Source organism: Artibeus jamaicensis, unplaced genomic scaffold (genome assembly GCF_021234435.1).
Source record: "Artibeus jamaicensis isolate MK-2021 breed Jamaican fruit bat unplaced genomic scaffold, CSHL_Jam_final contig_311, whole genome shotgun sequence".
Taxonomy (NCBI): Eukaryota; Metazoa; Chordata; class Mammalia; order Chiroptera; family Phyllostomidae; genus Artibeus; species Artibeus jamaicensis.
Genome location: NW_026521717.1, coordinates 2,331,915 through 2,404,003, shown reverse-complemented (window position 1 = coordinate 2,404,003; position 72,089 = coordinate 2,331,915). Strand labels below are relative to the sequence as shown.

Sequence of the window (72,089 nt, the reverse complement as noted above, 5' to 3'; positions counted from 1 at the left end):
AATGATATATATGAGTTCCTTATTTCTAAACAACATTGATTACTTAAAAAATGAATTTTTACTGAGATTTGCCATTAATGATTTTAAAGACTGAAATATTTTGCCAAGTGGATGCAGGTTTTACGTGCAGATGTGTTTGTTCTTTCAGTGGGGTGTGGCTAAGAGGTAGGTGATGAGGAGACTTTCCCAATATCCAAAGTACACTTTCTAAAAACCCATAGATGCATTAACTATTTTTCTTACATTAAATGTAGAACTCATAAATAAAGAACATTTTCAAACTAATTTACCTTATTAAAAACTCATAGCAGATTTAAAAATACATGAGTTATTGCTTATTCAGGAATGTATTGGTAAAAAATGATGAGATTGGTGGTCTGATTCTTTGTTTTCCCAATACTTAAAGATGTTGCCTAGTAATTTTTCTATCTTTTGATAAATAGTATGGATTAATTGTTCACAGACCCTTCATATTTCATTTCTTCATGAAATAAAGTCTCTTGCTAATCCTGAATAAACTGATCTTTCTGTTTTCAATTTTTAAATAAGAAAGTAAGACAATATACATCATATATTATTAGATACTGGTACCATGAGGCCAGACTAGACAGTATAATTACTTTTGGAAAGTGAATATGTGAAAATAGTTGCCTATATTGGCATAGATTTTGTTGTCATTTTTTTCTGGAAAATTGACCAACCTCTAACAACAGAGCAGGTGTCTAACTTTTTCTTTTATTTTTTAAAAGATTTTATTTATTTGTTTTTTTGAGAGAGAGGGGAAGAGAATGAGAAAGAGGGAGAGAAACATCAATCTGTGTGAGATACATTGATCGGTTGCCTCTTGCACACCCACAACTGGGGACCTGGCCTGCAGCCCAGGCACGTGCCCTGACTGGGAATTGAGCTGGCAAACTTTTGGTTTGCTGGCCAGCACTCAGTCCACTGAGCCACATCTTAAAATGCTCTTTATTGTTTCAAAGAACTTTAAAAATCCCTCCTTTCAATAATTATTCACATCCCATGAATTTAGGGATATCTTCGGAAGCTGTTGGAATAGAATGGAAAGAATCCTACCCTCAAGGTCAAGCATCTAGACTCCACTCTCAGCACTCCCATTACTGAGGTGTGTCACCTCCTGGGAGTGGTTCAGGCTCAGAGGTCTCAATTTTCTTATCTTTAATGAAAGAATTAAACTAAAATAAAATCTCTCGGGACCTCTCTGTCTCATTGTTATATTCAGTAAGGTGAAGACTTGGCTATGTATATGCAAACCAATCTATTTGTTCAATCCAGAAATTTTTTGAAATCATAAATGTTCTATCAATTACAGGGCTGATGTGCTATAACTACAATAATTACTGCATTTGCTTTTCACCCTTTAGTTGATTGTGAAACTGTATGTGGCTTTGATTCTTTATGACAGGGATTCCTAAATTTGTAACAATTTTAAGTCTTTATTATTGTGACATTTTTCCCCAAAGTAACATGTTAGTCTGTATTTTAAAATTAATTAAAATTTATTTTATTTGAAGATTTTTCTACCCAAATCATGGCTAGATTGCCATAATCATTGCTATTGTCATCTTTTACCTAGCTTGTTATTACAGCCAACTTGCTTCACTCCTAGTCTTCAATAGAACCTTCTCCAACCCATCTTCCCCTTCAAAACAAAAGTGATCACATCAAAACTTCCATGTCATTCTCCCACTTAAAGTGATCAATTTAAGTTGTACACAACTGGAGAAGTGATTGCTTTTATAATAAAATCCGAACTCTTGAGTAATGTGTACAAGGCCTTCACTACCAACTCACTGTCATCTTGAGCAACACCCTAGTGTAGCCACTACTCAAGTGCCCATGCTCTTCCTACGTGCCCAGCATTCCTTGTCCCCATGCCAGTGTCACTCTTATCCTCACATCCTGTCTAACCCCTCCTGTTTCTAAAACTCCTGTCCATTAAGTGCCCCTTCTGTGTCATAAAATCTTGTACAAACCCCAATTATCATCACACTAAAACTGGGCCCTGTTAACTAACCCCTCTAGACTGCTAGTTAGATCAAAAGGCATGAATTTCTGTTTCCTGTGGTTCTGAAATGATGTCCAGTACTTTGTGATCTCAATCAATATTTTCTGAAGGAGTGACTATGTAAATAAATAATTAAAGAAAACTTGAGATGATTTCAGAGCTCACATGAAAATCATATTTTAACTTTCTAAAATATATCAATTCAATCATATGCTGTCACCTATAAGTGGAACCTAATCAACCAAACAAACAAGCAAGCAAAATATAACCAGAGACAGTGAAATTAAGAATAAACTGACGGTAACCAGAGGGGAAAGGGGGAGGAGATTTTAGGAACATGTATGAAAGATACATGGACAACACCAAAGAGGGACAAGATTGAGGGTGGGAAGTGGGGATGGCTGGGGTTGGGGGGAGTGGTGGGGGGAAAATGTAGACAATTGTACTTCAACAACAATAAAAAATCATTATAAAAGAAATATACTACTTTTAATAATTACTCCCAATTTTCTTATCTGAAATTTATTTCACATCTTCAGGGATAGGAAACACTAACACTTTGAAACTCATTTTGAAGCATACTTTATGGCATTTCAGAATGTTGTTTGTTTATTTGTTTTTAATCCTCACCTGAAGATACATTTTTTAAAATTTTTAGAGAGAGAGGAAGGAGGGAGAGAAAAAGAGGGAGGGAGAGATGGGAGAAATAGAAAGAGAAATATCAATGAGAGAGAGAAACATCCATCAGTTACCTCCAGTACCCAGCTGGAGTCTGCAACCTAGGTATGTGCCCTGACCAGGATGGGATGTAACCACAGTCTTTTGGTATAAGTGATGACGCTCCAACCGAGTTACTGAGCCATGACCAGAATGTTGCTATTTCTTTTACTATCCTATTTCCTATTTTGAAATTTGTAATACTAAGACATTGTTTTTACAGCATTTTACATTTTAGAAAACAGTTCCATGCATTGTCTCATTTAAATCCAAGACAAATTAAATAGCATAGTGGAGAAATCATATAAATAATAGCTCAATTTCTTTAGTTTGCAACTTTGTCATTTTAGATTATTTATTTAAGATAACAATAGCTTAAAGAATTTTTACAAGGTTGCACATTACTTTAAAAACTTTTTAAAAAGTGGGTAGTGCTGCAATGAAAAATTACCATGGCTATCTTCAACAAATGGTGTTGGGAGAACTGGACAGCTACATGCAAAAAAATGAAACTTGAGCACCGACTTACACCATATACCAAAATAAATTCAAACTGGATAAAAGACTTAAATATAAGCCATTAAAATCCTAGAGGAGAACATTGGCAAGAAAATCTCAGATATCTCACGCAGCAACTTTTTTACTGATATGTTCCCCTAGAGCAAGGGACATAAAGGAAAGAATAAACAAATGGATCTCATCAAAATAAAAAGCTTCTGCATGGCTAAAGAAAATAGTATTAAAATGAAAAGACAACCAACTGTATGGGAAAACATAATTGCCAATGATACCTCAGACAAGGGTTTAATCTCCAAAATATACAAAGAACTTACATGACTCCACTCTAAGAAGACAAATAACCCAATTAAAAAATGGGCAAAGGACTTGAACAGACACTTCTCCAAGGAGGACATACAGAACATCCAGAGACACAAGAAAATGTGCTCAATATCACTAGCTATCAGAGAGATGCAAATTAAAACCACAATGAGATACCACTTTACACCAGTCAGGATGGCTATCATAAACAAAGCAACAAACAACAAATGTTGGAGAGGTTGTGGGGAAAAGGGGTCCCTAGTTCACTGCTGGTGGGAATGCAGACTGGTACAACCATTATGGAAAACAGTATGGAATTTTCTAAGAAAAATAAAAATGGACCTGCCTTATGACCCAGCAATTCCATTGCTGGGACTATAGCCTAAGAACCCTAAAACACCAATCCAAAAGAACCTATGCACCCCAATGTTCATAGCAGCACAATTTACAATAGCCAAGAGCTGGAAGCAACCTAGGTGTCCGTCAGTAAATGAATGGACCAAAAAATTGTGGTACATATACACAATGGAATTCTATGCAGCAGAAAGAAAAAAAGGAGCTCCTACCCTTTGCAACAGCTTGAATGGAACTGGAAAGCATTATGCTGAGTGAAATAAGCCATGCGGTGAAAGACAAATACCATATAATCTCACCTTTAACAGGAAGCTAAACAACAAAACAAACAAGCAAAACAAAAACAACAACACTGAAATAGAGAACAAGGGTACAGTGACAGGAGGGGAGAGGGGAGGGAATTTCAGGGGAAAAATGGGAAGGATTTACAGGAACTAGTATAAAGGACACATGGACAACAACTGAGGGGGGTGGAAATGGGAGGGAGGTGGGGGGCACAGGGGGGTGGGCTGGGATGGGAATAAAAGACAGAAAAGTGTAATTGAAAAATAATAAAAAATTAAATTAAAATAAAAAAAAAGAAAGAGGAGGAGGGCAGTTATGACAAAAGCCAGCTCTGAGTCCCTGAAATAGAGGCTGAGAGGCAGGATGGAACAGGTGGGCTGTGATGTGGACAGTTGGAGGGTTACAGATTCAAGTCACCTGAGCCCCTGCAAGCCATCCTGAAGAGGTGAGGTGTTGATGATGGTGAAGGGGCCCCACTGGAGGGTTTAAGCCCAGCAATGGCACATTCCATCTGTGGTTCTGAAACTTCACTCTGACAGCTGTGTGGAGGATAAGTGGCAAGGAATGGTATTTAGAGCTGGGGCCAGAGAGACCCGGGAGTGTGGAGGCTACTGCAGTCACCCAGGAGAGAGTGTATAAAAGCCTGGACTAGGACGGTACCAGGAGAGATGGAGAGAAGGGGAGGACTTCGAGGAAGGAGGGTCAGCAGAAGTCACTGGTGACATGGGGAGGGGGCAAGTCCCCTCCTTCATCTCAAACTTCCCACTGTGACTTCCTGACAATGTCACCTTGGAAAGCAACAATTAGATGGAAGATTGAAAAGATAATGGGATGCAGATTTCACCCAGAAAATCTCTAAGGACTCGGAAGCAGAAGGAGACAGAGGTGCAAGATGCTAAATGCTGCTTATTTTTCGGATTTTTGTGTTGAAGAGACTATCCTTATAGTCTTGGGTTATTTAAAGTTCTGTGTAAAAATATACAATCAGAGAGAGATGTGTCAGCTCCATAAATTCCCAGTAAATTTCTTCAGACTTGGGACGCAATTTTTAAAATATGGGGGTGGGGGAACAGGTGGGGGGGAGAGCAACATTTTATGCCAATCTTTTTACAAACAACCTGACTTTACTGATGGGAAAATAGACCTTGAAAAAGTGCAATTCATCAACACAGCTGAGGTCAGACTCCAGTAAATAAAAGAAAATTGCTATAATTGCTGAAAAAAATGACCATGGCTAATGCAACTTATCACAAATCAGGATTTGGTATATTTTTTTTCTTTCAAGTTATCTATGTATGCAGGGAGGACAGGGAAGGAACTGAAGGAGGAGGGAGCACAAGCTGAGGATCTACTAGATATTTAGGTTACATTTTTTAGGAATAAAAATAATTTAGGCTTCCATACTGTAACCATCCCAATTCTTCACCACCCCCATTTACTCCTAAATAGCCAAATGTGCAAAAGAAGGCACTTGTATTTTTTAAATTATTTGTACCCACTCCTCAGGTACTTACTTTGGATTATATCTGAAATACTATTATGGGGACCCTTATAACCTAATGCTTATTTAAGTGAACTTTTGGGGGGATAACATTTCAATCTAGTGGTCATCCATTACTTCAGTCTGAATGGATGACCTATGAAGGGGATATTGAAAAACTACATAAGAGACGTAAGCATGAAGGCCTTAAGATGAGAACATCAAAAAGTGATTAAAAGGCATGCCACCAAACATAAAAGCAGGACAGAAAAGGGACAATAGGAGTCTCCAATGGCACAATCTTCATCCTTAAACAGTTTTGTCCTTGGGCACCCATCCCAAACTCCTAGTGCAGGTGGCAATGAAAATTGAACAGGAGTGGAGGGAGCTGAAATCCGCTAAAGACTTTTCCATAGAGGAAAGTTGCCTTTATCTTACTGAAAGAAAAGTTTCCTTGGAGGAGATGTGAGGGCTCTGCTATAATCATGTATCCTCAAGACAATGGCAGAAAAGCAAAAGTTAAAATGGAAACAACCACAACTTGTGACCATCATTCTCTCTTCCACCTCCTTTCTCTGTGCTGTTGACTTGTTACAGTGTCTCTGTCGTAAAGAAAGAAGACCCTCCTGCAGTTACAGAAATCAGAGGAAACCACTTCAACAATTGTCCAGAAATAGGACAGACACCTATCTGTCTGCACTAGGACATGTTAGGTCACTCAGTTTTGCTGCACAACTGGAGAAGTTATTTTGCCACTACAGGAAAATGTAAGTGTGGGGAATAATGAGAGAAAGAAAGAGACATGACTCAGAGTGGCAGGGGGCACGTAACCAAGGGCAATTATCTCTCCCACACATAAATGGATCCAGAAGAGATCGAAGCAACACGTCATCTTTGGAGCACTCTTTTCTTTCCCAGTCTCTAACTAGCTTGTCATTGAGCACCCGTCAGTAACAACAGGGGAGAGAAGGGCAATAAGCAGGACCTGCTTCTCTAGCTGAATGGCACACCAGTTCCAGCCAGCTGCTGGCTGAACTAACTGGGACAGTGAAACAAGGAGTCATTTGGGAACTTGCAAGGATAAACACCATTTCCCAGTGAGGCAAGTGGCAAGGATTAACATACTTGCTTCTTTTAGAGTAGGAAACAGCTTGAAATCCTGATCTTTGGTACAAACAATAAACTTTACACTTGTTTAACATTTATTATCCGCTGGGCATCTACTTAACACAATAATCCAATGATGTGGGTTCTATTATCATCCCCATTTTTCAGATGAGGACACTGATGTCCTGAAGTTAAAGAATTTTCCCAAAATCTCACTGGGACTGAGGATTTCAACCAAGAGAATCTGACACCAGAGTTTAGTCTCTTGGTTACTAGAGATTATCTACTATTTCTAGAATATGTGTATGGCTCTTCCAATGACTTGGACTCCCTTCTTTTTCAGCCATCATTCAGTCATGTTACCTTTCATGCGCTGAGACGCACCTTTTTTCCTATTTTTCTGCCAATAGGCTCAGTTCTAAATCTTTAGTGGTGAGAGCTCCACTCCTCTGTCCCATTCTAATCCCTGTGCCCTCCCCTAGCCCTATACCCTTCTTTCCTGGGCACACCCTTTCCTTCCCTGTATGATTTGTGCTCTAGGCCCTGCATTCCAGCTGATGTCAAACATAATTTTTAAATGCTATTATCCCCATGTTTTGTAAATTTCATAAAACTTACTGCCTTTAACAAAGACTTTCTTAATATGTATCAAACACACAATAATGATATTTCTCTCAATACTAGATACCTTGAGACATCACATATTAATAATTATAGTAATAATTACTATTTAGACTAAGCATATATTTTTCTAGAGATTATATTTTGTATTTTTCTTCATTTAGTTGGAAATGTATTGCCAGTTGTACATCTTTTAATATGTAATGCAATCTTATTGTCAGTTATTTTATCTTGTAAATCTAGGGAAAATAACACACACATTTATTTCCTTCATATATTATAATTTGCTCATAATAAATTTTCAAAGACAGAAAAGCAGACCAAGGCAAACAATTATATTAATGTCTCAGTTATATATTGCCATACTGCTTTTCAGTACATTTGTACAATTTATAACTGCAATAGTAGTGTACATGCGATTGTTTCTCTTCATATTATCAGCAATTGTATGTATATATCTATATCAAAACATTATATATGTACATATCTATATAGATGTGTAATTTTTGCTAAGGTATTATGTGGTATTATAGAACATTAATACATTTACACATACAAAATTTTAACAAACATTTTTCTATAGTATTGTGATGCCCGTGCTTATTTTTTACCTAATTTTTCATTCATATCTAATGTAGTAATGCTGTCTGTCCTTTGCAATAATGGTTGTGTTGAAACCCTATCATAGGGCATGGACTTTATATTTCCTATCATTGGCAATGGCTACCACAGATTCATCCTCACTTCTCTTCCTTTCTTCTTTCTCCTCCTCACTGCTCTCACCCAGTCCGGTTAATTGAATAGTTTAGATGGCTTTGAAGGGTAAACATTTACATATTTTGCTATGAGACAAAAACTAACTGGACCACACAATATTATCTTGATATCTCTAGAACTTTATTATCTTAAATGACTTAGTTTAATATTTTTTCTGATTAAAACTTTATGAACTACAATGCACCAAAATAAAGAAATCACCAAATGAAAATGTTTGTAATAGTAAATTTTTTATGTACATGTTTTCTCACAAAATGACAGCAGTAAGTATCAAAATAGGGAGCAATGTTGAAAATAAGAAGTCATGACATTGGAATATATTAAAAGAAGCATCAAATGCAACCAACTCTTCCTATCCAGTTTAGACACAACTTTGCTGAGGCAGTCACAGGAATAATATACACATTATTTAGAGTTAGATAAACAGAAACAAAATGAAAATCTCCAGAGTATCTAGCATACTCAAACAATTTCAAGGGCTCTGTGTGTAGGGCTCATGAAGGGGGTAGAAGGAGTGGGGGAAGAGCATGAGTGAAGCATTGAAAATAAAACACCAATAAAGTAATCTGTTATCAGGTAGAAGAAACAAGTGAGCAATCAACTGACTTACATACATTTTATTTAGACAAGAGGAAGATTCTATATGATTAAAAAGAATCAGAATTGCTGATTCTTTTGAACCATAAAAAGAATCTCCTTTATTTGTTCTAAAGGTGATTAAACTGCCATGTGAAACATGAAAAATATTATGCAAAATGATTTTATTAGAACTATATTTTTCTGAGACAGACTCAGCAGTGTTATCTTAAGTGATAATTTTATTAGAATAGGCACAAAAATGTGATCATACATATATTCAAATAAGTGGAAATGGCAAAATGAAGACTGTAAACTATTCCTGGATAACTTTAGGAATGTTGAGCATTAATCTATCTGAGACAGATCATATGCAGACAGGTTCTATGCTGCATGATGTACTAGGATTTCATTTAAAGATTGTATGATTCTTGGAGTTGAAGAAATATTCAGTCCTAAAATCTGCTATGATGTCTGCCTAGCATGAAATGCTTCAAAGTGCAAGATGGCTTTGGGTTACTTTAAAGCAAGCCCCAAGGAACTGCTCTGTCTTAAAAAGTTAATAGGCCAGTGCTGCCTCAACTTTTTCCATGGACCAATACCTAATGGGTATGGTTACTGTGAGAGTTTAATACAGCTCAGGCTCTTGCACAGAGGAAAAAGAGCTCACCCTGGCTGCTGCCCAATTTGTAATTCCTGACCTCACAGTCCGAGAAGCGTTCAGTTTATAAGAATGGCAAGAACAGCCAGTTCCCTGCTGATTTGGCAACTTAGCCTATAGGGTTCCCCCTTAAATGATGCTTCCTTCAATTTGCTTACAAAAATTTCTTTAAAAGTATGTTACTTCCTCTTGTAGCTATGGGATTCCTTGCAAGTCTTCCAGGCTTCAGTTCTACTGCTCTCCCCATAATGTAAAGGCTCATTTATGCATGTATTTGTGGGGAGTTTTTCTTCATTCATGGTTCTTATATAGGACAATAGTATTTGCTGGCATAACTTCTGCCTTATATTATGCTAAGTGAAATAAGCCAGTCAGAGAAAGATAAATACTATATGATTTCACTCGTGTGTGGAATCAATGAACAAAATGAACTAACAAGCAAAACATAGACTCATAGATAGAGAGTAGGCTGACAGCTAAGGACAGGTAGGGTAGGGAGTAGAGGGATCAAGCAAAAAAGAAAAAGGATTCAAGGACAACATGGACATGGACAACAGTGTAGTGATTTCTGGGGGGAGGTGTGTATAATGGAATTAAATGGTCATGGAAAAAATACAACAAAAATACCCCCAACAAAATCTTTTTTAAAAAGAAAATAATAATAAAATAAAATGCCTTCAGAATATGTGTATTTTTCAAGTATCTCCTAGATGTATGCTTCTCAGCTTAATGTACATACGAATAACTTGGATATCTTGTTAAAATGCAGATTCAGATTCAGTCAGTCTGGAAATGGGCCTGAGATTTTATGGTTTCTCAGGAGCCCCCAGGCCTTACTGAAATTGATTATTGCAGGTCCCTGACCAAACTTTGAGTGGCAAGACTCCAATAACTAGCTTGAGCAAGGCATTGAGAGAGATGAAGATGCAGCTATGCAGACAGAGAAAAGAAGAAACTCAACTGATTATAAGAAATTAAAGTTCTCTGTTAGAACCAGTCCACTTAATGACCAATCAATATTAACTTCTATTTACTTTTTAAGGAATAAAATACTTTACCATTAAGCATCACTGCCTTGAAGGTAGTAGTGGTAGGGATCCCCCAGGCAAAAATAACTCCTAGTAAATAGTTTATTTTCTAGGGAAAGGGCCAAGAGGAAAGACAGTTTCCTTTGTTAAAATAATGGAGTTCTGACTCAAAGCCAAATGGGTTGGTACAAAACAAAGGGCTTTTGTGAAGGACTCCTCCCAAATACTTACATTCATTAACTTAAGAAAAATGTAGGACTTTTACATATAATTTCATGTTAGTATTCAGGAGCTAATATCATTTTTATTTTTAATAATTTCATTACAGTTAAAGTGGAATGTTTAAAGTAGTTATTCATTAAAATACATGATGTTTCTAGTATGCTGTTTAAACTTCCTGTTAGTATTCCATTAAAATGGTAAATATCTCAAATTATATTATAGTACCTTATATCATCCCATATATATTATAGTTTCTTGTCCTATTAACTTTTCTGAGAGTGAGTCATACTTTGGTAAGATTTGTGGAGTTTCCATATTTTCATAAAGTGTGGTCATAATTTAGTTTTACTGGAATAGGAGGAAATATAGTCACTGTCCACCTATCTGAATATTCTGCTTTTCTCAACTAAACTTAATCTATCTGGTTAACTACTTGATCACACTTTTTCTGAAAATTACCTTGCCCAAGTCTTAAATATTTTCAACCTTAGATTAGATAGGACTGTATTACTTTTATTATTGATTACTTTTATTATTATCTACCTGGATGAAAAATATGCCAAGTATTTATTTATCTCTCATTTCGTGTATTCTAAATACATTACCCTTTCATTATATTAGTGTTTAGACTAAGAGTTCCTCTTGTTAAAGAATGCTAGAACAATTACTATGGTGGGGTTATTACAATCCAGTTATTACAATAGTGAAGTTAGGTAGATCATCCAATTTCATGGCAGTTTGTTTGATTTCTTATATGTTGTCATGATGATATGATTAATTGACCTGGAATTTTACATGGATTTTTTGCACAATTGAAAAAGAAGTCATGTGATGTGTTTACCATTTAATATTTTCTCAATATTTAAATTTACTTGTATGCTAACAAATCAGATTATGTTGTGATTTTGTTTTTCAATATAATTTGTGGGAAAAATCTCAAAGCAAAATTTATAGATAAAAGCACATCTGTAAATTTTGAATACCTATTTTTAGAGATAAAATTTTACCTCACTTTCAAAGAAAATCACAAATTTCATGAGACTGAGATCTAAATTCAAAGGAAGAAGAATGATGATGACAATAATCTTGTCATTGTCATTTTTGATGGTCTAATTTTTGAAAGTAGGATAAATTGTCAACTACCTTGAAAAATCACGTTCTGTTTTAAGGCAAGAGAATATATGTCCAGGCCCTCTGTCACACATCAAATTTGAGAATCTTCATATAAAAGTTTGCATCTAATTTAAAATTAAGGGATTTTTTTGTTATTGGTTGTTTATTGGAAAGATTTTAATACTATATAGGTTTCTAAGAATGAAATAAAAGAGGATGAAAGCATATATATTAGAAATTAGATTAAAATTGAAAGTCAAACCCAGCCCCTGATGACCAGCACATTTTATGTAGTTTTGAGCTCTTCACTCCTTGCTGTATTCACACCCTTGACAGGGCCTCATCATCCATAAATTCACTTCCCCAACTCCTGACTTTATGCTTTGTCACATGACTTGCCTTTGCCAACAGGAAAGGGCAGAAATGAAGGTATGTCATTTCTAAATCTAGGCTTTCAGAAAGCTTGCATATTTTTCTTCTTGGATAGGAGAAGAACCTGCCCCAACTAGCTTTCTAGTCCGAAGAGGATGGACCCATATGGAACAGCCAGCACAGACAAGAAAGTGAGAAGCAGAGCTGTCCCAACCCCCTCATTCTAGATCAGCCAAGTCCCAGCCCACCCAGTTGCAGATCTGTGAGAATAAATCATTGCTCATTAAAGCCACTGAGTTTTATAGTAGTTTATTGTGCTGAGTTATTGTAGCAATAATTGCTTGATACACCTTAAAATTCAGTTTTAAAATATATGCTGGATATATATGATGACAAAAATGTGTTGGTCACATCATCTTTCACTGTTAATTAGCTGTAAAGCTTCCTCTGCACTGATTTAGTACTTACAATACCTTTACCAATTATAATTAGAACACTGAATTCAGCTGTACTTTTCTATACAAGATTTGCTTTCCAAAAGTTTCCCTAAGAATTAGCTTTATTTCAATTATATTAAATAACCAAAAAGATTAATTTGGTTATTGAATTAACAAAAGACTTAATAAGAAAATTGTAAAGTAAACTGGCATAGTGATAAAGGCCAGGCATATTATTCCACTATTGATATTTGAGTTAGTTTAGAAGGATAAAAGCCTTAACGCAAGGCTATCAATGAAATATAAATTTTGGCAGAAATTCTAAAATTATATATTTAGAATTTGAGTGTGAAGGTTTGTTATAATTCAAACATACCAGATAGTTCTTTAGAGATATTACTGGCACTGTAACAGGGTACAGCCATGAGGAGACCCCCAAAAGGGATTTGGAATGGGGTCCAGAACTCAAGTTGTCTAGGAAATATTAGAAAGACATATAAGATGTCCTTACCCCTTCCTGCTCAGGTGTGAGTTGGGGGAAAGAACATAAGGAGCAGGAACATACAGAGCTGTTTTGTACAACAACTTTGCAGCTAATCCATAGCATGGTCATTTAACATATCTATAACCTTTAACTGGCTGCATAGATATGTTAAATAGCCGTGGCCACGGCTCTGAGCCAGGGCGATGGAAAGGGACTTCCCCCCTCCAAGATGTAACTGGGGGCAGGTCCCCCAGATGACAGCACATGCTTGAGAGCTTAGAGATGATTGGCTCCACACCATGGGGCCATGCCTGCCCAGACTCACTATGATAGCTCAGTAAAGCTGGAAAAATATGGGAGTTCTGGAAGTGTAGCCGATTGTGGGAATACTTGGAAATGGGGCTGCAGAGGAAGATTGACATGGGAATTTAAGCCCAGATGCAGCAGCCATTAAGGAGAGAACTATGCTTTTGGCCAGAGTGGGGACCCCTGCAGCTTGGGTGGAGAGAATCACCATTCGACTTTAGCAGGGAACTGCCACTTGGCTTTGGCAGAGTGGCAACCCCCTGACAGCCCTGCAGTTTGGGTGGAGAGAAGAAGACCATGTGGCTTTGGGGTGCTCCCTTTGGCCACATAGCCTGGGAAGCAGGAGAGACTTTGCCGGGAAGAAGAGTGAAAGAACTCTTGCCAGTTGGCCATGAGAAGGTGCCACATGGCTTTGGAGTAATTAGAGATCCTGCCTGGTCAGCGACACAGCTGATGGAGCCCGCAACGTGAATCAGGGATGCCTGCTTCTTTTCCTGAGTTACAGCACCCCAAATTAGGGCAGGGGGAAAAGGGAGCACTGTGGGCATCTGTGGGTATCTAAAAGAACTTTGATATTTTAATAAAGACATTAGGTCACTACTTTAAGCCTGTATAGCATTAAATAAACATTTCCTTACCTTTTCACAAATTTCTGGCATTGAGAGACATCTTTCCTAAGGTGGCAGACAAACAAACCTAATGGGGGGTCCTTTCAGTAATAGTATATCATACACCCCTTGGCCCTGTGTGTGTATTCTATAACAATTTTTGGTGCCCCTGGGTGGGCCAATAATTGCCCCCACCACCTATCTGTTCTGTAACAGCAGGACTGGGTTGAAGGGAAAGAAGAAAACTGTTGAATGATGATATTTCTGAAATATTTACTAATGTTCCTTTCTGGATGCGCCTGGATCCTTCCCCTGCTGCCCTTGTCCCCAAGTCTAGGGAAGTATTGTTATAGCAGAAAAGCAGAGATAAGAATTTTCTTGATTCCCCCCAAATATATGGTGCTGGGAGTATTCAGGGCATAAAAAAATTGTTGGGTGATGTATGAGGAAGGTTTCCTGCTCAAGGGAAAAGAAAATGGGAAAATAAACAAAGTAATTTTTGAGACACATGTGTTCCTAGCACAGGCTAGGAATAAGTTAGGAGGGCCTAAGAAAATAGGTATGCATGTCTCCTGCCTTAGGTAGGGCCATGGAGGTAGCTACCTGCTGGAGTTTCTGCACACCATGGGGTGGCATTTGTTCTGCTCTCTACATCACACTCACATGGAAGGCTCCGAGACACTGCATTCTGCATGCCTACTCAGATTCCTCAGATTTTCATAGAACTCCAAGAGAAGGACAGATGTAGAAAAAGTATCTGTAGCTCTAAGGGTCATGTGGAATAAGCATGAAGGACATTGTAGCAATGTCTTAAATGGACCAATGACTGAAGACAGAATGAAGTACCTACCTATCAGCACAACCAAAAAACAGCCTCTCCTCCACAGACCCACCTGGAGATTCCTTGGCAATTCAGAAGTCTCTGGAATGTAGATGCAACCCCAACAAATGGAAGAAACTAGGGATTGACTGAGATGAAAGTTCTGCCGCCTGGAGGAATAGGAAGTTGCAGAAGAAATTAAGTTCAGTTACAGCGAAAATTATATCTCACATGCAACTTCAATAGTATTTGCAATGTTTGCCACTTTGAAAATTCTGAAGCAAATAAAGTAAATTATTATTTGATTAGGCTTGATGGTGGGTGCTCATTATACGATGTGCTATATCTTAGATGGTGAACTATTTTATAATAAAATACTTTAAAGTAAAATACATTTATTCTAATCCTGAATCTCTGGACTGAAATGTATAGTCTTAACTCTTATCTGTTATGAGCTAGGCAATATATCCAGTGCTTTAAATGTATCACCTCATTAAATGTTCACAGTGCCCCTATTGGGTAGATGTAAATTACATTTTTCATTTTACAAACTTAAAAATTGGAGCTAATTTAAAGAAACAGCATGAAAAGAATACATTCTTAGCCACCTCGGTCAGAAAAAAATTTAAAGTATAGAAATGATTATTTACTTTTTCAGAAAATAAATTTTTTAAGCATTAAAAATTTCAAAATGGGAATGCTCAAACCAAGGAAGATTTCAGTGGGGCTTCAAGCCAGAACAGAAATAAGAAAGGATCAGGTGTTAAAGCAAGTCTTATGCTAGGAAGTAGTATCTTTTCATGTATAAAATGGAAAGTATGGAAGAAGTATTGTAGGTATGGGAATGAGGCTGGAATAGAAGTTGGTGAATAAGGGTGACTAGGAGAAGGTATATGAGATGATGTTGGTGATAATTAGGGTAAATATTCAACTGAGCACATGGATTGTAAAAATACTGACACTTGTATACTTGCATGTAAATAATCAGTCTCTGAATTGTGCCCTACCTCCTCCCTTTTCACCCTTTCCCTAAGGGAACCCACCATCCTGAAAAGCCAGCAGCTAACCAGCAAGACTCTAAGGCATAGTTCCAGAGCTGGAACCCAAGTCTGAAGTGACTGCTGGGTGTCTCTACCATACTGGTTATTAATTTTTATATCACATCCAGTGATTACCCTATTTACAATCCAAGCTACCCTCCCTTTCATGAACTTACTAAGAAAGGCACATCTGGACAGCCTCAGGCTGCTGGGTGTTGGGAAATGGAAAGATGCCTGCTTCTTAAAACCTTGATATCATCATAAGTGACCAAACCTTAGATTCCTAATCTTAAAGTGGGAGTTAGATGGAACCACCTAAAAGTAGGAAGAGGACCTAGAATGGTGGGAACTGGAAGAGGAAGCTGTGCCACGGGGAAAGGGGATCTTGAGAAGATGAGAGAATACTAACAGCAACTAGCATCACAATTTTGCTCTGAGCAGGCCCTCACTAGACTAGGTAAGAATCCTATCTCCTGTGAGTTCTTAACAGGTGCTAGTTATTTATCGACTTGAAAATGTTCTATTAAACCCACAAAAGTGTAAGAATGAATCATGTATTTGAACTTCAGTATTTTTCATCTGTGTAATGGCTGGTTTGCATAATCTGTGTCCCTCTATACTTTTAGTAATATATAATACATGAGCTGACATTTAAGACTGCTTCTTTAAAAAAAAAATAGAAAGCAAATGAGTCGCCATTTACACATATTTTAGTAAATGATCTGAAGAGAGGTATTAACTTGCCCCTAAGCCTAAAGTTATCTTTGTGGGTATCAAAGAAAAACTTTTTGTGTTTTTACATCATCTATTCATTTCAACTCTTGTACCATCCTAACAATGTTCTTCTTCATTTTCTCTTTATCTCTCATAAAGTTGGAGCCAATTCTCCAACTCAGCTATTATAACCACAATAAGATCCGTTTCTCCTCTGTGCCAACTTCTTGTTGAGGCAGGTTAATGAAGACTTGTGGTTTTTCTTCTCATTAGGAATTCATACTGGCATTGACAACGCTTCACTGATCATTATAATTCTGCACGCTGCTTTTGATTCCACTTAGACATGAACTTCCTCAGCCAGGCTGCTTTCCTTCCTTTGAGTACTAGTTAAGCATTCACTCACAGGCCTCCCCAGAAAGGCCATTCCTCGCTGGAATGCAGGACATGCTCTCTCCCTGTTCCTGTTGACTTTTTTCAGTCAAGATTACTCATCACAGCTGAAGATTGAATAACAATAGATGGGAACTGGCTTTCCACATTTTTCCATAGAACTTAACCCCAACTGCTCTGCAGTCAATATTTATGAAGGAAGACTTAGATGGACAGCAATCTTTTAACAATCACTAGAGGTACACTTGGCACTACCCAACATAACTCTTTTCTTGCATATTATATTTGTTAACACATAATTTGTTCAAAGAATTTAGAAATGCAATTTGGCAGAAATAAAATTTTAAAAACAACTTTTAGAAGATCTTTAGTATTCTAATGATGATTAGTCAGCACAGTTAAAGTCATGTCGATGTTTGTGACATTTTCTCTGGCCAGTAGGAGCCTTTTTTGTACCCCTCCCCCCATAGACTGTCACTGTCTTTTCTAGACTGTCAGTGTTTTTAATGTAATATGTGACCGTTCGGGTATATTCCAAACTTTTTTATTCCAAGTCATCATTTGACTTTTGATTGCATGTGGAAAGTAAGCATTTTTTCTATTTTTAGATAGTAAATTTCCTTATTATAGCCCCAAAGTAAAAATTATTGATTATTTTTGTTTAATTCATCTTGTGCTACTTTATAATAAGGTACTTTATAGGATAAAGAGCAAAGCCCCAAATTCAGAACAGATAAAATATTTTAATTACTAATAATTATAAATAGTTTATAGCTATGGTATAACCTGTTGGCATAAACTTCCTTGTTTCAGAAAAGATCAGTAATAAAATTATAGAAAAGTTTCATATTTCATTTCTTATTTCTAATTATTTGGGAGACATTTCTAGAGCGGTTAGAAAATATTAAATTACTCTGCATGCCTGCTTCTCCAAGTTTCCATCCACACAGACTACACGTAAACCAGTGTCACACGCATCCACACAGATTCCTTCCTTGTGTTTAGATGTGAAATGCAACTAAAGGTTCCGATCCATTTTTTAATCCCTTCCTCTGTGAAATTAGGCCGGGATGGAACCAGGGCAACTCGAAGGAACGGCTTAGAATAGGGTCCCGGACTCTTTCTAGAGCCTTACTGGGTCTCTATTTCTGCGGGAGTATGATCACTCCACTCCCCACCCTCGCTGGGATGATGCACTGAGAAAACATTCGCTTTCCTCAGGACGCCTCTCAGTGGTTCCTTGCTGGAAAAATGTTGCCTGGGGTTTGAAATATCTGCCCACGCGGCCCATCGCGGGTGAAGCGTCGTCTCACTGCTCCGTGCTCCCCGCGGGCGCTCCCCGCCCTCTGCTGCCAGAACTTCGGGGATGTGCCTGGACCCGGCTCATCGCACGTCCTGCCCAGCCCCGAGCAGAACAAATCCTTGGCAGGCGGCCAGAAGGCTCCCTCCCAGCCGCCGCCTCCCGCCAGCGCCTTTCCCCCCTCCATACAATAGAAGATCTTTCTTCCTCAATTCCCTTAAATCACAGCCCAGGGAAATCTCAGAGCCTTCGTCCAGCCGCGGCCGGCATGTCTGGGGGCAGATACGTAGACTCCGAGGTAGGCTTGGGGGAGTGCGCCGGCCTCCCGGGCGCGCGGGGAGGCCGCTCTGCCACCTCCCACTCCGAATGTTCCCGCTGCCGTCCTCGCCCCAGCCCTCTCTTAACCTCGGAGCACTCCGCTCCGGCTGGCACTGCTGAGGAATGGGCCGGACGGGGAGGTGAAATGGATACATAAATAGTTTTTGTGGTTGTTTTCCTATTGGGAAGGGACCTGGGAGGCCCGTGGCTGGAGGGACACAGAGAAGCCGGTCGGGGTTCTGGGTTAGGTCTCCCTGGCCGAGGGCGCGGTTCTGGATGGGTCCACCAGGTGCTGCCCTGTTGCCGGACCCCCACGGTCCGGCCCTTGCCCGCTGGGAGGCGGGGAGCTGGAGGCCGGGTGGGAGGTCGTTCACCCGCCGCCCGGAGGACTGTCCCAGGGACTACCAGTCAGGCGCCTGGGCGGCTGCACCGGGCGGCAGCGCGCGCCGTGTTTGCACTTTCCAGAGCTCTTAGCCCACCTCGAGAACCCTCCCGGCATCTCGGGCCTGGCACGGGTTTTTCTAGAGGGACAGACCTCCCTCCCCTAACTACCACTACCCTTCCGAACACCGCGCAGATCGAGTGAGGAGACCCCCTATTCCTCGACGCAGCCGCCTTCTGCCACAGGCCGGCAGCCAGGGAGTGACCTGAGGGTGTTGGGTCAGGTGGTAGTTGTACAGGTGAGATACCATGCCAGGGAGTAAAGGGGATCAGACATAGGGCTCCGCCCAGGGATGGGGGCCTACGAGACTGTAACCACCGTGGGGGTTGGGGAAGCTGTGGCGGAACAAAGAGGGCAGAAGGACGGCAGAGGACGCGGGCAGGTGCCAGAGAAACGCGGCTGGGAAGCAAAGAAATGGGGGCATTACATGAGTGGGAGGGTTCAAGTTGAATCTTTAGGATGAACCTGGAAGGATTGTGGAGAGAGGTGGGATAGGGGCGAGGGACGAGAAATGGAGCAGGTGAAGCACTCGGGGTGAGACAGAGGCGGGCGAAAAAAGTGGTAAGTCGGGTCCGCTAGCTGCCGGGGTCTCGGCGGGGTACACTGAGCAAAGCGTGCGAGGGGCGGGGGCCGGTGCGGACCACACTGCAGGGTTGGCTCTGACCCCTGGCGGCGGGCTCTGGACGCAGGAGCTCCCAGCCTGGTAAGGAGGGGTGTGGTGTCTTCTCCCCGATCCTCTTAAAAAGCTTGCAGAGCCAAGGAGTTTACTGTGCTCGGAGACACTGCTGCTGAAGCGGTTAGCTCGGTTTTGAGCTCGAAGGTTTGCTCCGCCTCCAGACTGACTTTTGATCGCTTTTCTTTTTGAAAATTTCTTCTGACTGCTGGTGCCACTCTTCCTTTCTTGGACATTCGCCCTCTGCAGGGACATCTCTATACTGTTCCCGTCCGGGAGCAGGGCAACATCTACAAGCCCAACAACAAGGCCATGGCAGACGAGATGAACGAGAAGCAAATGTACGACGCGCATACCAAGGAGATCGACCTGGTCAACCGCGACCCCAAGCATCTCAACGACGACATAGTTAAGGTAAGGTAAGGCGGCCAACGGGGAAGAGATGTCCCGCAGAAGCGATGCTGTCTGGGCCGGGACAGCTCTCCTCTGGCAAAAAGCCTGTGCATTCTTCTCTACTTTTGCCACACACACACCATTTGCTGGGCTTGATATGTGGGAACTCCCTGGGTCATCGGAAATGTCTCAGCTCCCCTCCCCACTTCTGCTGGTTAGTACAGCTGGAATTTAGCTAACTTGAGTAATGTAGACATTCACATATCTGCACTCCTCCTAGCAAATGAACCTCCTGATCAGGCAACAGACAGACAGACCCCCATTCCTTGGAAGGGGGAAACAGTTATGCTACAGGTCACCTTCTCTCTATTCCCAGGTTGAAAGTCTAGAGAAGGGTGGTGCCCACTGCCCAAAGAATTAAAGCAGTAAGGTCATTTTGTAAGGTCTGGCGCCAAAGGTGAAACCTGAAATACAGAGTGGGCATGTTCCCTTCAGCTAAAATTAAGTGATTTCCCTAAAAATAATAGTGAGTAGAAATCCTTTCAACTAAAGACTAAGATTATACAAATATATATACATATATAATTATATATATTCATATATATGAAGGGTATTTTAACTGGAAAAACATGGCACTCGTGCACAGCTAAACAAAATTACAAAATAAAAAATAATGTGCACCTCTTGATTCCTCCCATAAACACCTCTAGTTCGATGTGGAAAGTTGCTTCTTTAGTGACTACCTGGGTCAGCTTTCCCTGAGCTAATGGGACATGCTCGTTGGAGTTCCTTTTTGTACTTTCAGGATGTACTTGGTGAGATTAAAAACAGGTTAATTGAACAAGTTATTGGCCAAAATTAGATCTGCCTTAGTGGTCATATTTTTAATTTTATTATGTTCTTCACTTTGACTAGTTTAGCAAATCAAGTCAAAGGAGTTTATTGTCTGAACTCTCCGGTATTGTAAAGCTATGGCTGTGAGTCATCCTTAGCAGAGGGTTTTCTTTGAGGGGCCAGGAGGGCCAAGTGAAGTCCTGGCCTGGAAGACAGAATGTGAAAGCCCAGTTCTGTACAATCCCAGAGCAGTCAATAGAGTGGATGAACAATCTCCGCCCACCAGGCCTCCTATCCATGGATGGAAGAAGTTATAATTTAGAGACTGTTCACTTTTATAAATTATATATTCATACGGAGAGCGATTTAATCTGTAACTGGAAGGAAAATGTAACTGTCAGGATTGACTCTCTTGGCTTGCTGGTGGAGGAAAAAGGAAAATTGGAGCATTAGCAGATTTTATTATTAGCCAGATTAAAGAATATTTAAAAACAGCAGCAATAACAAAAGTAGTTTGTAAACTGAAAATTAGAATTGCTAAGAACTATTTACTAAAAACATTACCTTAAAAGGGGTAAGGGCATTTTTCCCCCTTCTGTAGCTTCGGTGAGAAAGAGAGGTGCCAGGAAAAGAGGCAGACTTCAGAAAGGGCTGGCTCTGCTGGAGCCTCCCTGTCCTTCCACCACAGCGTGAGTGGGGTTCCTGGAGCAGGCAAACCTCCCAGATGAGTCAGAGAGGCCTGTAGTGTGGATGTGGGTCTCTACACATAGCATGACTAAGTTGAGAAAGAAAGGCCCGCTGGGAAAAGAGACTCCAGCACAGATGGAAAAATGGCATAACAGGCTTAGAGGAAGGAAATAGCAGTTTACAAAATAGCCTTTCAAAGAGCAAGTGTGGGGATCCTCATATTAAAGAAATTAAAAGGAAGATTTAGTGCAATCTCTTGCTGGCCTAGAGAAAGCAAACCCCGCCCACTTGCTCACAGAACTAGAAGCAAACCCCAGAGTCAGACAGAGAAATCCACCTTGAGAGGAATTTGGTAGGCCCATTTAGTCACATGCTTCTCTCTAAGAATCAGAATTCCCTGCAGAGAGAAACCCAGAGTGCCCTCCACCAGTAGGGCTGACAAAGGGAGCCTACACCCTACAGAGATTGCTAGTTTGTAAAAATCTTTTGAGTCCAAACACAAAGATAATGACAGAAACAGGGATGATCCTTTCCATGTTACCATGACAGTAAGTAACGAACTTCCCTAAATTTTATTTTGGTGTCATAGACTTCTTAAAATAGTAAAGACATTCAGACCTTCGCAGTTAATGCATGGTAGCTTAAAGCTTCACATGAATATAAAGAAGCAGTGATCAATTTAATCTACTACTAAAAGTACCAAATCAGGTAATTTCTGTTCTAAAGGCAAGCAACTCTGTAAAAGTGTCTCTGTCTAAATCTGTAGTCACTAGCCACTTTGAATTTAAAGTAAATTACATAAAATAAAATGTAATGTGTAGTTCCTTGGTCACATCAGCCACAGTGAGAGTTCTCAGCACCTGAGGCTAGTAGGTACCATACTAAACAGCATAGAAGCAGAACATTTCCATCATCATGGAAACTGGTATTGGACAGTGTCAGTCTAGAGTGTTCCCTGCATTTTACACAGGCTCCTATACCAAGGTTAGAAAAATAACTCTAGATAGAGAAGAGATTAAACCTTGATACACAGTGTGAGGAATAGCATAGTATTATCTGCATAATGCCTTTTCAGTCCCATAAAACAGCTATTTAGGGAAGGAAATAACTCAGAAACTGGTGTGCCATGAATATATATTTCAGGAAGGTGGAGTTTTATCACCTATTTTACTGGTGACAATGATATAAATTAGTCTATACCATTTAGTTCCACTGAATTTGTTTCCTATACTAAAGGTTTGCTGCTCCATGTTATCAGATATCTATATAGACATTTATCAAAAAATGATGGAACATGAATACTTCTTAAAATTTCCTCTAATAAAATGCTCACAACTTCAAATCCTTCATTCTCCCTCCAAGATTTCTGTCTTCTTCTTACATTAAAATTTTCATTCATATGTTTATTATGAATGTATTTGGAATTTCTAGATAAATAAAATAGCTTCAGATTTATGATTATGATATCATATTAGCTACCAATCAATTCATTTATTAATTCTTATCATATGCTAAACTAAAAACTTTGCTACATACTACAAAAGGTAATTCCTAAAGTAAGTCCTAGAAATCACAATAATTAGAGTTACAAGATGAGAGGCATACAGATGAAAAGTTAAAAAAAATACACAAACACTATCACAGGAGTAAGTAAGTCACAGCCAAAGGGTAACTAATAGTTTGTTTTCGTTGTTTCTCCCAGGTTTTTTTTTTTTTTGCTTTCACTGCCAGGAAACATATAACTAGATTTTAGTTTCATTAATCTATGTCACTTATTCTCTCCTACATGTGGATTTGAATTTTAACTTTCTTTTCCACCTGGCATGCTGTTTTATGTGGTTACTATCATAAACCTTCTCAGCATCATTTTGTAAATAGACCAAATATACACTGTAAGAAATTATAAGAATATTAAACATTGCATAATAAAAAGGTTTTTGAAAAGTGAATGGTATTAATTATCTTGACCTTAGTAATCATTCTACACTGTAGCTATATACCAAATTATTTCATGCTGTACTTCAAATTTATATGATTATATTTGTCAGTTATTACTCAATAAAGTTTTTAAGTAAATGGTATTGATATTAAGTGTTAGGAAAAGCCTAACACTTATCCTAGGGATAGGATATTAAGGAGGAAGAAGGAGGATGTGTTAGAAATAGCTTAATAAAGAAAAGCATGAAGAAGATGCAGTCTGAGTGGGTCACAAAGGACAGATGGAACACAGATAATTGAGAAAAGCACAGGAGGGCATTCTAAATGAGCAAAGCATGAAAATGGGAATGTCTTCTTTAGGGCATCAACCCGAGATGTTTAATAGCACATTTTGATTGGAATTAGAGTTCCTGTGACAGAGAGGTAGGTCATAAAGATGAAAAGACACAATGTAGCCACATGGCAGAGCTGTGAATCCAGTGGCCATGATAAATTTAGACTTTATCAGGTCAGCAGTGAGAAACCAGGAAAGACTACAAGCTGAAGGTGGGCAATTTGGAAGATGACTGGTTAAGGTGCACAATGTAATGAAACATAGCCAGTCTGGATGAGCAGAGAACAGTTACAATGTAATTGCATAAAATGAGGACAGTATATAGTGACATTGGGGATATAAAACAGCATAAGCACAAAACGACAGAATTTTAGAATTAGAAGAGCCCATAATGATTATACCAGTCTAACTTCCAATTCCTCTCTTTTAAAGTTTGAAGAAATGTAAGGGCTAAAGAAGTTTAAACATTTTATCCATGCTTTCACATATTATTGTTCGAAAAGATATTTTTAATGTATCACAATGGAACAATAGACGAGACTGTGTGAGTCTCATGGACTATTGTCAGGAAGGGAGAAATGAGTTCAGGTGATTCTGATGTTAGCTTTGAGACAAATCAGACATCTGAGAGGAGAGCTTTGCTGGAAAATAAAAATATGCATTTGTAAGATTATTTCCTAAAACTTGAAGGTAACTATTCTTAAATATACACAAAAATTTTTTAATGGTCAAGAAAAGGCATGCATATGGCAGTCAGATCTGTTTTGGTTTAAAAATAACAGCCTTTGTGATCCTTTTCAACTGTAAAGTATTCTAGAGTGATTGATGATTAATGTCAATATAATACTAATTTTTAAGTTTATTTGATATACCTATAATCAAAGCATAAGATTTAGAAGCTCAGATTGTCTCAAAGCACTCAGTGCCAGGGTAATGCTCTTTTCTTTTGAGACTGGTATTGGCTTTGCTTGTTTTTTTAGTTAGGAAATAGCTTCACAAGATGGTGATTGATATTCAGCCACACAGAAGATCATGCAAGGAATTTAGAATCCTTAGCTTATAAATGAGCATCATAGTCATCTTTGGAGGGAAATTATCCTCACATCACTGAGCAAAGAACTATACTAAAAGATACTTTTAATTCTTAAGCATCTGAAATACTTTCAAGTTCAGTTAACAGTGATATACATTTTCAATGCTCATTGAAAATTTTTCTTTTGGAAAAAAAAATGTCCTAATTGTAGTAAAAAACATTGAAGAATTAGCTCAATTTTGGTTCTAACTGACAAGAATATTCTATTATTTAAGACGTTACACCAAATATCCTTTAATTGTGAAAAAGTTTGTGATGTGGGTAATTCTCCCAATTAATAGTAGTGTTGGCTACATTTTAAAGGGGCTTAAAGTAAGAACAGCTGCAGTGGTAAGCAGTACCTAGAAGTCCAGTCATTTCAAAAACCACCTGCTTATGCATCCTGCCCACTGAATTCTGTAAAAATAACAGACACTTTCATATTCCAAGTGAAACTGCCTTTTATTTGTTTAATTTTATCATTATGACTTTTATCCTCACCCGAGGACATTTTTTATTGCTTTTAGAGAGAGAGGAAGGGAGAGAGAGAAAAACATTGATGCAAAAGAGAAGCATGGGTATGTTGGCGCCCTTATCAGGAATCAAACCCACAACCCTTCAGTTACAGGATGAACCAACCTCCAACTAACTGAACCACACCGGCAAGGGCCCAAATAAAATTGTTTTTGAGTTTGGCCTAGTTTCGCTAGGATGATATGGTCAAAGAGAACTGGTCCCTAGGAGAATGGGGCTTTGGTTACCTCCTGGGTCCTTTCATGATTCAATCAGCTGGGTGTGCAGTGGGAAGAGGGCATGACTACTATCTTCATACAAAGATGGGTTATGCCAAGAAACACACTCTTTCTACCACAGTCTGGACCTTGAATATATTTTATTTTCTTTACTTTACACAAATGTCCTGGATAAAATTTGCATAATTTACTTTTTTTATAAAAAGAAGTTTCTAAAAAATAAGCTCTCAGGCCCTAGAAATATCCCTAACACACAGGTGCTCGGAGGCACCTTCATAGAGTGAAAAAAGTATTATGGCAAGATAAGAAAAGATATTTTTGCAACCCTTTGCAACTTTTTTCTCTAAAATTTGAATGTGATGATTCTTAAATATGCAAGCACAATTCTTTTTATTTAACAGTCAAGAAAATGCATGCATATAAGCAATCAGATCAGTTGGCTTCAACATAAGGGTCTAATGCTTTTGTGATCTCTTTCAACTAGGACACTTCTAGTACATTTAGTGTGGGACTGGATACCAAAGATAGAAGGATTAAGGGTATTAGGGCAACAGCCCTTTAGTAATCTTAGAGAGTTTGTCAGGTAAACAGGGAGCAAACTGGTTTGGATAATAAAAGCTAATAAACACCAGCCCTAAAACTATTTTGGGTAAGCTATTTTATGTTCCTATACTTCAATTTTTCTAACTATAAAGAAAAGAATGAGAGTCATCCTCATATTATAATATTCTCACCGCCCCAAAGCCATCCACCTTTTAATAAATCATTATTATACATCTACTGTTATATGTCAGTGGCTTCAATAAGGAACAAGATAAATAGGAGCCACTGCCCAGATATGTGTCTTTAGGAATATGTACTTTCTCTGCCAAATAAAGAGCTTCCAAGACAAAAGAAGCCTAAAAGAATATGCCTCCACCAAACCAGCTCTACAAGAAATACTAAAAGGACTGCTTTAAGGAAAGGAAGGAAAAGTGGGAGACAGAGAGGAACACAGGTACAAAAACGGCAATGAATAAGTACCTATCAATAATAACCTTAAACATAAATGGATTAAATGCTCCAATCAAAAGACACGGAATAGCTCAATGGATAAGAAAGCATGACCCACACATATGCTGCCTACAAGAGACCCACCTCAGGACAAAAGACCATCACAGACTAAAAGTGAAAGGCTGGAAACAAGTTTTCCAAGCAAATAGACAAGAAAAAAAAGCTGGGGTAGCAATTCTCATAGCGGACAAAATAGACTTCAAAAAAAGGGCCATAAAGAGAGACCCAGAAGGTCACTTCATTATACTCAAGGAAGAATCCACCAAGAAGACATTAACATTGTAAATATATATGCACCAAACATAGGGGCACCCAAATCTATCAAGAAAATCTTAGAGGACTTCAAGAAAGATATTGACAGCAACACAATTATAGTAGGGGATTTTAACACCCCACTATAAAAAATGGACAGATCTTCCAAACAAATTATCAACAATGATATTGCAGCATTAAACAACACCCTAGAGGAAATGGACTTAACTGATATATATAGAGCCCTTCATCCCAAAGAAGCTAAGGACACATTCTTTTCAAATGCACATGGAACATTTTCAAAGATAGACCACATGATAGGACACAAAACGAACCTCAAAAAATTCAAGAAAATTGAAATCATACCAAGCATCTTCTCTGACCACAAGGGACTGAAACTGGAAACCAACCCCAAAGGAAAAAACCCAAAGCACCCAAAATCATGGAGACTGAATGGTATGCTATTGCTATTAAACAACAAATGGCTCAAGAATGAAATTAGGGAAGAAATCAAAACGTTTCTGGAAACAAATGAAAATGATCCCACAACCCAAAACTTATGAGACACAGCAAAGGCAGTCCTGAGAGGGAAGTTTATAGCAATACAGGCCTACCTAAAGAAAATAGAAACATTTCAAACAAACAACCTAACCCTATGCCTGCAAGAACTCGAGGAACAACAACAAAGACAGCCCAGAGCAAGCAGAAGGAAGGAAATAACCAAGATTAGAGCAGAATTAAATGACATAGAAACTACAAGCAAAATCCTACGGATCACTGAATCCAGGAGTTGGTTCTTTGAGAAGATAAACAAAATAGACAAGTCTTTAAGTAGGCTCATCAAGAAAAGAAGAGAGAGGGCACAAATAAACACAATCAGAAATGAAAGAGGAGAAATTACAACTGATAACACAGAAATAGAAGGGAGTGTAAGAAATTACTATGAAGGACTGTATGCCAAGAAATTTGAAAACCTAGGGGAAATGGACACATTTCGAGAAAAATACAATCTTCCAAAACTCAGTAAAAAAGAAGCAGAAAATCTAAATACACCAATAACAGCAAAAGAAATTGAAGCAGTAATAAAAAAACTCCCATCACACAAAAGCCCTGGACCAGATGGTTTCACAGGAGAATTCTGCAAAGCATTTAAGGAAGAGCTAACCCCTATTCTTCACAGACTATTCCAAAAAATCCAGAAGGATGGAAAACTCCGAAATTCTTTTTATGAAGCCAGCATCATCTTAATTCCAAAACCAGATAGAGACACAACAAAGAAAGAAAACTTCAGGCCAATATCGCTGATGAACATAGAAGCTAAAATCCTCAACAAAATATTGGCAAATCACATCCAACAATATATCAAAAAAATCATACACCATGACCAAGTGGGATTCATCCCAGGTATGCAACGATGGTTTAATATTCGCAAATCAGTAAATGTAATACATCACATAAACAAAAGCAAAGACAAAAACCACATGATCATATCAATAGATGCAGAAAAAGCTTTCGATAAGTTCCAACACCCATTTATGATAAAAACACTCAGCAAAGTGGGAATACAGGGAGCATTTCTCAAAATAATAAAGGCCATATATGAGAGACCTACAGCCAATATCATACTCAATGGGAAAAAACTAAAAGCTTTTCCACTAAGATCAGGAACAAGACAAGGTTGTCCACTTTCACCACTTCTATTCAATATAGTATTGGAAGTTTTAGCCACAATGATCAGGCAAGAAAAGAAAATAAAAGGCATCCAAATAGGAAAGGAAGAAGCAAAACTGTCACTGTTTGCAGATGACATGGTAGTGTACATGGAAAATCCTATAAACTCCACCCCAAAACTGCTCAAACTAATTAATGAATTTGGCAAAACAGCTGGTTACAAAGTCAATATCCAGAAATCAAAGGCATTTTTGTATGCCAACAATGAATCAGCAGAAGCAGAAATCAAGGAAAAAAATCCCATTCGATATAGCAAAAGCAAAAATAAAATATCTGGGAATAAACCTAACTAAGGAGATAAAAAACTTGTATGCAAAAAACTACACAGCCCTGAAGAAAGAAATTAAGGAAGACACAAACAAATGGAAACATATACCTTTTTCATGGATTGGAAGAATTAACATCATCAAAATGTCCATACTACCCAAAGCAATATACACATTCATTGTAATACCTATTAAAGTACCAATGGCATATTTCACAGGCATAGAACAAACACTTCAAAAATTTATATGGAACCATAAACAACCCAGAATAGCAGCTGCACTTTTGAGAAAGAAGAGCAAAGTAGGAGGGATCACAATACTTGATATCAAACTGTATTACAAGGCCACTGTAATCAAAACAGCCTGGTACTGGCATAAAAACAGGCACATAGACCAATGGGACAGAACAGAGAGCCCAGAAATCAACCCAACTCTCTACAGTCAATTAATATTCGACAAACGGGGCAGTAACATAAAATGGAGTAAAGATAGCCTCTTCAACAAATGGTGCTGGAAGAATTGGACAGCAACATGCAGAAAAATGAAACTTGAGCACCAACTTACACCATATACCAAAATAAATTTAAGATGGATAGAAGACTTAAATATAAGTCGTGACATCATTAAAGTCCTAGAGGAGAACATCGGCAAGAAAATCTCAGATATTTCACAGAGCAACATTTTTACTGATATGTCCCCTAGAGCAAGGAATATAAAGGAAAGAATAAACAAGTGGGATCTCATCAAAATAAAAAGCTTCTGTGTGGCTAAAGAAAACAGTATTAAATTTAAAAGACAACCAACTGTATGGAAAAACATATTTGCCAATGATACCTCAGACAAAGGTTTAATCTCCAAAATATACAAAGAACTTACACGACTCCACTCTAAGAAGACACCCAACCCAATTAGAAAATGGGAAAAGGACTTGAACAGACACTTCTCCAAGGAGGACATACAGAACATCCAGAGACACATGAAGAGATGCTCAATATCGTTAGCTATCAGAGAGATGCAAATTAAAACCACAATGAGATACCACTTTACACCAGTCAGGATGGCTATCATAAACAAAGCAACAAACAACAAATGTTGGAGAGGTTGTGGGGAAAAGGGGTTCCTAGTTCACTGTTGGTGGGAATGCAGACTGGTACAACCATTATGGAAAACAGTATGGAATTTTCTCAGAAAAATAAAAATCGACCTGCCTTTTCACCCAACAATTCCACTGCTAGGATTATATCCTAAGAATCCTAAAACATCAATATCAAAGAACCTATGTACCACAATGTTCATAGCAGCACAATTTACAATAGCCAAGAGCTGGAAGCACCTGTTACCTAGGTGCCCATCAGTAAATGAACGGATCCAAAAATTGTGGTACATATACACAATGGAATTCTATGCAGCAGAGAGAAAGAAGGAGCTCCTACCCTTTGCAACAACATGGATGGAACTGGAAAGCATTATGCTGAGTGAAATAGGCCAGGTGTTGAAAGACAAATACCATATGATCTCACCTTTAACAGGAAGCTAAACAAGAAAACAAGCAAGCAGAAAAAAAAAAAAACAAAGACACTGAAATAGAGATTAAGGGGACAGCAACCAGAGGGGAGAGGGAAGAGAAGTTAAGGAGAAAAAGGGGGAGGGATTTGGAGGAACAAGTAGGAAGGACACAGGGACGAGAACTAAGGGGGGTGGAAATGGGAGGGAGGTGGGGAGCAAGAGGAGGAGGAGGCTGGGAAGGGAGAAATAGACAAAAAAACTGTACTTGAAAAATAACTAAATAAAATTAAAAAATAATAATAATAAAAATAAAGAGAAAAAAATCTCTAATGCCTTGAATTGTTCCTGAGCCAGTAAACAAGGCTTGAGAAAAATAAGAAACATATCTTAAAAATAATTTGCCCATGTTTTGGTTCTATAAAAATTTAAATTAAATTATGTGTAATATTTCAGTTCTCTAATATTCCCTCTTCCCATGTTGGTTTTCAAGTTCTAATAGTCTTAATAAAAATTTGAAATTTTTAGCTTCTTTAAAACCTCATAGCCTCTTTACAAATCCAGGCTTGGCTGGGTATCAGAATCACTAGAGGAATTTTTTAACAGTTACCTGGGCAGATTACAGATCTACCAAATTAACAGTTCTAGGGATGGGGCCTACAGAGCTTCATTTTCTAAAGCCCCCTAGATGATTACATTTGTGAAGTTAGTTTCAGAAGTAATTGTACCCAAGGTTGGCTTAAAGATATACAGCCTGGATGGTTCCACCCAAAGATAACAGATGAGTCATGCTGTGTAGCTCCAGATGTTCTTCCTGCCAGAAGAATACTTGAGGGCTGGCCAGTTTAAACCATGCTAGAGCATTTTGAAATGCCATAGAGGATTCCCAAACCAACCATGCTCAATGACATTTCATCCCTTGAGGCCAAATGGGCTTATAGCCAACTTCCAAGTCATGTGTCCTAAGTTGTCTCGTATAGACTGTATAGACCAGTTAATATGGGCCTGCCTGAGTAACTATTAACAGCGCCTCCTTTTATGCTCAGAAATACCCCCATTTGTAAGAAAAGTTACATGGTCAAAAATTGATTGGCAATAACCTGTCACTGACTTTTATGCCTGGAATGCATTGGAAGTCCCTACACACACTATTTTTTAGCCAAAAAATTTCCACATTCCAGACATGTTGTGCTTTTCTTTCCTCTACACTCTCCAGTGTTACCTCTCTCCTGCCCTTCATCACAGCCATCAAGCTGCACTAAAACTTGGAGGAGGACCTCTTAACCACCAAGCCACTCTACCCCCTGAACTCAGTTTTGCTCCCTGCGACTCAGGGTTAATAAAACTTACATCCTTCCATCACACCTTTTGTCAACTACTCAACCAAAGATTAAAATGTCTAAACTATTTTTCATTTAGTTCAGGAAATGGAAAAAAATGGCATGCTTTCACATGAACCATTGTTTAGGGTAGAGGAAGTGTTTTTTTTTTTTGTCTTAAAGGAAATCTGCATGATCCATGTACTGTGCAACTACCGAGGGAATTAACTGGTAGAACAGATTTACACCTGCACAAAATACATATTTCCTGCCTCTCACAGGAATATGTTGATGTTTCAGATATGAAATACATTGTGTTTTCTTTATTGAAACTTCACAAGATGTCTCTTATTGGTCATCATTTCATCACAGAGGAAGTATATATTTCTAAAGACACAAACAAGCTTCCCCTTAGCCATTGTGAGCTGTTTAGGTAATTAAAAGCCAGGCACTTTTAATTTTGTGGGGGCAACATACATTTTGCTAGTGTATATATGTGCTTAATCTCATAGTAATTTAACAGTAAAATTTATAAAAGGTGCCTTCAATACACATACCTTTCCTGAGCCCAGCAAGGACATTAAAGTATGAGTAGATATTGATAGAAGCTGTGTAAAAAGACAAACTGCATCTAGAAATTGCACTGGGTATGTTGCAAGTATCAAATATAATTATATTTTCTCATTTACAATGATTAACTGGATAAGGTGCTGATTTCTCGATGCAAGTCTTGAGAAAGTAGGAGATTGGGAGGAGAAGAAGCAAAGGTAAAGAAAAACCCATAAGGCACCTTCTTCCCTGTCCTGTGACCTGCTGTATGCTGGACTGGACTTGTACATGCAAACTACAGGATCTGACATCCGTTGCTTTGCACAGTGCTGCCATGGTTAAGATGTGATCAGGCTCAGGCAATGACTGAGTATTAACTCACTGCTCCTGCCCGTAAGAAGTTTAGAGTTTATCAGGGAAGCACACATCTGAGTGAGATTGTGCAACTAAGGGATAGGCCAAAACTGGGCTCAAAGCAGAGGGTTCTCAGTGGTCTCCAAAGCGAAACACATGTTCTGCAGGCACTGGAGGCAGCAAACGGATCCTCGTTTGGTCCAGCAGAAGGAACAGCAGGAGCAGAAAGGCCCAGAGACCTGAGGGTGTTTGGCATGTTTTTTATACCCATGGCAGGTCAGTGAGGCCAGAGCAAGGGACACAAGCAGGAGCCAGATCATCAGTGCCTTTGTTCCCCACCAAGGTATTTGTCCCCTTTTAAGCCACAGCAACTCACAAAGGTCTTTTTATACCAGGAGGTGACCTGATGAGACACAACTTATGTTAATTAAAAGCCCTAACTTCAGTGCAATGAGGCAAACTAAATGGTGCTAATATGTGCAGGCAAAAATGAAACAGGAGAGGGGATGCTACCTCCAGCACCTCCTACAGGCTATCTCCATGGCACACATTACTTACTCCTCCAATGGTCCTTTGAAGAGGGTGCTATTGTTATTATCCACACTCATATTCATTTTGCAGCTAAGAAGACTCAGGCTTAGCCATTTTCTCAGGATTTCATAGGTAGGAGGTAGTAGAGTCAGAGTTTGAATGCAGACAGTGAGGGCCCAAGTTCTTCAGCAGTGCATCCCAATGCCTCTGTAATAACTGGTCATGATCCAAGCAGGCAGTGATGTGTCCATAGTGTCGAAAAAGAAAATGGTGTTCATATAGTGGGTGCGCAGCATTTGGCAGGAGGAATTCCAGAAGTGATCTATTTTGTAAATGATAGGCCTGCAGTTCTAAGTCAGGCCCCAGATCCTGTCAAGAGGATTGGGGAAGGGGTAGAAGACCCATGTAAGAAGAAAGTGAAACCTCAAACCTCAAGAAAAGTAGATGCTGGGTGAATTCCCAGCAAAGCAGGAAGGGTCGAGTCCCGAAGACCGGAAGTGGGGTAAAAAGTGGAGTGTGGTCTCAATGTTTAGAAACGAAACATGCTCTCAGAACCAGACAAGCTGCAATGCTAGCTTGTGTTGAGTCACCCGCGTCTTTGAAGCACCCTAATTGTCTAGGTCAGCCACAGCACCTGGGGTACCACTGATCCTGCCTGTGTGTAGATGTGTCAGAGAATGAAGCAGGTCCTGGCAAGCGCTTGATATTAACAGCTTCATTTAAAGTTCTCAATTTGCCTATTGGATTTCTAGACAACTGTGCCACTAAAGCAACATGTAAAAACAGGAAGCAATGGGAAAAAACCTTATGTTTATGCTAGTGGAACTAATGCATATTTAATCCTGAAAGTAGTTTCTCTGAGACTTCTTCCCTAGTTATTATATATTTGTTCTGAAAAACAAATGCCATAAGTAAGGAACAGACTTAATAGTGTTTTTTATAAGGCATCATTAATCTCTCAGAGCAATTAAAATGTTCTTTCAACCATGGCTTTTCTATATCATTAGCAGTGATAATATAAAGCTGGAAATGGGCATACCAAAATATGTCAAGAAAATGGAAGTACATTCATTGGATTTCATCACCAATTATTTTGGTTAGGTGAACAGAACATCAGAATTTTTAGTAGGGAAAGAAATTTTCCCCAAACTATTAGGCGTAAGCCCCTTTATTACTCTAAGTTATAAAGGTTAAAAATGAGAATCATTCTCAGATAATGTGCTTCCCAGAAAGGCCATTCCACAAATACTTAGGAAGCACTCCACAGCCCGGCAAGGAGCACACCAGGGGTCCTGCTGCACAGGAGCCAGCCTGAACGAACCCCACCCACTCATGAAGGCCTACTCAGAAATCCAGGCTTCTGCCAGCCTTCCCTGACTACCCTTATCAGAATCTGCTATCTTTTCTCTTGGCTTCCACCACATATTGTTTTTATTTCTATTTTAGCATGTATCAAAGCCTTCTAAGTATTCTGCTTCTCTTTCCCCAAGTCTTTCTCGCCACTTCTTGCCTGAGTTCCTCAAAGCTGCCCAGGGCCCAGCCCCTGGCCCCCCCACTGAGTCTTCCATTAAAAACTGGATGCCAAATTGAATTTTCTGACAGAATCTGAAATTCTTCTTTGAGTAACTGAAGGTTTCCTCTAAATGAAAAGACAATAAGACTTATTACTGAGTGTCTACCTTTACCTTGTTTCTCTATAAAAGCTACATTTAAGATCTTGTAATAAAAAGTATATTCAAATATTAATAAAGAAATTCAAAAAACATTCACTGTATTTACTAACATTAAGAAAAAGATGTTCTAATATATGCATATATTTATGAACATTTTTGTTTTAATCTCCATTTTCGGAAGGATACAAATATGTGTCTCTTGTGGCATCCCAGGGCCTGGAGGATAAGGCTAATTTCCTAAGTATCTTGGAGCCATGGTAGGCAAATTTTCAGGATGCCAAGAGATGCCATCTGCATGCTTGGCATTGCCTCTTGGGGCCAGAGGTGTGGAAGCTGGGAGTTGTTTCTTAGGCCACATAAGAATTCCCCTGCCAAGAGAGATGTAGAATGACTCCCTGTTGTGCCCCACCTCACGTGCCCTGTCACAATGGCAAATACCTGAGGAATGTCTGAGTGAGGAGACATCCCTGAAAAAAATCCGAACTCTTCCATGCCTGAAGGGGACAACACCTTTGAGAACCAGGGTCTCTTCTTCCTTCTTTTTGGCTTTGCTACTTCTAGACGTTAAGTACCCAGAGTTCTGAGATTTTACTAGTTGGGAAGTGCTGACCATTAATCCACTATTCCAACGAAATAGAAGTTTCTTTGTACCTCAGAGGTGGTCTCTCATACATTTCAAAAAATCCCTTCTACAGAAAAAAAAAACAGTCAAAATACTTAAGTGTCTCTAAAAGGGGTCAGACATTCATTTCATTATTGATGTCTGTGCCAAGTGAAGCAACTTTTACCTCCTTTTTCAGTCATGTTTCCTTCTCTTATCTCCTATGATGGAAGTTGGATTTATGGTAATATGTATAAAAGTAAGGCTTGTCAATTTTATTCCAAATAATTTACCTATGAACAAGCTAAGTATAGATAATTGGATCAGGGCTCTGTTAAGAATAAGTAGAACTAAGAGATAGTCACCAGAGAGGGTGATGAAGTGCAGTGTAAATTTAGGTGTGACTGGTGTTGAAGATACAGCTGGAATCTCAGTCTTTGACATTTGATATATTACCAATGATTGAAATGAATGAGTCAAGAGGACTCTCAACTGACAAATGACACCCATTACAATAACCTTGTTAGCATCTGTGGTAAAAAAAAACAATGTCCAAGTGATTTTGACAGATTGCAAATAGCCCATAAAATAAGATAAAAACCACTACTGAGTAAGATAATGTTTTATGAGCAGAAATAAAACAGAAATATCAAATAGGAAATAAATAGGTAAATGCATGAAAACTAAGAAAATACCAGGGGAAGGTTGTCATTTCTGTGGGAGCTTGTGATGTGGAAAATCAAGGTGCCTGGTGAGCACAATGGACATGGAAGCCCCTTGTAATAACCCCACAGCTTCTAAGACACCAAGATCTTGAAGGTGAAAATCACTATTGTATACTCATCCTTAAATGAATTCACCACACTCAATACTTCTTGAGCAATAGGGGATCCAAACTAAGTCTGTCAATTATTCCTGACCATTAAACATCTCAATAATGTAATTATATTTTAAAGGAAGCATATTGAATGGAATCAAAAGGACAGTGTGACCAAAAGAAATGTCATATACAATATTCTCAATTTGCTATTGGTCAGGCATGAAAAATGGGTTCCTGTTTTGATCATATGAGGAAGGTAGATAGAGATGCTGGAAAGAGCAAAAGGGAGGAGATAAAGGATGAAGAGAAACCCCATGTACAGCTGGAGAGGGACTGTTCTGTCTGGATGATTGTTAGAAGAATCGGAAGGGAACATAGAATGACAACTGCTATGGTTATTGCCAGGGTATTATGAGGCTTACAAGAAAAATACTGCTCAGACATAATCGCCATTCAGACAAGGGAAACAGAGAAAGGGATGTATGCTTACTTTTGTTTGTTTTTTTTAACTGTGAAATTACATGGGAGAAGAAATTCCAGTTAATGAATGGTTAATCCCAGGACTCTGCCACATGAGGTTTCTTTGTAATAGTTGTGTGTTAAATCCTTTACTTGTCTGTGTAACTTCCCCATTCCTTCTCCCTCTGCAGTTATAATTTGGTATATAACAACATGCCACACAGCCTCCTAATTAAGCATAGGCACATATATGAACACTTTTCTCTATTCCTGCAAGATACCTGGCTTGTTTGGGAGCAAAAAAGAATTTATGTGGCAGCTCAACAGTGGTTAAGAATGCAAGTGGTAAACATCTGAAAGTAGAACACTGCAAAATGCATGCATTGTATGCACCAAAATGTCACTATGAAACATTAGCTTTATGGCAAGCCTGCCCATCCACTCCCTCCTACACAATGCATATTCTCACAATTTTGCAGCTTGTATAAACCCCTATTGTAATTTAAACTCAAGAATAAGTGTGGTTTCTGCAAAGGATGGCTGTTTTGTGCCATTACAAAAAATACTTTCTGAAACTCTGATGTAGCAACAGCATAAGGTAGACTTTATATGTAAGACAAATCCCATGTCACTATGTAATCCAGTCTTGTTGTTTTTCACTTTTCTGTTCTTATACTTGCTATTCCCCGAGAAGAAGTTTAGCTGGTTAGAGTGTCAGAATGTCCTGAACACCCCCATTTTCCTACTTCGGTCTCTGGCTCAGGCATACTAGAAATGGAGCTGACACCATTCCCTGTTTCTTCCTTAGTGGTGCATCAAAATTCCCGTGTTGCCAGGGGTTACATGAAGTGTCACTGGACCCAGGGACAAGCAAGTGTCCTTCATTTCTCCAGTGCCCAGCACAGGGAAGAGACCCCAAGTCACTGAGAAGTACTTTACTAATGTGAGTCACTCCTCAGAGCCGATGGGGAAACTAAGCTTCAGAGGAAGACTCTGAGACTGAAGGTTACTTTGGGCCTTGGAAAAGTACCCTCTAGATAGTGGTTTCTTCATCTAGAGTAATCTAGAAGGTGAACTTAAGGATTTCTAAATCACCTTCATTTCTAAAATCTTTGATTCTGAGGTACAAATATTCATAAAAGAATGGAAGTCTGTAAAAGACCTTCTTCCTAGACTTTACCAATTGGCATTCTCATTTTAATATTCAGGCTGTTGGACTTAATTAAATCATCTTCAAAATACTGAGTTAACAATGGATAGCATGCTGGCTGCAAATATAACACAAATAAACATTTGGTACTGAAAAATATCAAGAGCTGGAGTTCTTTTCCTCTCTCATCTGGGCTCAGAAATCTGCAGTCTTCCACTTTATTGTCCTTATCTCCAAATTGGCTGTTTGTGTTCAAGATGGATCAGAAAATCACTTCCAAAGTTGGTTACAAGCTTTCAGTAATTTGTTTTGTTTTGTAACCAGACAATTCCTCTTACTTCATGTATCAGAGAAGTGTATAGTTGCTTGCAACTTTAGTTATAGCAATGGTCTTAAAAAGGACTAGGTAAACAGGAAATGCTCAGGAGTTTCTAAATGCTAGGTGTTGTCAAATTGATGTAGTTCCTGTGGCCCTGTTTCTGAAGTTCTTTTAGCAGGCCATCTGTGAGTAATAGGATCACATGACTAAGAACTACAGGGCAGAAACACTATTATTTTGAGATAGATTTTCCCATTGCCCAGCTCTACAGAGTTTGTTTTTCTCTGACCCATGTAAAGTTAAGCATTGAGGGACCTGTATGATTTTAATCCCATTACGTAGCACACCAGCTGTGCAATTCTGAAGGTAAACATAAAGTTGTTTGAATTCCAGACCACCTGAACATTCTTAGGGAACTCATCAGCTACCTAAGCAAAGCACTGTCAAAATCTGTAGGATCGAATCCAATTTCACAATAAGCAAAAATGGAATTAATCATTTTTTTCTGTCATTAGCCACTTTTTGTCCACTCTTTTACCAAAATTACTGTGACTGGTTTAAAATAAGTGAATGCAACAAATTCAGGCAATTACTAACCCTTTAGTTAAATAATAACATACTCAGATATTTTTTCTTAAAAGAGATTTTATTAGCTTAGTGTCTTGTAAATGGGACAGAGAAATATAACGAAGAAAATGGTAGCATTTAGGAACAAATATTAACTTAGTACCTACTACATTCCAGGGAGAAGTCTAGTAGCAGAAAAGAATCACACACACACAATCACAACATTAAATATGTGTGTGATAGGTTGGATAAAAAAGAAGTTCAGGTGAGAAAAGGGGTAGAGACCAGAAAAAAGTCTTTGAAGAAATAATATTTAGGTTAAGACATTACAAAAAACTCCAAGTTAGTCAAGTAAAGAATGATGAAGGGAGTGATCTCAGTAAAATCAACAGCAAGTAGGTTCTGAAGCACGAAAGGTCTTCACCCTTGTCCTGGGAGAAGTTATTCAGGATTCCAGTCTAAATTTAAGAGGTTCATGATTTGGGAAGGTGCAAATAAGTTAGACTTCCTCTATTACCTTAAAAGTAAGGGAGTAAACCGTGGAAGGACCCTATGTCAAAATGATTCCTAAATGACCTTAGGCAGCCACAGGCTGTCTCTTTTATCTGCACTGTCCCCCGCCTTCAGTGACAGGTAGCCAGCTCATCAACCCTGTCCTGGCTCTGTTTTTTTCATTTCACTTATTCCATCCTCGAAAAGTAGGTGCTTCATAAAGAATGAATGAATGAATGAATGAATGAATGAATGAATGAACTTACAAGGCCAAATACTAAAAAAAAGTTAAATTATGTAATAAACAAGCAAGCATTCTAGGCTATAAATATTTCTAAATTTCTGACAGAATCCTATTTCTAAGGTTCTGTCTCATTATATCATATTTGCTTTTCTAGACCAGAGGTTTACAACCTGGAATAACTCTCCCTCCTGTCCCTCCTAGGGAACATTTGGCAATATCTGGAGGAAATCTGGTGGGTACTGCCGGGATCTAGTGAATAGAGGACAGGACTGCTACAGTGCACAGGACAGCAACACCCCAATGACAGAGTGCCAATAGTGCCCAAAGAAGAAGCCCTGCATTAGAGGTTGGGGGCCATGTCTCAAGAGCCATATAATGGTCTGTAATTATCTCTTCTAGGACCTTCAAGAGCATTGGTATAGATCCTATTCCTCACTTGCCAACTAATTTTCAAACCTTCAGAGATTTATTTCATTTATTTTCTGTTTAATAAACAGGCTCAAAGAACTGAAGGGAAAAGTAATCAATGCAATAGTGAGGTAAAATGAAAGCTACTAGCAACCTACTTTTACTTAACTGAATGGTAGGAAACCACCTGTCATCAGGAACTGAACTGTATAAACTGAAAAGTTAATAGTGTTTAAAAAGCTCTGGTTAAAACAAATATTTATGAGAACCAATTGGTAGCCTGAAAATGGAGAAGACCATTCCATTTCTTGTGTCTTTGATAGAATGGGAAGTGCTTTTATTTTCTTTAGTGCAGTAATCATTCATATTAGTCCCATGACACACCTAGAAGTTTAAAGAATAACAAACTCCCAAGTGTAAACACAGAATTTTGTGAGCAAGTGAGGCCTCCAGATGAATCCTTATAGTTGCATGTTTGCATAAAATAAGATTCCCATGAATTAAACAATACAGGACTTTTCTATTTGGGAAGAGAATTTCAACACTTTGAAGGGCTATCGTTATTTCTCCTCGAGGATGGCAACAGAAGTGCCCCCAAAGTATTGCTCCTCCCTGTTCAAGTCCAATGCTCCTATCACTAGCCCTTGTGTAGCCTATTTTTGCACTGTTCACAGTTCCATGTCAGTTGTTTGGCGACACTCAACAAGTGCCACCAAACTGATACCAGGAGCCTGAAGATTAAAAAGGGGTCTAAAGATATGCAGCCTGCTTTGTACTGAGCCATCCACTTTTTGTGATAATGAAACTTCGGTGGTTTTTGTGATAATAAAAATGTGAGGACATGTGGACAGGAGAGATGGTTCCAGGTCCCTTAAGAAGGCTCGCAGCCGGCTGGTTTCCAGTGCACCAAATGTGGCATTTATTCCTGCCTAGGGTCTCCATAAGAAAAGTTGGGCAGCCTGCTCAAGGAGTAGGAACCCTGATATCATTGTGTCACTGAGGATAATTTTAAGCAATTTTAAAGAGATGTGTATGTTTTCATTTCCTAGTATGCCTTAAAAAGGAACAGAAACTGCGTGGCTTAAAGCAACAGAAATTTATAGCCTCACAGTTCTGTACGCTAAAAGTCCAAAATCAATTTGTGAGCAGTGCCTTGCTCCCTGTATAACTTATAGGGGAATCCTTCCTTTTTTCCCTTAGTTGCTGGTGGTTTGCCGGCAATCTTTGGCATTCCTTGGCTTGCAGCTGCATAACTCCAATTACATGCCTTTCTCCCTTTGTGTCTTCATTGCTGTCTTCCTATAAGGACTCAAGCCACATTGGATGGTAGGCCCACCCTACTCCAGTATGACCTCATTCTAATTACATCTGCAAGAACCTGTCACATTCTGAGGTGCTGGGGATTAGTCCTGCAACATATCTTTTTGAGGAGGATACAATTCATTGCATAATAGGATGTAAAATAGGAATGTATATCTTTGTTATCAAAATACAAAAATTTTGCTTAAATATTCAAGGTATAATACAAACCCTAGGGTAATTCATTCTCCTTTGTAAAAACAAAAGATGGAGAAACCTAGGAGTTACCTTTGTACAAAAGGAAAGTAAAAATCGAGCACAAAAGGTAATTCATTCAAAGCAAATAAAATCCCGTCTAGTTGGTGTGGGAGCCACTCTCTGACATATACAGGCCTTCAGTCAGTGGGGGCATCTTCTCCCTGGGGGCATATTTGGTCGCTTTGTGCCTCATGTTTGTAATAAACTCCAGAAGGCTGACGCACTTGCTAGAGATGATCTAAACCTTGCTCACTTAAAAGCAGAATGAAAAATAAGCATCCTCAATGAAACAGTTCCAGGAATGCCAGGAAGTTCTCCTTTTCCAGAATACTCTCCTATCCTCTCAATGCTTGTTACTGTGATCTCTGACGTTTTCCCACTTCTGGTCGGGGCATCTGGGCCAACACTTATGATGTAGCCCTGACCACTGCCCCAGGCAATGCCATAAACATTTTGCTTAAATTATTTAATACACAGAACAATCCTATTCAGTAGGTACTATTATACCTGCATTTTTCAGATGAGAAGCTAAGGCAGAGAGGATGAGTAGCATATGTGAGACAAAACAGCAGAGTGGGGATTCAAACCCAGACCTCATGCCATCAGCCTGGTCTTCATATTGTTTCACAAAAGTAGTAAACACCACAGTGACTAACACACTATTATGCACATCCAGTCCTCTCATCGAGCAGAGAGTGAACCCCAAGGCAGCTTTGGTTTCTCAAAGTGTTCTCCTTAGACCACCAGAATGAAAATAGGGGGGTGGGGTACAGATTCCTGGACCCTACCATAGAACACTGTACAGAATCCCAGGAATCTTCGTTTTAACAAACATTCTCAGAAGGTGCTTGAGCACATTAATGATTCAGAACCACTGGCCCAAAAGGAAAGGAATAAAAGAAGATACAATGATAAGGTAAATCAGGAAAAGCCAAGGAGAGATGAGAAGGCAGTGGGGACCCTGGTCAGTAAAACAAACCACTGGCCAGAGAGAAGTTTGGTTGCTGGGGAGTGAGAATAATGCTAAGCATTTGCTAGCAGAAAAGGCCAGCAGCATCCTCTTCCTTGGATCATACACCCTTTCCTGGTAGAAATGGTTATTTGCCAAGATAGGGAAGGTATTTTCTATTAGTTTGGATGAGAAGTTTGGGTGCAGGCAAGGGGGAGCAGGCAGGTTCAGAAATTCCTATCTGACTGAATGAGCAGGGTTGCATAGACAGAATGAGGTATGGAGTTAAAAAGGGTGGCGGGATGGCAGGAGAACTAATTGAAGAACCAAGAGACCTGGTTTGGTCCTGGTTTGGTCTAGTCACTGATTACAACACCCCTGAAGCTGTCTCCTAGTCTGTAAAATGGAGGAAATACCACCTACCTTCCAGGTCCTCAGGTACAGGATGTGATATGAACTCATGGAGGCATATAGTGCCTATAATATAAATTGTGGTTACTCTGAGAACTCCGTGAAAGTCTCCTTCAGAATCTACCTACCCCACTGATGCCTGGAATCCATTAATGTCACACAAAGGACAATTGACAATGATGTTCTGCTTTGCTCTGCACATCTCCTTGCACCACAGCCAAAAAAAGAAAACATAGTTACCCAAATTCATTCTGAAGTACAAATTACTTGAGGCCTCCTTTTCTGAACTGGGGGCACAGAGAAACACACAAGGAAACATGAGACAAGTATAACCAAAGAATAATTTACTCTCCTCACCATACTGCCACCCCATTGGGGTGCTCTGCCAATGCCCTGCAGGGATGAGCCTGGCTGCTCCTCCTGTCCTCTACTTCACCCAAGCTTCCTCTCTGAGGCTCTACCTCATCATACTCCAGTGTGCCCCCTACTCTGGGGCCAGGTCTTCACAACTGTAATTATTCAGACCATTGGAGCAAAACCCAACCAAGCAAAAACATGCTTTAATGAATATTTTCTAAATATTTTTTTCTGAAAAGTGAAATTGTCTGATTTGAATTTCCCCCTCTTTTGTAGGCCTTCCATGTAGCCCAAGTCACCTCAGTGATAACCAACTCCTTACTTCGTTTTGATCAGAGTGGTATTATAGAGCTATGGTGAATAAGAAGATCATTTTGTATAAAATGGGATACCAAAATTTAATTAATTAAAGTACACTCATGATACCAGACAAAGAATTTATAGGAGACAATATGTTGATTAGTGTAATGTTATGTATGCCTACACCTTTTCAGAAGACACTTATAGCTCCTTTAAAATATTATACATATTAAGGAAATATTTATTTGCTAATTAATAAGTGCATAGTACTACTTTTTGTGGAGGATACCAAGATGGGAGCAAAAAGCACAAAACTGCCCTAAGTTCTGGTTCAGTCCAGTTGTTTATTAGTTAAGTGACTATTTCCTTAGTGGGGAAAAAAAAGACTATTTCCTACTCTTATTATGAAGATAAACTAGAACCTCACAAGTTGGTGAGCAGAAGCAGATGAATGGGCACTATAAATGTAAAATATCATTATTGTAAGGCCTCTGTAATGTCTGAGAAGCAACAAGAAGGAGGTCTGTCCAAATGGAAAGACTCAAAGGCTCCAGCTGGCGGCCCAGGCCGGGGACTGCAGATCCTGCTGCACCCTGCATCCTGCACCCAAGCCTCTCATCTTACTCACAGAGCTAAGTAAATATCCACATTTTACCCTCTCCAGCTTGAAACCCTGATTAGTAATGCAGCCTTCTCCCTCTGTCCTGAAAAGACAATCCTGTGCTCTTGTGCAAGGTAAATTGCCTAGCATACGCCACCCCAAGGCAGCCTAAGCACATGTCAGTGTTCCCTCCCAGGTTTACATGTTTTCTAAGGCTGCATGTGGATCCTCTGGGAATCCAAGTAATTGCAGGCATTAACAACATAATCCAGGCTGCCTGTTTTTAGTCAGGGCTGTAAGAACACTGCAGCCTTTTCCCTAACAAACATATGGGCATTTGCCCTTGCCCCTGACAAAACACATAGGCATTAGAGTAAAGTTCCTGTGTTCTGGTAACATTTAATTGTGCTAGTTCTCAACCTTCTCTACACCCACACACTCATGCACATGTATTCCATTGACTTCAAAGGCTGCTCAACATGTTGGAAATGTGTGTGAGAACAGTGAAGGGAGTTTGAAATGTCCAATCCCTCTTTCTGAATGTCTGGGTTTGGTACACAAATCAGGATTATAGAAATGCTTATTGATTTTTTAAACATGAATTTGTTTATATATGTTTAGAATCATGAAAACAAACCAGGATTTCCATGCCAGTTTGTATGCTTTTCATAAGTAACCATCATTCATCCTTCTCCAATAATACATATTTATAGGCTTAAATTGGGAAAAGCTTTTCAAAAAGAATTTCCATTCTTTATTCACCAACTCCCAGATGTCATCCAGCATATGAGGAGCTCCCAGAGAGGAGCAGGAAGCCAACCAGGGCTTCCAGGGAGCCAGGGGGAGCAGCAGCATAGACCAAAGGAGTGATGGTTAAATTGAAAGGCGCATGGCACACTTTTGTATTAAAAAAAGGAGAAATTTTGTTAAACATAAGATTCCCCAGGCACTACCCCATCTGAGTCAGAAATGAGGCATAAACATCTGCATTTTAATAAGCACCCACATTCACCCCATAGTTAATCCTTTGCCACACTGCCCCTGCTGAGAACCCCTGAGAAATGAGGACCCCTGTGATAGTGCATTACAATCAGGAGCAAAGCAATTTTCAACCAGTGTGCTGCAAGAGGCACACTGGGGTGCTGCAAGAATTTTTAAAACATGCAACCCTTGACTATTTAGTCAAGGAATTGACCTCTTTTTCCTTAGATTGTCAGATAAAAAAATGACAACAGGCAACACAATTATAGCCATTTGGTGTAAATGAATCAAAATTATACCTATTTTTTGTCAGATCATCAAAAATATAATTTTTGATGTGCCATGGAATTTTAGTAATTAGTTTATATGTGCCATGAGATTTTTTTAATGTTGAAAATCACTGGTCTAGTACTGTTGAAAGTTAGTTCAATGACTAACCTGAACATCATAACTTTAAGGTTATGCTGAAAGTTAACCTGAAACTTGGGTGTCATTGAACTCAAGTGTCAAAATGAGCGAATGTATACTTTCTTTTTTTATTATTTACTTTAAATTTATTTTAGTTTTTTATATTTTCATTAGATTTTATTGATTATGCTATTATAGTTTTCCCAATTTTTTCCCCTTTATCCACCCTCTGCCCTGTACCCCTCAACCATCTAGCATTCCCCCTCCCTTAGTTCATGTCCATGGGTTGTACTTAATAAGTTCTTTGACTTCTCTATGTCCTATATCATTCTTAACCTCTCCTCATCTCTTTTATGCCTACCAATTATGCTTCTTATTCCTGTACCTTTCCCCCCTCTTCTTCCCCTCTCCTTCCCCACTGAAAACCCTCCATGTGATCTCCATTTCTCTAATTCTGTTCCTGTTTTAGTTGTTTGCTTAGTTTTTGTTTTTGTTTTTTTTAGGTTCAGTTGTTGATAGTTATGAATTTGTTGTCATTTTCCTGTTCATAATTTTTGATCTTCTTCAATTTCTTAGATAAATCCCTTTAGCTTTTTATATAATAAGGGCTGGTGATGATGAACTCCTTTAACTTGACCTTATCAGGGAAGCACTTCATCTGCCCTTCCATTTTAAATGAAAGCTTTGCTGGATAGAGTAATATTGGATGTATGTCCTTGCCTTTCAAAACTTGGAATACTTCTTTTCAGCCCCTACTTGCCTGTAAGGTTTCTTTTGAGACATCAGCTGATAGTCTTCTCGGAATTCCTTTGTAGGTAACTGTCTCCTTTCCTCTTGCTCCTTTTAAGATTCTCTCCTTATCTTTAATCTTGAGTAACTTAATGATGATGTGCCTTGGTGTTTTCCTCTTTGGCTCCAACTTGTTTGGGACTCTCTGAGCTTCCTGGACTTCCTGGAAGTCTATTTCTTTCTCCAGATTGGGGGAGTTTTCCTTCATTATTTGTTCAAATAAGTTTTCCATCTTTTGCTCTTGTTGTTCTTCTCCTTCTGGCACCCCTATAACTCAATATTGGAACATTTAAAGTTGTCCCAGAGGCTCCTAAGTCTCTCTTCATTTTCCTGAATTCTTATTTCTTCAGTTGTATGTTTATTTCTTTCTTTTGTTCCAAATTGTTGATTTGAGTCTGGTTTTCTTTCTTTCACTGTTGGTTCCCTGTATGTTTTGCTTTATTTCACTTTGGGTATGCTTCATTTGTTCTTTCATTTTGCGACCAAGTTCAGTCAGTTCTGTGAACATCTTGATTACCAGGATTTTGAATTGTCCATCGGATAGATTGGCTATCTCTTCCTTGCTCAGCTCTTTCATGGGAGTTTTATTCTGTTCTTTCATTTGGGCCACATTTCTTTGTCTCAGTGCACTGGTCTGGTTGGTCCAGTTGATTGTTTCTTTAATTCCTTGGTTGCCAGAGTTCCATGAAGTTTGATTTTCTGGCACTTCTGGTTGTTTATTGTTTTTAGATTGGTTGTTATCCTCATTTTGGTTGTGCAAGGAAGCAAAGGGTTTCTACCTATGCCTCCATCTTGACTGGAACTCAGATATACACTTTCTGTGCCAACCAACAGAAAGTAGTTACTGCACCACTTAGGAATGCTTTCTGCTATAGGTAACTAAAAATCTAAATAGCTCTGGCTTAAAAATAAGTGTGTATATGTCATGCCAGGAAAAGTCTAGAGATGAATAGCTATTGGCATTGTTTTTACAGCTTGATAATGGCAAAAGTAGCACCTTTTATTTTTTTGACCTTTTAATAATTCACGTTACCTCGTGGTCACAAGATGACTTCCTTACATTAAGGCTACATGTCATATTCTATGAAGAATGAAAGAGGCAAAGAGCCCTGATATATGCTTCTGTCTCTTTGCAGAAAGAAGATAAAGCTTTCTTTGAGGCCCTGCCCAACAGATTTCCACTTAGATCTCATTGGCCAGAACTGGGTCACATGCCTACCATAAACCAATCACTCTCCAAGGAGACTAACAGTACCGTGGCAATATAAATCCACTATGACTTATCTCTGAGATCAGAGAATTGTTGCTGTTACCTAATAACGAAGATTCTGTTGGCAGAGAAATAGAACTGTAGATGTCAGACAGCCAATACACAAGTCTTCTGTAAATTTCTTGTGTGTTATTATTTCTATTTCCTATATATCCAACACAATCACAGTTTCTACTAAGAGTTTAAAAGATAATTTTCTGTAGAAACATAATATGCAAACATCATTGCTTATGAAATCCTAGATGTACTTAAAGTTTCCTTCTTGAAAATTCCTTATTCAGAAATAAAATATTCAGATTTTTAGATAAAAAAGACCCCATGTATTTTTTAACCTTGTGTACATATAAAATGTTTTTTAAATATTGCCATCAATATATTTAACAAGATGAAATCTGAGGCTTACTCTATTAGCCCAGTCTTGTCAAAACACAAGACAGATAGGTTTTCCTGATGTCTGCTGCAAGATTGTTAACTTATGTTTCCAAAATCGTAGCATCATAGGTCATTGTTGCACAAAGGTATTTAATGCCATTTATAAAAATCTAGTAATATAAACTGTTAACTTCTTGTAAAGCATCTATTAAGACACAGACATACTACTAAAGCACATTTATGCCTTTGATCTTGAGATGAGATTTACATGATTTTTGCCAGAAGTACAACTTGTACCACAGACTACGGAACAGAAAATCAGTTCTTGGAGCAGTAGCTTAACTTCATCTGAGGGATCCTATTCTAAGAAACTAAATGACACATGTACTTCTTATGATTTTGTTTCTTTGCTTTTGTTTTTAAAGCAAATCTCGATTTTCTGTTCTTCTCCAAATATACATGACCAGGTAAAGTTCTGCTCTGGGTCAGACCTACCCTGGAACTTCAGAGTCATAGTCTTGATGAGGAATAAATCAAACCAGTGATGCATGGAAACCATGAGCACATTGGGGATTGTCAGAGAGAGACACTACCATTCACTCAACAATAGACCTGCAGGACCTGTTGAGAGCAAGATGGTGTTCACAGATGCAAGCAAACCTAAATGCCTTTTGCATTGGCTATGGAATGTAGCTGGCAGACTCACTGAAGATATGTGGTGGTAGCTGAAGTAGTAGTGGAAGAGTCCAGGACAGTTTCTAAGCCTGAATTCCAACACTGAGTCTGCCCTTAAATGGGAAGGTAACCTTGATGCAGCCATATGACAACTTTGGCCATCAATTTTTCTATCTCAAAATGAGACTCCATTTCAGCTTTAAATATCTATGAATCTGCTGAAGCAACTGTACTTTGATTGATGTGGAATCTTGAACTTCCTTAAATGAAATGACTGATTACTAGCAGAACTTTTTGGGTTCAGTGCCTTATCAATATATGTAAATAGGTACAATGATATTTTAGTTTAAATTTTCCTCTAGTTTTCTTCACCCTGGATAGATGTACAGAAATGTCTGTGCTCATGTGAAAAGGACATTCTCCCGATCTCACACAAAGATACCTTACAAGTCAATGTCTCTTAGAAGGCAATTAGAGCCTTACAGGAAACCTAGAGATATGAATGGGTTAGGCAGAGAAGGGACATCAGGAGAGAGATGTAAGCTCCTAGGGAAATTGTGTGAAGCACAAGGCTGGACCTATGCCTGGGAATCAGGAAGTTCTAATTTCAGCTTTTCCACTGATTCACTTGGGACCTTGAGAATGTCTGGCTCATTTTAATTGTTTTGTGCCTCAGTTTCCTCATCTGCCAATTAGAGTGAGAGTCCTTGGCTGGGTGCCCAGGATTGCAAGAACATACTGTGCAGGGCCTTGAAAATACAACCAGTCCCCCAAATCAAAAACATCCTAGTTACTAGAGGTCCTAACTTAAAATGTAAATGTTAAAAAGATTAATTCCTTTAATGATCAAAATGTAAGTGCATTAGGAAGTATATCAATCTGGGTGAAAATTAAGCAAATAAGACTATTATAAGGACATGCCATCAGAGGAATACATAAGCAAAAAGAGATCAGACCTGAAAAGGGATAAATTCCAGGTTTGCTACTTGGCATTTTTGTGACCTTGAATAATTTCTTACCTCCCACTGTATTCTCATCTGTAAAATGGGAATAATGCCAGAAGGTTGTGGTAAAGATAATTATAAATGGAAGTTAGTTCTTTCGAGCCACTGATGGGGTTTGAATTCACAGCCACTGTGTACTTTACATTGATGGTTTCTCTTGTTTCAATTGTCACCCAGACAATTTTAGTCACCCAGAGCAAGGAATGTTTAACACTATCATCTACTGAGCATTTATGATATAGTAGAGCTCTATCCCCATGCTAAGGGCTTTATTTAAATTATCTCATGTACTCCTCTCAGAAACCTATTATTATTCTTGACCCAAAAATGGAGGTAGAGGAAAACCAAGCTTTATTTCTGGCTTCATTGTCTTTCCTTAACCTGCTTTGCTTTCTTTTTCTCATCTACATCTAATTGGCTGTTAGTATTCTCTCAAGGCACCTTAATTTTTCAACACTAAAGCAGCAACTGACTGAATATGTTTATATAACATGTTATTTTTGTCATGTTGCTATCCAACCCTGGAGACCTGCTCTAAATTCCCTTGGATATTTGAGGATAAATCATACTCACTGGCAGTCTCTGGAAAGAACTGAAAAAAGCCATCCTGAAATTTTCTAAGCAACTTGAAGCTTAGAATTTCCATTATGGTCATTGCCAAAAAGCATTTATATTTATGCATATAAAAATAAAGTTATTATCAAGAAATCTTATACACAGGCATATGTTCAGAAATCTTCACTAATAATTGTATATTTGATGTATATGACCTTGTTGTAATGCTGTCCTCAGACACTGACACCGCACTGTGGGAATTCCTACAGTTACCAGAAGGGTTAAATTCAGCAAGTTCTTTGTCATTATTGTGCTGTTAATAATTGTGAAGTACTAATATTTGCTCATAGAAGCTTTTAAAATATTTTTAAAGTAATGTGATATTGAAGAAAGAATCGATATCATTGAGGCCAAATTCAAAACTCAAATCCACATCTTATTTAGCTGGACAATTGAACATCTTGAACCTCACATTTTTCTATAAAGTGGAACTATTACCAAGTTTCTGTGAATTAAATGAGAATAGTGTCTGATCATAACATCCAATTGACAAACGTTAGTAACTCTCTTTTCCTGTGGAAAAGAATCTCAAGGCAGATGTTCAGACTCTTCAAGTCTGTTCTGCAAAGAGATAGGAATTCTCTGCTGCAGTAAAGTCCTTCCCAAACTCCACTGGTAACAGACTCTTTATTTTCAAATAAAAAATAATGTACTTTTGTACATTGTATACTCAAAACACATATACCCATTTCAGGGCATTTATGGACCACCATTGCCCATCCTCTGACCCGAAGTGTGAATGTCTGCTTTAATGTATTAATTTTGACATCACCAAATCCCCTTACAAAACAAGGTCATCTTTAAAAAATAAAATTATCTGGGTATCTTGTAGTTGAATGAAGGAAAACTCCAGGCCTTTATTTTTTATAGTTTTGGGAAAATGCAGTGTTAGAACAAAACCCCAAAGTAGATAACTAAGTAAATTGTACAGAAACTTCATTAAAGGATTGATCTGACTTGCTACATATTTTGTACAATGTTTAAAAACAAAAGTTAACATTTACTTCTGAGTCTAGATCTAAATGAGCAGAGAAAAATTAGAATGACAATAAATCTGTAAGTCCATTTACATAATTGGGGACATACCATTTTTACATATTACATTATTAGGACATTAGACACTAGGTTGAGAAACAGGATGTTATACTTTAAATTTAAAGTTCTTTAAATATTGATAAGCATCATGCACTTTTTCCAAAAGATGTTTAATTGCATTGACTCCAGGGTGGCTTCTTGGCACTGAGAAGCTCCATGGAATCACCAAGTTTTTATTCCCCAATCCCAAACTTGGCTGTAATGTTGCTGCTAGCAGTCACCAACTCGTTTGGGGGTCTACTTTGATCTGTTCATATATCTGCCCACACCAAGCACTCGAGTTGGCTCTGTCCCACTTTTTTGGGAGTAATTTTTTTAATCCCATGCTTCAGTTTTTGTCTATATAAATCCTTCCAGAGGGATAAAGTCTTCTGAGAATTAATTGTTTAGGTGAACGTGTACTATGAGAAAGAATGCTACTGAGGAAAGGATCAAGTTTGCATTCTGGCCCTACCTTCATAAAATGACACTCTATGCTCTCAGATTGGTTGTAGCCCCAGATGGCATGGAAACTATGGATGAAGTAGCACTTGGTAACTGCTAAGTGCTATGTGACTGCAAACTCATATGATTACTACCTAGTGGTCACCCAAAAGGACTACTGGAGGATTCATTTAGGAAGGACCACTGATATTTGCATCTATCCTTGTTAAAAACTTTACTGTTTGTTTAATTAAAAAATGAAGTTCCCTCTTAACATTTTTAACTGCTTTTCTTTCTAACGTTCCTCTTGCTATTAATGTTGCCCCTGTTCTCCCTAGAAAGCAAATTAAAAACTCAAAACTCATTTTAGGCTTTCTCTCTGCCAACCTTGAAGTAACCAAGCTGTATGGATTCTCTCTTTAACATCCCTAAAAATCATTCTTCTCTTTTCTTTTTCTTTTCTACGTCACCACTATTTCAGTTGTGACCCTACCATTTCAAATTTGGGACATAGCAACAATCTCTCTGCCTTGAGTCCCTTTTCCCTTTTCCCCAACCTTCACACAGCTGTCAAATTCATCTTGATAAATGACTGCACTCACTGTGGCTGCAGGCTGCATTCTCCTGCTTCAACATCTTTAATAGACTCCCCCCCACACCCTCGCGCGCGCACACACACACACTGTAAGTAAAAAATATTGAGTCTAGCTTCAACCTGCCATTTCAGCCATGGCCACACAGGTCTATCTTCCCGTGGCACTTACTGTGTTATCCTTCTTTATTCCTGGAACCTTGCTCATACCATTTCTAAGGCCCGTTCTGTCCTTTCCAAATCATACCCCATTTCCCAAGCCTTGCTCAATACACACCACCCCACAGTTCACAATGATCTAATTTACTGAAGAAATTCTAACAGCGGAATATTCAAAGAGTCAGTAATCAATTAACTAACTACACTTTAACATTGTGTGTGTAGTGCAATTTCAGAGTGCAATTAACTTAGATCATGTCATTTACTGAGCACCTACCATACCTATCCATGTTGCCAGGTTTTACTTGAAGGCAGGAATCACATCCATTTGGTTTCCCCTAGAGTGTGGTTCTCAACCTTTCACATGATTCAGAAACAACTGGAAAACATGTTAATAGTTCTCATGGTTTCCACCCCCAGAGATGCAGTAAGATCTGGGTGGGGCCCAAATATCTGTTTTCCTAAGAAGTTCAAAGTGATGGTGATGCTACTGGGTGCCTTCAAGAATTTAATATTATGCATAAAACTTTCTTAAATATTTATGGATACTCAGTAGCGATTTTTCTCCTTTCTACTATTTCAAGCTCATATTCTGTTATTTCTTCCTTTTAGATTGATTTTGAAGATGTGATTGCAGAACCAGAAGGGGCACACAGTTTCGACGGCATCTGGAAGGCCAGCTTCACCACCTTCACTGTGACAAAATACTGGTTTTACCGCTTGCTGTCTGCCCTCTTTGGCATACCAATGGCACTTATTTGGGGCATTTACTTTGCCATTGTTTCTTTCCTGCACATCTGGGTAGTTGTACCATACATTAAGAGTTTCCTGATTGAGATTCAGTGCATCAGCCGTGTCTATTCCATCTGTGTCCACACCTTCTGTGACCCACTCTTTGAGGCTTTTGGCAAAATATTCAGCAATATCCGTATCAACATGCAGAAAGAAATATAAATAACTTTTTAAGGATAGAAGTATACCTGATTCTTTTTCTCCTTTTAGTTTTCTCAGTGACAATTTCAAATTTTAAGTTGCTAGTATAGAGAAAATATATGAATGAATTTTTCTGGTTGATAACAAAGAAATCATTCTTTCAGTTTTCATAACTATTATTTGTCTCTTCTAAGCTATTTCATCTACTGTTTTTGGTGATCCGAATTTTTAAATTTTGTCTTTATATTTTTATTTCCATGTGGGTCATTGTTTTATTGGCTGAGATAGGAACCTGTTTCTGAAAGATAATTTGAGAGAAACATGAAGAACCAATGACCTCAACCGCCTATTCTAAAATGATTATTTTATGGTAAAGGAAGAATGCCAGGCTATGGCCATTGAGTGTACACATATGTGGCTGGTTCTAAACCAATTCTTCCCTCACCATCTAAAGTGTTAGTGAGTGGGTTGTTGTCATTGATTTTAATGATCCAGTGGGATCTAGTGATCTTCATCAAATTTGAAAACACACTCTGCGTTCACACCATCTAATGCCTTACTCTTCTTTAAATTTGAACCTATGATATTTTCTGTGTTTGAATATTTTTGTTACATAAAAAATGACACTTAAGTGCCTTCCTGTTCTTCAGATTTTCCTTCTCAAATAGGGTCAAACTAGTCAACTTTCATTAGGTAAGCAACTTTTGTGGAACCCAAAATTAAAAAATTTATTACGTTGTTCTCCACATTTATATCTGACTCTGAGAAGTCAGATAAAGTTCATGTCTGCTCTTGATCATGCACCATCTTTATCCATATTGAGTATGGTCCACATCAGCTCCATAAAATGAATTAAGGTGGACAAATGAGGCTAAGTCCTCTCTGGGCTGGCAGGAGTAAAAACCAACTTTCTCTGCCTCTCATCAGCTGAAGGAGGTCAGCATGTCTATTCAGCTTTGTTCGTTTTTTAGAATAATCATGCTTTTCTGACTCCAAACTAATCCATCACTAGGGTGTTTCAGTGGCTGAACATTGTTTTCTCTTTTCAGCTGATCAGTGGGCCTCCTGAAAAGGGCTCATAAAATGGAGGCCATTGTGTGAAACTGTCAGAGTTGTTGCAAGTGTGACCCCTTCAAAGTAAAGCACTTGTGATCATCTATTATGCTGTGACTCATGGCCCCTATTCCTGCCAGGAGCTTTGGATGTAATCCAAGCATCACTTTGCTCAGAGAGAAGATGGGGGTGGAGACAGTAATTAAAGACTGAAGTAGTTTTGCTGGAATAAAGTCAAATTCTTCTAAACTCAAACTGAGGAATGTTACCTGTAACCTGAGTCATACAGAAAGCTGCCTGGTGCCTCCGAAGGCTTTTTATTCCTCCTGCTCATATTAAGATTCTGCCCTTGGGGAATTTACTTTTAACCTTCAGTTATGCTTTTAATTTTCATTTCATACACCTGTTGGAACTCTTTTTTACTTTTTCTTTTTGCCTCTTACAGTTTGCTGACACTTTATTTACCTAGCTATTACCTACTTTGAACTTTTGTATTTAAAACAGACACTGGCAAGGACATAGTTTTACTTTTAATCTGTGTATGTACTACACGTACTATACTGCATACTTGTTAAGTGTAAAGTTATTTTTATCTTTATTTGGGGGAAAATCACTTGGGAAATTGCTTTATGATTCAATCTATAAACTGCATATCCCAAGATATGTCTGTTCTACACATAATCTCAGTCCCTTGTGCAAATTACATGCTGGTCCAAAGGTTGCTGAAATTTTATATGCCTACTGATATATTTTACACTTTTTTATCCTGCATGTCCTGTAAAGCTTATAAATCTACACAATAAAAATGTTTAACAGTTTTATAGTAAGCTTTATTATTTTCCCCCAAAACAGATGTATATGTGTCAGTGCCTGTGTGTGTAGTGTCATGCACATAGTGAGTGTGCACATCTGCAGGGTGATTGTGGGTGATAGTAGTCTTCCACTTTTCAAATATTACCATTGTAACACTATAATCATTCCCATGTAAGTGGGATCTTTCTTCAAAGGCTATTGCCATTCATGAGTTACTTTAGGTAAGTTATAATTCATAAGTAAGATTTAACAGTTTGCACAATGCTTTATTATATGTCATCTAATGTGAGCCCCTAACAACTTTGTGTGATGGATATTCATGGTACCCTTCAGTAAATGACACATAAGACATTTTGCCATGTCTTAACTGGAATTTTTTAAACAGCTCATTTCAGAAACAATTATTTTTTGGGGCCTTGGGTAAGTTTAAAATTAGACTTTTTATATTAGTCAATGTACTCCAGCAAAATAGAACCAATAAAAATATATGTGTGAAATTTGTATGAATATAGAAAGAATAATATAGATTTATTTTTCTCCAGTCGTTATTGTTGTTCAAGTACAGTTGTCTCCATTTTCCCACTACTATGCCCCCCACCCCAGCAATCCATACCTTCTACTCTCAATCCTACCCCCCTTTGGCTTTGTCCATGGGTCCTTGATACATGTTCCTGAAAAGCCCTCCCCTTTTTCCCCCTATTATCCCCTCCCACCTCCCCTCTGGTTACTGTCAGTTTGTTCTTAATTTCAATGTCTCTGGTTATATTTTGCTTGCTTGTTTGTTTTGTTGATTAGGCTCCACTTATAGGCAAGATCGTATGGTATATTTATCTTTCACTGCCTAGCTTATTTCACTTAGCCTAATGCTCTCCAGTTCTATTCATGCTGTTGCAAAGGTAGGAGCTCCTTCTTTCTTTCTTCTGTGTAGTGTTCCATCATGTAAATGTACCATAGCTTTTTTATCCATTCATCTACTAATGGGCACTTAAGTTGCTTCCAGCACATGGGTATTGTAAATTTTTGTGCTGCTATGAACATTGAACAAGAGATATAAAGGAAAGAATAAACAAATGGGATCTCATCAAAAGAAAAAGTTTATTCATGGCTAAAGAAAATGGCATTGAAGTGAAAAGAGAACCAACCATCTGGGAAAACATATTTGCTAATAATACCTCAGACAAGGATTTGATCTCCAAAATATAGAAAGAACTTACACGACTGTACTCCAGGAAGACAAACAACCCAATTAAAAAAAATGGGTGCAGGACTTGAACTAACACTTCTGAAAGGAGGACATACAGAAGGCCCAGAGACATATGAGAGGATGCTCAGCATCACTAGTCATCAGACAGATGCAAATTAAAACCAATCAATGAGATATCATTTCACACTTATGAGAATGGCCATCATAAACACATCAACAAACAATAAGTGCTGGAGAGAATGTGGAGAAAAGGGAACCCGAGTGGAATAATATGTATTTAAAGATGTTTATTATTATGAGAAGTTGGTTTGCCCAATTTAGAGAGGCTAACAAGTCTCAAGATCTGTGGGATAAGTCAACAAGCTAGAAACTAGGGAGAGCCAATGGCTTAGTACCAGTCTAAAACCTGGCATGCTCCAGACCCAGGAAAAGCTGAAGTTTCAGTATGAGCTCAAAGGCAGAAAAAAAAGTTCTAGGCAGGAGGAATTTCTCTGACTCAGGAAAAGATCAGTCTTTTTGTGCCATTCACTCTTTGAACACTTTGGATGAGGCCCACTCATGATGAGAACAATCTGATTTACTGATTTAAATATTAATATCATCCCAAAACATCTTCATAGAAACATCCAGAATAATGTTTGGCCAGATATCTTGGCATTCCAGTCAAGCTGACATGAAGATTGACCATTGCAGTTTCCAAACAAAATTTTGCAAAAGTGATCTAATTTCTCTCTCCCAGACATTCCTTTCATGTAGTTTACAGAGTCCCTCTCTGTGTTGGTCTCTCAGGCAAGCACTAAGGCCACTGACAGAGTAACCTAGCCAGGTATCTATGTTGACCCAACAAGTCCATCGGTAGTATGCAGTGCAGAGACATGCTTCTGGCCACAGCAGAATGTGAGACTAGCCAAAATTTATGCCCCCAGTTCAAAGTAAATTAGTGAAGTGACTCAGAAGGGTTATCTCTTTATTAAAAGTTCTTGGTTTTGTTACTCAAGTTTCTAAATAAATGCATATTAACTAAATCAAGATTTTATTTATTTATATTTTAGTTTAGCCAAACACATGAAACAATTCCATTTTGCCTTCACAAATAACTACATGGCTATTTCCTCCACAGTCCCCTCACAGTACATGCACTAGCACCATTTTCCTGACTCCTGGTGGCTCCACTCTGCTGAGATCAGTCTCCTGGCATAATCTATCGCAGACTAAATTGTGTGGTTCTAGGACAAGGGCCTTTTTGTCTTGCATACCCAACCAGTGCAGAGTCCTGCCTTCACACAGCCATATCCTGGTCTGCTTGGACCTGATAAATTTTGCTGGCCTCACCTTGATGACTCTATAAGACCTCACCCCACCACAAAATTATGACAACACCAGCAGATGTCATGTAGACTTGGTAACCCCTGGGACATTTACTGAGTGGTTTCAGACCCAGCACTGGCACCAAGTTTGAACCTGTAACAAGCTGGTGAACACAACTCACCCCTACCTGGTGACTCACTAAGAACTTATTTCATGCATCTTGAGTACCACGAGAGGATTTTTCAGTGACTGAGCCTAAGAGGCCACAAGTAGGCTGAGGCAAGCCAATGCCTATCTCAGGGTGACTTGGGTAATTTTCTGACCTGTGCTTACGCCCAGAGCTGGTAAAAGCCAGTCCTGGTGCACAGCTTGGTCCTCACCACACACACCCAGGCCCAGCAGAGGAAACCACAAACTGTAGATGACCTTGTAATTCCAAACAGGTTGCCCAGGACCATTCACAGGCAATGTTTGACTTTGGCTGGTACCAGAGTCCCTCCCAAATGGCTCCAGAAACAACACCTCCAGTAACCAGCTCCAAGCAACATAAGAGCAGTATCCAATAAACTTCACAAGCAGCATATCCAAGAGGACACCTCTGCAAGCACCAGACCATACTGAGGAGAATTCCACTTCATGTGGTCAATACCTGCATAGCAGCTTATACACCATGGTTGGGGTTGATCCTCACAGTTAGCCAACCTGAACGTGACCCTCAAGCATGAATGGGCCAATAGCAATCAAGAGTCCATTATAGGCCCTGGCTGGTGTAGCTCAGTGGATTGAGCTCGGGCCTGCGAACCAGACAATCGAGGTTCGATTCCTAGTCAGGGCACATGCCTGGGTTGCAGGCCGGTTCCCTGCAGGCCAGTTCCCAGCAGGGGATGCGCAAAGGGCAACCATACATTCATGTTTCTCTCCCTTTCTCCTTTCCTTCCCCTCTAAAGATAAATAAATAAATTTAAAGAAAAAAGAGTCCATTACAAAGGGAAGGCCTACATAACCACACAAGAAACATTCCTAAAGCACCCAGCTCAGGTGACTAAGGAGACTGTGCCATGGGATCCTCAGGACACCTACTAAATAAGGCCACTTTACAAAGACTGGGAATCATTTCGGATAGACCTAAAACATAGAAACAACACAAAGAGGTAGCTAAAATTAGTAAATGAAGAAACATGTCTCAAATGAAAGAACAAAACAAATCTTAAGAATAAGAGCTAAATAAAATTAAGGCAAGCATTTTATCAGATATAGAGTCCGAAAAATGGTTATAAGAATGCTCAAGGAATTTAGCGAGAACCACAACAGCATGAAAAAGGACATAAAACCACTAAAAAAGAGTCATAAATGAAGAATATAATTTCTGAAATGAAGATTACACTAGAAGAAATAAAACAGGGGTGTCAAACTCATTTTCACCAGGAGCCACATAAGCCTTGCAGTTGCCTCTAATCAAATATATAGAGTGGCTGAATTAAGAAGAAAACATGACCCATATATATGTTTCCTACAAGAGAACTACTTCAGATCAAAAGACACACAGATGACAGATAGTCTGTGGTTGGGGGGCAGTTAGGAGGTGGAGGGACTGAGCAAAAAGGAAAAAGGACTCATGGATCTGGACAACATTGTGGTGATTACTGGGGGAAGGGGGATATAAGATGACCGAATGGTAATGGGAAAATATAATAAAGGTTTAAAAAATAAATTTAAAAAGGACAGAGACTGAAAGTTCAGGAATGGAAAAAGATATTTCACTGGAATGGAAATAAAAGAAATGCTGGGTTAGCAATACTTATATTAGACAAAATAGATTCTAAAACAAAGGCTATAATAAGAGACAAAAATATGATCCAGCAATTTATCTGAAAAAACCTAAAACACTAATTGGAAAACCATATGTACCCCTACATTTTTTGCAACATTATTTACAATAGTCAAATATAGAAGCAATCTAAGTGTCCATCGAATGACAGATAAAGAGGTGGTACATATATACAATAGAATATTACTCAGCCATAAAAAAATTGTCAAAGGACCTGAATAAACACTTCTCCAAAGAGGACATATATCAGTAGACATATGAAAATATGCACAATGTCACTAATGATCAGAGAAATGCAAATTAAAACCACAATGAGATATTACTTTACGCCTGTCAGAATGGCTATCATCAATAAATCCACAAACAACAAGTTCTGGCAAGGATATGAAAAAAGGGGAAACCTAGTGCACTATTGGTGGGAATGCAAACTGGTGTTGCCACTGTGGAAAGCAGTATGGAAATACCTTAAAAAATCAAAATTGTCCATGTGCCCTTTATTATGGAGGCAACTATATTTGAATGACAATAAGAAAATGTGAAAAAAAGAAATTAATATAATATTGTATATCAACTGTAATTAAAAAATAAAATATTTTTTAAAGTAAAAAATTAAAAAATTAAAGGACTGAATTTGAAAAAAATCAAAACTGGAACTGCATTATGACCTAGCAGTTCCACTTCTGGGAGTACTCAGATACTCCCAGAAGTTTTGGGAAAAAACCCAAAACAGTAATTCAAAAGAACAAAAGTACCCTTATGTCCATTACAGTGTTATCTACAATTGCCAAGATATGGAAGCAGCTCAAATGTCTTGTCAGTATATGAGTGGATGAAACAACTATGGGACATTTACACAGTGGAAGACTACTTGGCCATACAAAAAAAGAAAATTTTACCCTTTACAATAGTATGGATAGACTTGGAGAACACTTTGCTAAGTGAAATCAGACAATCTGAAAAAGACAAATACCATATGATTTCACCCGTGTATAATCTTATGAACAAACAAGCAAAATAGAGACAGGCTCATGGAGAGCAGACTAACAGGCAAGTTAGAGGGTGGAGGGATTAACCAAAAAGGAAAAAGGACTCAAGGACATGGAAAACAGTGTGGTGATTGTGGGAGGAAGGAGGGCATGAGGGGGGAAATGGTAATGGAAAAATATAATGAAAATAAATGAAAAAATAAAAAAGAAGCCCATTGCTATGGGGAGTGTTGCTGGCTGAGGGCAGATTGCTGTATGAGTTGGGTAAGCCCAGGGGCTCAGGAGCTGGCAGCAGAGTTGGAGAGGTATTTTAGAAAGAGCCAATGATTGTTTCTATATAAAAATACTGTAAACATGTATGTATTGAGAAAAGCCTCAAAATATTTGTTTTGACTACTTTTAGAATCTCTGCCGTTAATCAAAAATTAACTCTTAACTAGAGAATACTTTGAGAAACAACTTTCAGAACCTCCCTATTTATCTGGTGACTTTTAGAAGAGCATAATTTGAAGGATAAAAACGTGATTCCTAATTTTTCTTTTAAGGTTAATCACTTTAATTTACTTTTTGTAAAACAAATGTGAAATTCTAAAAAAAATATTTAGATGGTTAGATGGATGGATAAATGGATTGATGGTCACACCATCCTAGAAACTATGAAGGTATGAGGAGCCAAATTTCTGCTTTACCACTAATAGTGTCATAAAGAAAGTCTCCTAACCCATTCTGAAAGACATCACAGCATTATCAAGAACACACTTGCCATTTCTTCCCACTTCACTTTATTTTTTCATGGCTTCCCCCTCACATCAAAACTTTCTGTATTGTACCCATTTGAACATTTTGATATGTCAAAACATGAGTTTCCCAATGAAAACTTAGCAAGGACTACCATGGATATTTGATACGCATATTTTTCTTACTTGAATGATAGCAAACATATGCTGATACAGTTACTAAGAGGAAAAATGATTTTCCAGCAGCTGCTGATTTCATCAGTTTTACTATGTGATGAGTCATTCAAACTTTTAGAGTTAAAAAGTTCCAAGTAAGGAAGAAAAAGTTTTTTATTGTGATGAGAGAGGAGTGGGAAAAGTTAGAACTGGAAAAGTGAATAAAGTCAACTGGAATTAGGATTTGATGCTATAGAAATTTATATGTAAAACAAAAATATTGTATAACTACCTAATACTTTAATAGAACAACTGACAAGACATGTGAAGAATGGTATAAAGGGTGGGGCATTTGCAACAGTCATTTTAATAAACAGGCAACAACTACCAGTCTGAGCTACTTTGTGAATGGGCAACAAAGAAACCTAGTCTTCTCCTTCATTTTTATTAATATGATAATAACTCTCCCAGGCACTAGTCAAAGACCTTTTTGAAAGGCTATTTCTTAAATCCCTCATCACATTGCACAACATCTTAGAGAAGGTGAGATTTAGTTACCTGCCAACTCTAAAACAGAAAGTTCTATCAACTGCCTAACACAAGTCAGTGCTCTGTGAAATGCATAGCACAATGTCCACATTGATGGGTATAATTTGGCTTGACACTGACTTTGCATTTTCATCGTGATTTTGTCCTGTGTTTCACTGCCTTTCATGTTGCTCTCAAAATAAAAATAGCTTTTATTTATTGAGCACATACTATATGCCAAGCAGTGTGCTAAGTATCTTACAAATAATACTAACAACAGTGTTTTATGTGTAATTACCTCAATTGAATGAACACCATTGTTCTGTTTTTGATATCAGAAAATAGAAGCTTAGAGGGATTAAGTAGCTTACTTAAGGTTACCCAGCAAGTTTAACACCCATGACTATTAGCTTCAAAGCTCTTGTTTATGAAGAAACTCACTACATTCTAGAGAGAAATTGTAAATGTGGAACACCATTTGGCAGTATTATAATACCATGTGTGTCATCAAGGACAAAAAGAGAACAGTAAATGATAAAAAGCCATGTAGATAATGCATTCCCTAGTCCAAAATTGTGTTCACAGAGTTGAATGTATTACTTCAAGGGATACATTGAACAATTGTTCAATGTATCCCTTGAAGTAATACGTTCAATGTTAATAATAATACGTTAGTAATAATACAATGTTCAATGTATTATATTACTTCAAGGGATTTTATGGGACAACTGTTTGGTGCAATAGGGAACAGAAAGATAAGTAAGACAAAACTGGTTAAGAAGAAGCCCTTTGTCTTTAAGAAACTCAGTGAGGAATCAATGAAGCCAACTCCAAGATGGAGCTAATACTTTGCTATTTTTCTGCCGATAAAATAGCTTTTGGTAAAATAAAAACTATAAAGAATAAATTTTATGATTTAATATGTTCATTTTACAACTGTGTTCTATAGTCACCAAAAGTATTAACTAGCTCCCCTTAGAAAAAAGAGGTGAGCTAGGCATAGAGATGAGAGAAATAGCATCTACCACTTTCCTTCAAACAGACAAGCCTCATTTTTAATTTCTTTTTATATTAATTTCCGCATAATATTTTTTGATTAAGTGGTTATATCACTAAGAAAGTTAAAAAACATTGATTGAATTGATAAAATCAATATGTATTTTATACCAACTTAAATCTCAAATGAAATGCCTGTGCTTGTTTTTGTGATTGTCACTCAAATATGTCCCAATAATGTTTTTAAACATACGAGCTCATCTGAGGAGATGGTCAAACTCAGAAAATATGTAGCAAATCCCTAAAAATATAAATTAAAATATATTAGCTTTGCAAACTCACACTCTGGTTCTGACAGAAATAAGTAATTTGAGTGGGATAAGTAGAAAACAATTAGTAGTGTCATTTTTATTATGGAGGAGAAAATTAACAGTGAGGTTTTGGCATTAGGAAAAATATCTGGGATGATGTAAGATATTGCTCAGGCAATTTACAAATAGAATATAATTCTTTAGTAGCTACAGTGGGCTGCAACAATTTCTTTAGATCTTCTTTACTCTCAGTCTTAAGTAACAATAATAAATGCAAACAATAAGCTATCCTGTAGAAAAATATCTTTGAACGTAGAATAAAGAATTGGTAATTAAATCCTCAGCAAAATTCAAAACAATCTGTGTGACCTTGGATAAGTCTCATAACTAACTACATTCTCTTAAACTGGCAGCCATAATGCCTCCTATCTCATTAGATTGCAGTTCAAGTAAAAATGCCTAAAACAGAACCAGAATTCATAGGAATTATAAAGTTATAGAAAACCCCACACCCCATCTCCTCGTGCCTCTAATTCACTTATCTGCTTTTCATAACACATCCAAGCCATGCTCTCATCTGTCTTCATAGACTGCATTTCTATCTGTGCTCATCAATATGGATTGAGTCAAAATGCTGAAAACCTACCTGACCTTTTGTTTCAAGGACCCATCATTGTCTGGATTCCATTTCTGTGTGTCTACAATATGTTCATAGACTCATGGGGGACAACTGATTGGCTCAGACAAAATTATAGATGGGCTCCTTTGTGCTCCGTCCTGGTCCAATCAGTGGCAACTATGACAGCAGAGTGCTCATTTCAAAGGTTGCCCACTCAAGGGAAGAAAGGGGAAGGTAACTAGAAATATAGATTTAACATGTCAAGAATTACAGTCTAAGTATTCATAAAACTCTGACTTTCCAAACTCTTCCATATCTGTGCCCTGAGAATAGGAAGAGTGGTGTCCTCCAAATCCTATTTCACATCTGGAAAGAATAAAACACCAAGAACAAGTGATTTACCTAAGGTCAGTTAATGAGGGACTGGAGGAGCAAAAAATAATCCAGACTTTCTGAGAAGTTAGGTTGCCTTGTCTCTTTTTAACAATTAAGGTCACAAAGATTTTAAAACTAACAGCAAGTGCAATAACTGCTGCCTCAATGTTGAGTGTAGAGGCAGAAACACAGGGACAGACAAAAGAGAGAAATATCCAAGGTTGCTAAATGAGGGAATAAACCAGCTTGAAATACTCATAGACTTTTCTCCCTCAACAGCAGCATGTTTTTAATCCTAGGCAACTTCCACTCTGTAGAGTAACATTGATGTCAGTAAGGAAAGAACCTGAGGGTTAAATACTTGTCACCAACCATAGATGGCAATGGAGAACTCTCCCCATCCTCAATAACTCAGGCAGTGAATAGATATCACTTCTATACAAGTCTCAGAAAGCAGTTAATATTCAGCTGCTACCCACAAATTAAATGAGAAGTTACCTTAGTGTAAAAAACAAAACTATTTTATTATGTGCAACTTAAATGTGACATGAGAAAAAGAGAGACACAAAACAGTGGCTGCAAGAAATTTCAATAAAAGATTACTGCTAGCCTTTCTTAGAACTGTGGGGCCATTATTAAACATAAATTTCTCCTGCTCCTGATGCATAGAGCAGGGGAAGGGCTGGTAGGGAGATTATCTCAGCTTGAAGACACAGAGTACAAAGAGAAGTGTCTTTGGCATGAAGTCCAATTGCCTGCCTTAAGATTAACGTTACCAAGTGAATCTGGGATTGCCTCAGTTCCCAACCTGTTCCAGGTTCATTTGTAAAATAGAGCAAGGGGAGCCAGTGTTTCAATAATGTCAATGCAAAATTATAATAATTGCTTATTACATATACAGTTATGAAAGTATTTTCTGTGTTATTCAAGAAACAAGTTATGTGCATGGATAAAGAAAATAGAAGAAATGGGCTTGATCATTTTTTCTTGTCACTTTGACAGGCAGAGAAACTTGCTCTGGTCCTCCAGGACTTGCATTTTATTCATGTCTATATTGAACTGTAAGCTAGTGAAGTGCAGAGACTAATCTTTAGCCATATGTATGTCCACAGAGTTCATCATAGAGACTGGCACAATAAATATCTGCTACACTAAACGGATACTCTGTCATAAATTCAAAATGATGAATTTTGAGTTCTGCTATAGGCATGCAATAATTTTAAGTTCTTAAAATGGAGGGACCAGGTCTGATACCTTTAAATCTTTATAACTATGGAGCAGTGCTGTCCAATAGAACTTTCTGTGATTATAGAAATGCTCTATTTCCATGACCATAAATGGAAAGCTTTTAAAGAAACTTTCTTCCTTTAAGAATCTATGTCTGCTCTGTTCAGTTGTAGCCAGTAGCCATGTGTGGCTATTGAGCATTTGAAATATGTGACTGTGAGCTGAATTTTTATACTGTGTTTAATTTCATCTCATTAAAATTTAAATCACCACTTGTGATTCATGGCTACTTTGTTTGACAGAGCAGCACGGGAGTCTAGGATGATGCTTGGCACATAGCAATTGCTATTTGAATGTTTCTGAATGAATGAATGGTTGCACATACCTAATTCTTCCATAAACCTAACATTTCCCACCAGAAAGCTTTCAGCTGCAGAGTGCCAGGAGCATTCAATACCTACTCACTTACTTGGCTCAATTGGGGTTAAATATGTAGTCAAACGAAGACAAAATTTGGTCATTCACTGCATATTGTGAGGAAAGTCTTTTGTGGCTAATTTTAAAGACTTACTTCAAAGTAACTGAGTTGCATAAGATTAAGAATGTCATCTATGATCTATATTTTCACTCCTAGTCTTACAGCTTAGCGTGGAGTGGTCAAGTGGAAAAACAATTATAAGGTAAATGGAGGCAGTCTGGCTTTCTCACTCAAGTGTCTGGGTAACTAAGGGAAGCAATTTCCCATAACCTTGAATGGGCTTCATAAGTAGTGTTCTCATAGCCTTGAGACTGAGTCCAATAAACTGTTTGAGTGAGCCTTGAGTGAGCTCACATGTGCAGAATCATGCTATGCTATATAACTTTTTGGCTTTTTGCTGGCTTTGTTTGTCTCTAGTACTTAAGAAGGTAGGGACTCCCCACTGAGTGCTACAACATGTGCCACACAAGGGGACAGATGATATGCAGTGTGCCATGTAGAGACATGTAGGGGGACACACAGCTTGCAGCGTGTATGAATCGCCCACCCTTGAACAAAGGCATGTCAAGCATCCCCATGGTTCCGTGAATATTATTCCTTCTGCCTAAATACTGTGAACATTTCAGGCCTTGAATGGTCACAATACAACAATCCACTTGGGTTCTGGCCCTACTGAACTGTCAACTGGCTGATAGACTTTGGAGTGTAATTAACATTAGAAGTACTTGACTTTTCTTAGCTTCAAAATGGGGAAATTCTATCTACCATACTTCCTTCCCAGAATATGGTTAATAGCAAATAAGATCACACGCATGAAAATATCTAATGCTAAGTAAATGTAGATTGTTAAAATATTACTCATTTTGAATTAAATAAAATTTAATAGAAAATTTATTACTATTATCATAGTAATGATGTTTATGTTAATAGCAAATAATTGAATGTGTAATTACATTGCACAGAAAAGATACATGTATCCCTCAAAAAGGTCAAATTACCATATTCCACTTCAAGACGAGTCCCTTTTCTTTTTCTCTGCCATTTTATATCTCATAAAGTCACATCTTATTTGCTAGATAGCTTCAAGTGATAATTCTGCAGCTATTCCTCTCGCCCACCTATCTATTAATATTGTTGAATATGACTGTCAGCACTACAAGGTTGCATTGTAGAATTTGTGTTTGTAGGAAAAAAACTAGCATTGGTATATTATTTTCCCAGCTACTCTTCTAAGGAGATTTCATATTTTGTTTCTAAAGGCCCCTTGAGCAGTGATTATATGGGCTCCTCTCAGAAGTAAAAGAAATGGGAAAAATCAAGATCAGAAGACAATTGGGGGAATATCCTCCAAGAATGGGGAAATAGGGGTGATATTTCAGCTCCACAAGCACTGGGAGCCTCTGCCCGATGCCTTGCAGTGCCCCCAAATGTGACAGTTCAACAGAAGGAGAGAGCCACCTTCCTAAGGAGGCTGGGCCTTAAGCACTGGGTGCTTGGCCTTGGCAATAACCCCAGTTCCCTAGGAGAGCCCTCATCCTTGAGGAATAGTATAGTTCTGAACACTGACTATGCCAGCTATGTTTTTAGGGACCAAATAGCACAAGATACCCTCAGTATATTTACATGGCGCCAATAAGAACTCGGTCATGACAGTTTGACCTTTTCACTGAACGGGGGCTTGGGACATATTAGATTTAGAGAAAGGAAAGAAGTGTAATATTACTCACATCCTGTGTTTTGGAAAAAATCATATGGCTATCCACTTTATGACTATGCTTCAAAGCAGGCTGCCTTCCACTCCAGATTTTTACAGAAGACATTGTGAGGTGGCTGTTTGACTCACTCTTTGTCACAGCCCCCATCTCCATAACTGTGAAGGATGAGTTGGACACAAAACCAGCTGCAACCACTAGGCTGTGTTCAAAAAACAGTGTTTCTCTCCAACCCTCAAACAACTTCCTATGATTGAGTGCACTTAGAGAACTGACTTAAACTCAGAATTTGGTTGCTCATGAGTTTTAGGCGATTCTGGTAGGTACTGGTCACCTCTAGTCACTGTGAGCAGGTGAGAATTATAACTCCCTTCCCCTACAATCTCATTACTGAATGATGTATTATGTTGAAAGCACATTTCAGACCAAATAAACCATGTGTTGAAATATTCATTACAAGCAGGCCCAGAAAAAACGGTCACCTGAGACAATAAGGGCAATGAAGTCCCAGACAATGATATAGTTGTATTTCTTACTAAGTATAACACCAAAAATATATTAAGCCATTTCTATAATTTATGTAGAAACAAATTTTCTTTAGGTCTCAAAGAAAAGAAAGTTGTAGTGTGAACTTGCCCTGTGTCTATAGATATTAGTGAGGCAGGAAGATTGGAAGTGAATTCCATCATGTTCCCAAAATATGTATCTGGGAAAATGATTTTTAAAGTGTCAGATGACCCACTCATGAAACCCAGGCTATTTTCTGGAAATGTAGAGTCTTAGTTTGCACTCTCCCTGAAAGAGTGCAAACTGAAAGAGTCTGAGACAAGGATTCATATGAAAATAGTTTATTTGAGAAGGACAGAGAACATCAGTTGAGAATGAAGAAAGTAATACAGGGGAAGGAGGCAGCTATAAGAGTGGTCCTGGAGTAAGCTACCATGGTCAACTTGTATGAAAAACTCGGGGAAATGTAGCACAATACATGCCTCGGAACTATCCTACCCAAGGGGCAAGAGAGCAAGCAGGTAGGTATTTATATCCCAGTGTCAAGTTGGCTGAGACCTGCTGCTGGGGCAGAGAGTGGAGGTGGTAGGTCGTAATTCCTGGCACTTCTAGCCTGTCCTGCTCCTGGGCAGAGTGAGGCAGAGAAGTTTCTACTCTTACCACTACCACTGCCACCAAAAAAAAAAATGAGTTACTCAAACTCCAAGATGCAGATACTAAAAGTTCCAAGGCTTATGGGTAGAACACTACTGACATCTGCTTAGGTAGCTTGAGTCTACAGAGACTCAACTAAAAGCCCATGGCATCTCTTTCATCCTTGTCAACTCATACTCACCTTGGAAACAGTACCAGTCCTAAGCTGAGCACCTTGGTGCAACTGAGAGTGGAAAACAGTATCAGTAATGTCAAGTATGTTTTGCTAGCGTTTGGAAGCATGTAAATTATTGGTGAAACATTTAGGGTGGCCCTAAAATTCCCACTATTTTGTGATAAGAGGAACAAAGCCTACATAGACTTCAAAGGAAAGCCCTAATTTTGGCAGGTTTTAAACTACTTAAGCTAGATTTTCTGGCTCTGAACTATTAGCCACATACTCCAGCTTTGTCTGCTATAAATATGTCCCTGCAAGGTTTAGGAACTTTGGGCAATGAGTTCCTGTGTAGTTTCTGAAGTATCCCATTCTTCTGGCCTCAGTGTCCTCAACCAGCTATTGGAAAAGTAAGGGCCAGCTGTGGTCTTCAGCGTCTTCAACCATCTCACACACTTAAGCCCCAAGACTGGTGGCTGAGTTGTATCAGACCTGCTCCCTGGGCGCCTGCTACCATGAAGGGAGAGGGATTTAGTAAAATTCCATGATCACTTGGATCCACTGAGCAGAGATGGATGGATCCAAGGCATCTCCACATTCTGTGTGGGAAATGCTCAACTTCAGGGAGGTGTTACTCATAGGTGTGAAGCAATTCCAGAGGGTTATAAGGGACCACATTTTCTCACCAATCATACAACTGCAGAGTCACATGGGTGACTCTGGCTTTCCCTAGTTTCCTGTCCAGATTAAATGAATACATTTACTAAGATATGTTTAGATTTGTAGTGAAATAAACCTTGAAGATTCAACCACAAGGTCTACTAGATTCAAGGGAAGAATAAAATGGACATATATAATACCTATTCCTCAGTCCATTTGAAGAAACTTGAGACCTTTACTCAGCTCCCAGGTTTGTTCCACTGAGTCTGGCAGAACACTAAATACCCTTCTCCACTAGTGATATGGTCTAGAATTAGACTTTCCACATCACATCCAGAACATATGTCCTAGACTCTGAGCACCTACCCAGAGCCCAGGCTACAACTTCTCCTAATTTGTTGTATTGGCCAAGAAATCATGACTTAGTTTCTACCTTGGATGTTCTGAGATCACTTTGGTTTGTCCAGAGACTGAAACTCTATTCTTCACTGGCCTCTTCAAACTAAACAGAAGCTCTTAGAAGCAGATACAATCTATTACCTTACTGCAAGACTGGCACCTGTACTGAACTCACCAGATACCTGGCACCAACACTAGCCACACTGGAAAGGGGCCTCTGCCCACTGCAGGAGAGACTGATTAGTCTATGCACTAAACTCTTTTATCTTTCCTCCTGGACACAAAATTAGACTACATTTCCTAGCTTTTCTTGCATGGCCATATGACTCAGATCTGGCCCTGGAGTTTGTGCAGAAATTATCTGCTCTATTCCCGGGTCTAAGCCAGAGTAACATCCCACATGCTCCTCCATCCATTGGCTGTATGTGTAGCCCAAAAGCCTCTAGGAAAGTTATGTGCTGAAATGGCAGAGCATCTCTAACCTGTATCATCCAAAGACTGTGGAAAGTGCCATGCCCATCCCACTCTCTAACACTAATGAGAAATTATATCAGTAACAACTGAGCTATTAAGATTTCATGGATTATCTGTTACAGAAATTGTACTTACATTAGCCAGTGTAGTCATTCATGACAAAGACTAGGCAGGTTGCTGCCAAGTTGGTCCCCACCAGCAGTCTGCAGTCTGTTTCTCTCTCCCTTGCCATTGTGGAGGTCCCAGCGTTCTTTAGTGACCAAGGAGAAAGTTTTACACATATAGGGTATGTAGATGGGTGGGGGACATGTCAAGGAAATGTTTCTCAAGGGAAAACTTAGACTTTTCCATGTTTCATAATCAGAATTTTCCATGGTCAAAGTGAATCAAAAGCAGGGGCATCTCTCTTCTGCAAAATGTGGTCTAGACTCTGTGCTTGGGGAGTTGGGGCATCTATTACAAGAAGGGTCATGAGACCAGGGTCCTACCTTCGAATGCAGACCATTGAGAAGGTGTTAAGCCCACCAACCTATGACAAATAAGAAAGTTTAAATCAGGTGGACAAGACCTTTTCAGTTTAAATATAGTACTTTTCACACATCCTGTCAAATAACTTTATCTCATCAATATTCTCATGTCATTAGAAATGCACACTCTCATTGTTTCATCTGTAAACTACATTGTCCAACTCATTTGTGCAAATAAGCAAATTGAAAAATTCTACCTATGGTGTGACCACACTTTGCAGCCAAGTGCTGTCCTTACAAATGCGTAGCAAATTAGTTCATTTTTAATGTTTTATTTTTAAATTTTTTATTTTTGTTCAAGTACAGTTGTCTGCATTTACCCCCCACCACTCTCCCCAACCCCAGCCATCCCCACCTCTCTCCCCTGATTCCACCCCCCTCCACTTTGTCCATGAATCCTTTATACATGTTCCTGAAAACCCTTCTCCCCTTTCTCCCCATTATCCCCTCCCATCTCCCCTCTGATTACTGTCAGGTTGTTCTTAATTTCAATGTCTCTGGTTATATTTTGCATGCTTATTTGTCTCATTGATTAGTTTAAAAACTGAGGAAATGCCCCATCCAGGTAGCTCAATTGGTTGGAGCATTGACCAGTGCACTAAAAGGTTGTGGGTTTGATTCCCTGGGGAACATATCTAGATTACAGGTTACATACCCCATTGGCAACTGATTGATGTTTCTCTCTCTTACCAATGTTTCTTTTCTTTCTTTTTCTCTCTCCCCACCTCTCTTTCTATAAAATCAATAAACATATCATTGGGTGAAGATTTAAAAAACCGGAAGAAAACATGTCTTAACAGAATGTCTTGAGGTTCCCTACTCTGTGCCTGGTCTCCATGCCAGCTTGCTTCTGCCAGTGAAGTGTTCATGCAGCACCTGCTGCATCGTGTGTCCT

At 38.6% G+C, this 72,089-nt stretch overlaps 2 protein-coding genes across 5 annotated transcripts in view; both read left to right on the top strand.

Annotated features, from left to right (window-relative positions):
• The window catches only part of CAV2 (caveolin 2), a 9,505-nt gene extending 8,055 nt beyond the window's left edge, over window positions 1-1,450 (top strand). The window contains exon 3 of the mRNA XM_037150088.2: window positions 1-1,450. This exon is cut by the window's left edge and continues 1,961 nt beyond it. The gene's annotated coding sequence lies outside the window, so the exon portion shown is untranslated.
• A 16,867-nt stretch (window positions 1,451-18,317) lies between these two features.
• CAV1 (caveolin 1) lies at window positions 18,318-55,362 on the top strand. 4 transcript variants are annotated; one of them, XM_037150090.2, is made up of 3 exons: window positions 18,318-18,561; window positions 19,946-20,110; window positions 53,168-55,362. In XM_037150090.2, the coding sequence occupies exons 1-3, from the start codon at window positions 18,532-18,534 to the stop codon at window positions 53,507-53,509; spliced, it is 537 nt and encodes a 178-aa protein (XP_037005985.2). In that variant the 5' UTR covers window positions 18,318-18,531; the 3' UTR covers window positions 53,510-55,362. The 4 variants fall into 4 exon arrangements, with proteins under 4 accessions (XP_037005985.2, XP_037005987.1, XP_037005988.1 ...); XM_037150092.2 differs by lacking the exon at window positions 18,318-18,561 and adding an exon at window positions 18,697-18,721; XM_037150093.2 differs by lacking the exon at window positions 18,318-18,561 and adding an exon at window positions 19,156-19,261.
• The last annotated feature ends 16,727 nt before the right edge of the window (window positions 55,363-72,089 follow it).

Bases quoted from the DNA above. Each gene is read 5' to 3' on its own strand.
- CAV1 (XM_037150090.2), top strand. From the start codon at position 18,532: ATGTCTGGGGGCAGATACGTAGACTCCGAG. The intron at 18,562-19,945 runs GTAGGCTTGGGG...CGCCCTCTGCAG, and splicing joins GCAGATACGTAGACTCCGAG to GGACATCTCTATACTGTTCC. The intron at 20,111-53,167 runs GTAAGGTAAGGC...TCTTCCTTTTAG, and splicing joins TCAACGACGACATAGTTAAG to ATTGATTTTGAAGATGTGAT.